The sequence below is a fragment of the Phascolarctos cinereus genome, unplaced genomic scaffold (assembly GCF_003287225.1).
Source record: "Phascolarctos cinereus isolate Bilbo 61053 unplaced genomic scaffold, phaCin_HiC Scaffold_2;HRSCAF=192, whole genome shotgun sequence".
NCBI lineage: Eukaryota > Metazoa > Chordata > Mammalia > Diprotodontia > Phascolarctidae > Phascolarctos > Phascolarctos cinereus.
Window position 1 is genome coordinate 333,589,634 of NW_027555625.1, and position 72,089 is coordinate 333,661,722.

At 38.9% G+C, this 72,089-nt stretch overlaps 1 protein-coding gene and 3 pseudogenes across 1 annotated transcript; all 4 read right to left on the reverse strand.

Annotated features, from left to right (window-relative positions):
• Window positions 1–14,147: 14,147 nt before the first annotated feature.
• On the reverse strand, window positions 14,148–15,761 carry LOC110216673 (large ribosomal subunit protein eL8 pseudogene; annotated as a pseudogene).
• A 7,599-nt stretch (window positions 15,762–23,360) lies between these two features.
• LOC110216751 (serine protease inhibitor Kazal-type 1-like) lies at window positions 23,361–38,714 on the reverse strand. Its single transcript, XM_020998707.2, has 4 exons — window positions 38,562–38,714; window positions 30,265–30,290; window positions 27,729–27,832; window positions 23,361–23,486 (listed from the first exon to the last, which is right to left on the reverse strand). The coding sequence occupies exons 1-4, from the start codon at window positions 38,614–38,616 to the stop codon at window positions 23,441–23,443; spliced, it is 231 nt and encodes a 76-aa protein (XP_020854366.1). The 5' UTR covers window positions 38,617–38,714; the 3' UTR covers window positions 23,361–23,440.
• A 25,043-nt stretch (window positions 38,715–63,757) lies between these two features.
• LOC110216674 (serine protease inhibitor Kazal-type 9-like) lies at window positions 63,758–67,452 on the reverse strand (annotated as a pseudogene).
• Window positions 67,453–68,158: 706 nt separating this feature from the next.
• Window positions 68,159–68,587, reverse strand: LOC110216675 (ubiquitin-conjugating enzyme E2 L3 pseudogene; annotated as a pseudogene).
• Window positions 68,588–72,089: the final 3,502 nt, after the last annotated feature.

A 72,089-nucleotide genomic window follows, 5' to 3' on the forward strand; every position in this document is an offset into this window, starting at 1 on the left:
GTGTGTGTTTGTGATGGAACCTTTCTGAGAACATTTTCAAATACATAAAGTACAATACACAGGATTACAAAGAAAAGCAATTATACTGAAATATTTATTATAATTTTTAAAATTCATGGATTTGAAGAACTCATTATATTACACATATTTAAGGAGCCCAGCAGGAGGTAAAGCTTTGAGAAAAAGCTATAGGATAAGATAGACAGGGGATGAAGTAAGAGAGTGAGTTGGTGCAAGAGGAATAATGACTCCAGGGAGAGAAGGTAGAAGGCTTCTCACTGAGACAGCTGACTCTTTGTTTGCTTTGCTAGGCATTTGCCAATGAGAAGAAAGAAGAATTGCTTGCTGATTGACTGGAGAAAAGCTGAAAATGTTGTTGTATGCTCATTGGCTGAGAGTTGAATTCTGATCCTGTGTTAAAAACTATTCAGCCTGTTGTTCTGTGCCCTCTTTCTGGTTTGAGAGGGAAGAATAGAGAGAAAACCAGAGGCTTTGTGTCTGTTTTTCTCTAAGTTGTGCTCTGCTCTAAGAAGAAGCTTAGAGCTGCCTGGACAAAGCAGAATCCCTTGCTATTTGCAGATCTGAGGAATCTGACAGTTCTCTGGTATTAGAAGTGGATTTTTAAGAGCTGAGCGGCTTGTTAAGAGATGACATAACTAACTGTTTTGTTCTGTATTTGACATTGCCTCAGTGAGTACTGCAGGCTCAACTTACAACAAGCTAGCTTGCCTCATTATCTTCTCCATTATCAACTCCAACTGTTTGGGCTGGATTTGGGCTCAAGTCTTCTTGACCCCATCCGATCCACTGGGCCCCCAGCTGTTTACAGACAAACTGTTTACAGGGATTGAAGGAAAAGTTCATATCACAGTCAAATTGTGAGACACACTATCATTCTGAGCCCTGACTGACCAGTATAGTTTTGTCCTAAAGGTCTTACTAATTTAGTAGGTTAGGATCTTTTATGTACATCTTGGGCCATGTTACATTGTAGTGCTGAGGTGATAAACATGGACTTGCTGATTTCCCAAGTGTAGGGCCTTCTAGCTTCCCTGGAGAATGCCCCAGGTCGCTCCAGAAAAGTCCTTGAAGAGTTGGTTACTGTCCTTCCCTTCTTATGGGGCACTATACAGGGTGAGGTCAGACTTAAGTCTTCCTTCCATTAACATTAAGGTAAAGGCATACTTGCCACTACTGCATGTTCAGCAATATTCACTCCCCTGAGAGGCCATTGAAAGTTTCAACTCAGTATGAAATTGTTTAAGAAAAATAGATCTTGACCTTTGTAAATCTCCTTGTAATATTTCTGTGTTTCTTGATAAAAAAAAATGTAAGACAGGATTGGATAAGAAACCGATCTATAGATTCATGTAAGTCTAAGGGCCATTAATAAATATGTGATTCAGAAACTTAACATTGTTCCTAATCCTGCTATTATTTTTATTAGTGTAACCCCTGGCTCTAGATTTTATTCTGTTGTCTATCTTTGTAATGAGGCAGCTAGGTGATGCAGTGGAGAGAGCAGTGGGCATGGGGTCAGAAAGATTTGAGTAAAATCTGGCCTCAAACACTTAATAACTGCACCACCCTGGGCAAGTCAATTGAACCCCTATTTGCCTCAGTTCCTCATCTGCATAATGAGGACACACTGGAGAAAGAAATGGCAAACTACTCTAGTGCCTTTACCAAGAAAACCCCATGGACACCATGGGAGTCACGTAGAGTGGGACACAACTGAGCAACTCTTGTGGAAAGGGGTAATTCAATGCAAATGGACTCAACTACCACAAGAACATGCGCAGTCATCCAATATTTCTCTCAGTACTTGCACTTTGACATTCAGGAGGAGGTCACCTTGCAGTTCCTGTTCTGATACAGTAAGTTGATGAATTGTTTGCTTGACTCCTGAAATAAGGAGTCCTATATTAATGATACTATCACTCTCCATATTGCCTTAGTTGAAAAGGGCCATAAGGCCTTTCTTTCTAAACTACAATTTTGCCAGGAATCTATAGGATATTTAGGGTCTACTCTCTGCCAAGGAACCAGATTCCTATGTGAAAAATGGCTGATAGTTATTGCCAAAATGCCATAACATAAAACTGAGAGACAAGAAGGAGCATTGTTAGGAGCAAGAGAATTTTATAGACTTTGGAAATCTGCTTTGGGAGAGATTGTTCAATCTCTCATTGAACTAACTCAGAAGGATGTTCCTGAATCTGTTCCTGGAACAGGGCTACTGAATCTACTACATTTTGTATACTTTAATGGCCTCTGATATTGTCCCCTGGATTTGGGAACTTCCTGATTATCATAAACTTTATTCTGTAGGTTCAGGAACAGAAAGGAATTGCCTTTGTCAAATTTTGCTTGACACCTTATTGCTTATTATTCCTTTCAGCTTGATGCTGTTGCCTAAGGGGCAATAGGGGGTTAATGGCTTTCACTGCTGCCTGGTGGAAGAATCCTAAGATATTGTTTTGGATCATAAACTCATTATCCATGCCCCACATCCTGTTGCTGCTCTGCTGACTCAAAAGAACACCCACAATTTTCTTCACAGAGGTTGATACACTATGAAGTCTGATTGCTGGTCCTTGAAAATGCTGGGATTTGAGAAATTATTTGTTTTTAATCTTGCTACACTTTTGCCGCTCCCTGATTCTATAAAACAACCTTGCCATGATAGCTCACAAGCAGCTCATCTCAATGATACTGTTTATGTTGATCTTATAGATATATAGCCTTTGACAGTCTTGATTTTGTCCTTTATATTGATGAGTCCTCTACAGCATTTGAGGGGTCCTGGAAGATGGGCTATACTGTTTTCACTAATTACGATGCCCCTCATGTTGAACCACTGCTTCCCTTGACCAGTGCCCATGGTGCCAAAGCTTGCCCTCACCCAGACCTGCCAACAGGCTTCAGATTGGTCAGCTAATGTCTCTGTCTCTGTCTCTGTCTCTATGTATTTCTACATATGTAGAAATATCTTTCTCTCCCTATATGAATGAATGTGTGTGTATGCGCTTTTACTTAAACTATACTTCAACCACTATTGTGGAAAAGGGTGATTTTATATGTGTGTGTGTGTGTATGTGTATAGCCAAAGTATGTGTGTGTGTGTATATATTATATACATATATGTATGTATATATATATATATATATATATCTATGTATATATTTATTTATTTAGTCATATACACACACATACATGCACACACACACATTATAGAATATGGGTATGCCTTTGGATTTGTCATGTCACCAGAAAACTCTGGAAGCAACATAGTTTTCTTACTTCTAATGGACAAATGTTTGCTAATAGATTCCTTGGTATATCCCTTTTAGATGGCTTTTTACTGAATCTGCCATCTTTGTCATGTACTACTTGGCCCGTACTTTGGGCACTTACTTTATCTCCCAGGGTAATACCTCAGCTGATGTAGCAGCTAAAGCTGGTTTCCTTTAAACTCAACCCTGTCTTGCACCAGAATGCCTACTTTTATCCCATTCATGTTCTATATGATAGTGTTTCCTTTGAAGAAAGAGAAATTTGTTTTTTTCTTTAGTTAATTAATTTTTTATATATTAGGCAATTGGGGTTAAGTGACTTGCCCAGGGTGACACAGCTAGTAAGTATCAAGTGTTTGGTCTGAGATCAGATTTGAACTCAGGTCCTCCTGACTTCAGGGCTGCTGCTCTCTCCACTGCACCACCTAGCTTCCCCCAAGAAAGAGAAATTTGGGAGGAAGTAGGTACATTTTTAATGATGACAATATCAAATATCTTCCCAATGGATGCCCAGCGGTCCCTTGCCACCTTTTCTGAACTGTATTAGAAACTGATCCCAGTAAGAAGTCTGCTAGGAAAACTGCTAGGAAAACTGGAAAATAATGTGGCATAAACTAAACAAAGACCAACATCTTACTCCCTACACCAAGATAGAGTCAGAATGTGTGCATGATTTAGATGTAAAGATGGATACTATAAGAAAACTAGGAGAGCAAGGAATAGTTTACTTGTCAGATCTATGGAGAAGGGAAGAATTTATGACCAAATAAGAGATAGAGAACATTATGAAATGCAAAATGGATGATTTTGATTACATTAGATTGAAAAGTTTTTGCACGACCAAAGCCAATGTAACCAAGATTGGGAGGGAAGCAGAAAGCAGGAAAATATTTTTTACAACCAGTGTCTCCAATAAAGGCCTCATTTCTAAAATATATAGAGAACTAAGTTGAATTTATAAGAATACAAGTCATTCCTTGATTGATAAATAGTCAAAGGATATGAACAGGCATTTTTCAGAGGAATAAATTAAAGCTATCTAAAGTCATATAAAAAAATGCTCTAAATCACTATTGATTGGAGAAATTCAGATCAGAATGACTCTGGGGTACCACATCACACCTATCAGATTGGCTAATATGACAAAACAGGAAAATGACAAATGTTGGAGAAGATGTGGGAAAATTGGAACACTAATGTATTATTGATGGAGTTCTGAACTGATCCAACCATTCTGGAGAGCAATTTGGAACTATGCCCAAAGGGCTATAAAAATGTGCATAGCCTTTGACCCAGCAGTATTGCTTCTAAGTCTGTATCCCAAAGAGATCATAGAAACAGGAAAAGGATCCACATGTACAAAAATATTTGCGATGGTAAAGATTTGGAAACTGAAGGGATGTCCATCAATTTGGGGATGACTGAACAAGTTGTGGTATATGAGTGTAATGGAATACTATTGTGCTATAAGAAATGATGAGCAAGCAGATTTCAGTAATACCTGGAGAGACTTATATGACCTGATGCAGAGTGAAATGGGCAGAACCAGGAGAATATTGTACACAGTAATAGCCACATTATGCTATGACTGACCTTGATAGACTTAGCTCTTCTCAGCAATGCAAGGATCTAAGACAACCTCAAAAGACTCATGATGGAGAATGCTATCCACATCCAGAGAAAGAACTTTGGAGTCTGAATGCAGATGGAAATATCTCCTTTTCTTTTATTGTTTTGTTTTGTTTCTTCTTTCTTGTGGTTACTCCCATCAGTTCTAATCCTTCTTTACATCATGACTAATGTGAAAAAATGTTTAATATGAATGTGTAAGTAGAGCCTATCAGATTGCATGCTGTCTACGGGAGGGGGGAGGAAAGAGTGCGGGAGAAAATTCAAAATTCAAAATCTTATGGAAGTGAATATTGAAAACTAAAAATATATCAATTAATTATAAAAAACAAACTGATCCCAAGCATGCCTCCCCATGGGAAGAGCCCTCCCTTTGTATTTAAGGTAGCCATTTCAAGGTTATGGTTTGCCTTAGATGTTTAACAGGAACCAATGCAGACTGTTGAATTGTGCCATTGGTATGTACAACACAATCCAACAGGGAAATAATTTGACAGTGATCACTCACCCCCTTTTCTCATTTACATGTTGACCACACAGTTATGCCAAAGTGTAAGGGATTTTGTTTCTTCCTATTGATTGTTGAACAACTCACTGAGCGGTCAGAGGGTTTCCTAACCTGATGGGCAATGCAATTGATGTGTTTAAATCCCAGTTAAATGAAGTCATAATCCCATTTGCTTTCTATCCTCCCTCCCACACACCCCTGCAATAATCCATAACAACAAAAAGATGCACTTCATTTCTGAAATAATCCAACAATTCATTGAAAGGCAATAAGCACCCAATGCAAGTTACATATTTCTCATCATCATCAGTTCTCAGGGAATAATGAATAAATGAATCAATCACTGAAAACTAGATTGGCAGGTTTTGCCAGGATCCTAATCTAAAGCTGGTAGATGCACTACCATTGACTTTCTTTTCCTTAAGCAACATCCAAGAGTGAAATTAAAAATCTCACCCTTGGATACTGTTGGGGAAACCTGTGCTGTCCACCATGCCAATTTCATTGACTCATACTTCTACCCTAAAAGAGGATGAGGATTTAGTACAATATGTTCTATCCTCACAGCCCCAGTTATGTTCTCTCCACAGATACATTTTTTTACATTAGGCAGACACTCTGAATGTCTCTGCCCATAAGATTCAACCAGGAGACTGGGTCTAGATGGAAAAAATGGACAAAATAGCCCCTACAGCCCAAGTCAGGTACATCTGACAACACACACAGTCATTAAAGTGAAGGAGAAAAGAACTCTGGATTTACTACACCTGAGTAAAGAATGACCCCAGTCAGAATCCCCTGGAGAACTCTGTTTCTTTAGAAACAGACAGCATGGAAGGAATAATGCAAGCTACATGGCTCAGAAGATGAAAATGTAGAGAATAAACATTTATATAGCACCTACTATGTGCTAAGCATTGTGTTAAGGGCTCTACAGTTACTTCATTTGATCCTCCCTTCCTGTATGTGCAGGACAGAAATCCATCCCTCTCTAGAAAGCCTTTAGAAATTGGCTACAATAGCTAATGGAAGGTGGATGTGGAAGATATTCTAATGTTTTTCCACCCAGTGTCATTGCCTCTTAAGTAGAGATTTCAGAGTGCAGGCAGACTACCTGGGACATTCAACTAGTCCCTCTCTGGCCAAATGAGGGAAATTGGGAAGTTCTTATCTGTGAAGTAAATAACTTTATTAAATCTTTTTATTCTCAAGAAATACCTGTAACACAGACAATATGTCTTTCAGAAACAAAGCATCAGGGTTGTTTCCAAAATTCCAATAGGATCAGTAGTTCTGGGGAAGCTGGGAGAGGAACTCTGAGAAAATTTTAGGATTTGATGCAGTGAAGGGGAGATTTTCATTGAACCCCTTCTCCCCATAGAACATCCAATATGAAACCAATGGAAGAAACTCTTCACCAGGAGCAGAGTTGATTCCATTTGACAAATATTAGCCTATAGAAGTTAAATTATATCTCTCTTTCTTGAAAAAAAACCAGACCAGTTCAAAAGTCTCAGTAACCATAGCATTTCCCTGAGAGATTAGTCAGGTATGTATCTGAAATGATATTCACCAGATGGATTCTAATAATAATTTCTGAGTCTAAGAGGGACTCCTTCTAGCTATTTACCTAGCAATCATATGTCGATTTAATTTTTCATCGAATTGTTGACTTAACAACATTGAAAATTGGAATGTTGTTGATACTTTAGAATAGATACTGTTCTCCTAAGTTGAGTTCACAAAATAATGCCCTGGAAACTGTCATAGTAGTTAATATCCTGACCTTTATCAGGAGTCTGAGACTATACTTTATATATGGGAATAGTGCTAATAAAGTCCTTCCACCCACCTGAAATGGTTTGTGCACTACGGGACATATGCTCCCTCTTCTCCACATTCAAAAACAATTGTTTTCCCATAATGCCATCTACTTAGACAGTTCCTTCCTACAGGACAAGGAAGTCTATTAATAATCACCTTGTAAAACTTGGCAAGTACCTTTCATCAGGTGATAATAGCTCTCTATCCTCATATATCAACGTTAGTGAACTGAAAGTAGGTATTCTGAATATTTCTGCAGAATTAGAAAAGGCCATCTAAAGTCCCCAAAGAGGGCCAGCTAGGTGGCTCATTGGATAAAGTGTGGGGCCTAGAGTCAGGAAGATCTGAATTCACATTTGGCATCAGACACTTACTAGCTGTGTACTAGCTGTGACCTGGGAAAGTTACTTAATGCCATTTGCCTCAGTTTCCTCATTCTCCAAGGAGAAGTCACTTTCTTAGTAGCAGTGCTCTGTAGAACCAAAAGGCCCTGAATATCCTCACTGCCCAGCAAGGAGGTACTTGTGCTTTGGTTGGAAAGCAATACTTTTATGTTGAATATAGTGGAAATATTTCTGACAGCCTTGGTGAGATTAAAAGGGCTGTCAAATTGTTTCAGGTCATAACAGAGGATTGCCTGGGTTGGGATATAGGGCAGTTGTTTAGTGGACTTGCTCCTTGGAAAAATTTACTCTTCTATGACTTAAGCACTGTCATTATTATTGTGAGTTGCCCTGGACACATAGGTTTCCTCACTCACGTGCTTCCCTGCTAGATATGTACCTAATCTTCCCCATAGACACTACATACACTGGCAAAAGAATATGACCTGTATTAATCGGTGATATTTTATTATTATGATTTTGTTTTCTATTGAAGAAATGTTATGATTGTTTTCCCTTTACTCTTTTAAGTATTTTTCTTTGTTTAGGAGTTAATGAATCAGTGGTAAAAGGAAAGATCCCATATACTCCAAAATATTTGTAGCAGCTCTTTTTGTGTTAGTAAGTAATTGGAAACCAAATACATACCAACCAATTGAGGAATGGCTAAACAATTTGTGGTACATTAATGTAAATATGATGAATACAGGAAAATGTGAAAATACTTGCCTAAACTGATACAAAGGGAATTAAGTAGAATCATAAACGCAATATACTTCAGCAGAGTAAATGGAATTTACATAAAGCATTGCATAGTGTTGTCAGCTTCTTGCAATGTATCAAACATTTTTGATGATTTCTCCCCACACTCTTTTCCTTTTTCTATTTCTTTGAACATTTTTTAAAAATGTGATAGAAGGTAGTAGAGGAACAGAGGGAGAAATTTAGGCAGAGTAGAAACAAAAGATACCAATAAAATTTAATTTAAAAATTTGTATCACCATGGCGACTGATTTTATGTAAATGGGAAGCACACTGGTTGGGGCTCAGGAGTTACTGTAGTAAGCAGTAGGAGTATACCCCTCCCTCTTCTCACACCAGAGTTAGCCCTAAGGCCCTGTAAATAGAGAGTTGTGATTCATATCTGTGTGATCATGGGCTCTGTCTGGTAATCCCGGGTCTGCCAGTATGAGTTTAGGATAGGATGAATAAGTCCTCCCATCAAGCAAGAGTGGTGGTCCACACCCCATTCCAGAGTACAGAGAAAAGCATTAGAACATAAATTCATCCCTTGCAGGCTTACTGAAAGCATCCTTGGTACACCTCCAGTAGCAGACAAGACTCCCAAAGCTTATCTTTTCTGCGTGTTTTTCATCCCTTTGAAGGCTTTTAATTCTGTTTGTCTTGGAGATTATGATGATTCAGTGTGACAATATCTATTAAAAACTTTGTCCTTAATATTTTCTAAATTGTTATTTTATCCAGTTGATTGTGGGGAAAGTTTGGTCTGTGATAATGGCCCAGTTCAAGTACAGTTTACTGGTTGTACTCAAGTCTATGTTTATGGTATGAAAGAATTTGTCTCCTACCAGTCCATGAAAGCTGATGAGGATATGTATAATTTCAGTCACAAGGTAATATCTTGATAGGTATTTGAAAGTACTAAGTTTTTAGAGTTTGCAGTCATGAGTTGCCTGGTTTCTATCATTTCCTTCCATAGTCTGTGTTGATGACTAAATCTAGACTACTTTAAGATAGTCTTTCTCGAATTTTTGGTGGCATTGATTTAGTCCTGAATTGAAATTATAAACTCCTCTGTTTAGACAAAGGGATTTGCATTGCCTCAGACATTTATTTGATGATTCTATTTCAACAAAGAATTGGCTGAGCTCATATGGGTGTCACTCATCAAAGTCCTTTTGTTCCTTAAATCTTAGGTATTTCATAGACTAGATTTGGTGAGAAAACTCATTGTTACATTCGACAAATCCAGTGGAATGTGCCTGTTATAAACCTTTACTATAGCTGCAGTTAGGAAAACCTGAGTTAAAATCTTGCTTTGGACATTTACTTAACTGGATGACCCCGAGTTTGTCACTGAATCACTGTATGCTTCAGTTTCCTAATCTGTAAAGTAGGGATAACAATAGCACCTATGTTATAGGTTATTGTGAGGATGAAATGTATAATGTATGTAATATGTAATTTAATATATGTAATATAATATATATATAAAGCTTTGCAAAGCTTAAATTCTAAATAAATATTGGCCATTATTATTATAGTGATGTATGCTTGTTTGTAAAGTATTTTTGTAGGTTTTGATCAATGTATATTTTCTAAGAATGTCTTTCAATCCTCTTACTCAGTTTTGGAATCTATAGAAAGGTTAATATTTTCTCACTTTAAGATTGGTATTACAACTGTATTATGTGCTTTAAATGTATTTTCCCATTCAAACCAGATTGTAGAATTCCACTAAATCTAATATGTTCAGTTACAGGCTTTTCTTTGAGATCTCTGGTTGACATATGTTACTTCTTTCTTTCTCAAGTTTCTGTAGTAAATCTTTTTGTGAAAACAATTGATGTTGAATGGTTTAATTTTCCTTCGTTTTGTTTGACTTCTCAGGGCACTAACCTTTGGAGTTTTGTTTTTATTTGCTGATTAAGAGAATCTAGAACTTCTGATGATGTTTTCTAGTTTCCTTCGTTTTGATATTTTTTTTGTTGCCTTTAGTTGGGCAAATGACATTTTAATTGCACATATAAACATTATTCTAGAGAGACAGTAATATAATCTTCTGGTGCCTTTCCCCAGCACTTCAATAGCTCTCTGAAGCCACTTCTGTCATGATGGTGCTTCATGCCTGCTGTTAGAGAGCATTCCTTGGTGGTGCCACCTTTCTTCAGTATGGTTCCTACTGTGGCACATATGTAGTTGCATGCGAGGCCTGACATGCTTTTTACACTTTCTGTCAAATAGTAGGAAAATGTATTCATTCATGATAGTTACAGCAGACACCAGCTTAAAAAAATAACAGGCCAGGGGAGAGGGCCAAGATGGCTAGTGAAAGCAGTGACTTGCCTGAGCTCTGCCCTAAATCCCTCCAAATACCTGTAAAAAATGCATCTAAACAAATTGTAGATCAGCAGGACCCACAAAAAGGCAGAATGAAACAAATTTCCAGCCCAAGATATCTTGGACAGTTGATTGGAAAGGTCTGTTGACCCAGGCTGGGAGAGGAACACAGCTCAGCGTGGGACCCACAGGCAAAGACCAGGCCTCAGTGAACCTGGAGCAGGGCTCAGGGGACTGAATCATGGGCAGCTGTGGCAGTTTTCAGACTTCTCAACCCACAGATGCAAAAGACAACTGACAAGTCAGTAGGAAAGGTCTGTTGGACCACAGTGAGAGTGGAGCTCGTGCAGGCCGCAGTCCAGGTGCAGCCCCAGGGCAGCTACTACTTCCAGAACTCTCAACCCATAGATAGAGGGGGGAACAAGCAGCTGATCTGAGTGGGATTGCAGGGATCTGTTTGCTAGTGCTGAGGCAATATTCTCTTGCTTTGCCAATGCTTGGATTTGGGACACAGTCCTGGGTGGCGATCCTGGGGCGAGGAGGTGCAGTGGCATGGTGGAGCTTGTGATGTTGGTGAAGAGGGAATCCTCCTCACAGTTCCCAGGCAAAAAAAGTGTTTGTGGTCTCTCATAGACCAGAGCTCAGGCTAGGAAAGGAGTAAACACCTCACCTTTGATCATACCACCTTAGAAAAAGTGAAAATTTACAGGTCCCTAGAAGTATCTCTGAAAACAGCTGCACAAAACCCTTCTAATTCTTTCTTCCATTGCTATCAACTCTTTTCCATTTTTTCTCAAGTTGTCTGATTTAGTTAATACGTTTAAAAATTCTTTTTTTTTAGACTCTAACTTCATGTCTTCCAAGGATTACAGTTGAGTTTATGCACAAGCTGCATTTTTCTCTGAGAATTCCTTCAGATTTTTTGGAGGCACTTTCTTTTTTTCTTCTGTCTTTGTGTTTTGAGTTTCCTTATTACCATGATATCTCATTATGATTAGGTTTTTAAAATTTTTTTTTCTGTTTTCCTATTCTTCCTGTCTACTTCCTGGCTTCTGACTCAATGTCAGGGCTGGTCTCTGCAGCACTTTTGGAGGTAAATCTGGATTGATCAGTTTTTTGGTGTATTTAGTGTGTGTTATTTCATGATCTTAGAAATAGGCTGGGCACCTACAAGCTTTCAATGGTGCTACAGTGCTCTGATCCAGGGCCAAATCTGATTTTTTCCCTCTCTCTTCCCTGAACCTTGGAAATTGGTGACCTATTTTTAGGTCTTTGTAACAGTAGACTGTTTCTGAACTCTGCCTCTAGCAGCCATCTGGAAAACTCTTGGATCAAAGTGGCAGAATTTAGGCTCCTCTTCAGTTTGGGATTCCTGCCTTTTTTATTCTCCTGAAAGCTGGGCTAGATGCTGGAAATGAGACCCTACTTTGATTTGAGAGTCTGAGTCATACCACTACTGCTGCCTGTTGACCTTCATTTTCTCTTAGTATACCACCCAGGGCCTCTTGATCTGGGAATGCCACCCACACATATAATCTCCTCACTCTGACCTGGATCTATGACCAGGAATTGGGTAGTGGACAATAAAGCTACAAATTTGTGTTTTATCCTGTTGCAGTCACCTGATAATAGTCTGGTGGTGTCCTGGTATAGGTCTAAGTCCTTTCCTTCCTGTAGTGCACAGCCTTTCCATTGGCATTGAAGTGTTGCATGATATACTGGCTTGACCTTGTCCCTAGTGTCTGAAGTCCTCCTTGTCTGTCTCCCTATGCCAAACTGGGCTAGACAAATGGCTCACTGTGACTTTTTTTTTTTCAATTTTCCCTTCAGGCTTTAGTCTGGTACATTTTCTATATATGTTTGCAAGAGTTTTGTGGAGGAGAGCTCCTTGTTCTGCTGCCTATCACTCTGCCATCTTGGTTTTGCCTTTCCAGTATTAGATGTTACAAATTTATTTTGCTTGTGAGTATTCCTTTCCTCTTAACTTCCTTCATTTTCCTACCTGCTTCATTGTAGACTCTAATGAATCCATGTCCTATGTTTTTCTTTTTTAATTGCCTCAGTGATTCTTAAAGATAGTGGAATTTTGAAGGAACGTTTGCCTTTTCTTCCTCTGTTTGAATATGAAGACTGTAGCTTTATTTAGCAATTTTCAATTGCATAAAAGTATTTCAAATATCTAGGTTTCTATTGATTCCTGTTTGGATTTCAAAGTTTCTGCTCAGCCCCGATATTCTTCTTTTTCAGAAATACTTGAAAATCCACTTATACCGCAGATGTATTTCTCCTTCCACTCCCCCCCTACCTTGTCCCATAGAATTATACTTATAATATTTAGTTTTTTAGGATAAGTTAATCTTGGTTGGGATTTTTTATCTTTTACATTTTGGAAGAGAGGATTAACCTTGCTCCTGCTGAAGCCTCATGTGTCCCACAACAATCAAACCATATTAAAATGTAAATGGGAAATAGACAACAAAATGAATAAAAATACAGTAAAACATAGGTAATGGTAACTTGTGATTTTGTAAGTAAATCTACAGGCATGAGGAATCAATTTTTGTTTGAGTTTCACACTGTTGTTTTGGAATATTTTATTCCTAGACTTTCTCTCCTTGCACATGGTCTTGTGTTATCCTGAATGATTTCTTGGGATTTGAACCCTTTCTTTCTCTAGTACTTCTTCTTTGAATTAGACATCGTAAATCTTGGCTATAAGATTCCTGTCTGTTTCTAATTTGAAGTTTCTTTCTGGCAGTAATCAATGAGTTCTTTCTATTTTCATATTACCCTTTGGTTCTAATAGTTATGGGCAGTTTTCTGTTATTATTTCTTGAAGTATGATATCAAGTTTTTAAAATTTGGTTATGGTTTCACAGAATGTATAAAACCAGGCCTTGGAGCATGAACCCCAGATTGTGACCAGGGGCTTACCCTTAATCTTGAGCCCTTCAGTTCCTCTCTCCCTGACTTCCTAAGTGCGTTGAGTAGGGGTGTGTTCTGGCCCAGGCTTGGTTCAGGCTAGTCTCCTGCTAAGTTAGGTTTGATTAAGGAATAAAATGAGATACTCATAAGTTATTGAACAGTTGGCGAAAGGATATTCACTTATCCATAATAGGAGTAGGATATTTGACAAAGGTAGTTGTTGAGGATACCTTGAGTTCATTCAGGTGAGTATGCTCCCAGGGAGAGCATTTAATTGGCTAAGGTAATAGAGGAAGCTTGTGTCATTGACTGGATTACAACCCAGTTACCCTACTGTCAAGGTGTAAAGTACGTCATCAAAGATAGAATCCTTTTTATACATTGTTATTAGGTTAGCAAGAAATGTATCAAACTTGTTTATTAAACTTGTTTGTGAGCCCCTGGAGGATAGGGACTGAGTCTTGTAGTGCACCCCCCCCCCCGCCAATGCTTATCCAGCATTTATTTATTTATTTTTGTTGAAATTTTTATCTCATATAGAAAAAAAATAGAATATATTTGACCCAATTTGGTTGCAAGTTCCTTAGCTTTTGCCTTTTCCAGGTTTGCAATACAAGGCACCAATTTTGGACCCAGAACATTGTCACCCCAGTGACAATGGATCACATCCTATCTATCTTTGTAATTGGTTTTGATAGCTTCTACCAGCTTAACTAGGGCTCCCTTATCTTCAGGGTTAACCTGTGTGAAGGCAGTGCTTGTGCACATCTTTCTGTGAACTAAGGGACCCAGTCTGCCTTTTCTTTTGATAGTACAGTAAGGAATTCTTTTTTTTTTTTTTTGGCACAAAGCATGTAGGAAGACCACTAGCTCAATGGATCCATGTCATGTGCAATCACTACAACTGTGCTTTCTTGTTTTCTATCAGGGTAGTAACAGTGGTAACACTTGCTATCAGAACAGATGGTCGGTTAGTGGGGACATCTCCTTTGCCTGCAGCTTTTTGTTCAGCCTGAGCCAGCAGCCTTTGCTTCTTCTTTTTTTGATTGCTTATTTTTATTATTGTTTTTATTTATTTAATTTCTTTATTTTTAGCTTTCAACATTCACTTCCGTAAGATTTTGAGTTTTAAATTTTCTCCTTTTCCCACTTCTTCCCCCCTCCAAGATGGCATACAATCTGATATAGGCTCACTTATACATTCATATTAAGCATATTTTCCCATGATTTAAAGAACAATTAGAACAAATGGGAGGAACCATGAGAATGAAGGAATATACCAAAACAACAAAGGAAAAGAAGAGCAAATAGTATGCTTCCATCTGCATTCAGACTCCATACTTCTTTGTCTGGATGTGGATAGCAATTTCCATCGTGAATATTTTGGAGTTGTCTTAGACTCTTGCATTGCTGTGAAGAGCCAAGTCTATCAAGGTCAGTCATCCCATAATGTGGCTGTTACTGTGTACAATGTTCTCCTGGTTCTGCTCATTTCATTCTGCATCAGTTCATGTAAGTCTTTCCAAGTTTTTTTGAAGTCTGCCTGCTCATCATTTCTTTCTCTATTTTTTGCATTTTTTATTACTAGTCAAATGACTTTAATTTATTCAAGTGCATTTGCAAATTATCTTACATAGAAAAGAATTCATTCTATCATAAGTAGCTTTTTTTTGAGCATTAATTAAATAATTTTTTGGTGAAAAACTAAGTATATTTCCTTTCTTCCTATCCTGTCCCCCCATTTATTCTATTCTGTCTTTTGGCCCTGTCCCTCCTTTGAAGTCAGCCTTTGCTTCTTATCTTGCTTTGTCTCAGGTCTGTACTTGTGAGGCAGTTTATGCAGTTGAGTAGCTGTCTGACCATGCAAAGCCTGGGTGAACTGTTTAATTGCTGGTGACACTTTCAACCACTTATAAAGGATGGACCTTTGATGCTGCAGTCTGATGAAGGTCTTTTGACAAATTGAGTAAGGTTTCTTTTGGGCTAGAAATCCTGACCAATGCCAAAGTTCTTCTGCCACTTCTCAAACAAAGGATTGACCACTTCCTTGGCCTCCTGCTTCTTTACTACAGCAGTGGCCAGAACCACCTTCTTCCCCTTCTTTCCTTTTAGCATCTTGGTGGGCTGAATGAGAAAAGTCAATAAGCATTTACTAAGAGCTTAATATGGTACTGTGCTAAGTGGTGAGAATACAGTGAGAAAGAAAAACAATTTCTCACCTCAAGGAGCTTACATTCTAATATGAGAATATAAAATATAGTAGATTAATTTAATAGATTATATAATGCAATATATTAAAATATAAAATATATAAAAGTAAGCTGAGAACAAGGGCATGTGGAGAAGGTACTTGGCACAGGACATGGGGGGAATATTGTAGTGAAAGTCCAGGAGAAGTCAGGAGTATGTCCTGGAGAGGAAAAAAAATATATATGTGGCCTAGGTATCTTCCTTAAAATGGAAATTCTAGAAAGAACCAGCTAATCAGAGGGAGGAGATTGAGAAGTAGATGAAGATTCCAATGTTTAAAGTCAAGGGCTGTAATGAGTTTTCAGGTTGGAAAAGTTTTTGGAGCACTATAGAGAAAATCTGAGAAGAGAGTCAGGAATGTAGCCTAGAGAGGAATATAGAGCCAAGTCCAATTAACAAATATTTATTAAACATGTACTGAGTACCAGGCACCATGCCAGATGCTACGTATTCAAACACAGTGAATGAAAAAAAATTCCGACTTAGAAAAAAACCTGCTTTTTAATGGGTGAAGACAAAAAGGATGTATCTATATATCTGTATACAAATCTATATAACTAAATATATATCTTTACATATTTCTGTATTTTCTATGGAGTCATTCAATCACATCCAACTCTTCATGACCTTTTTTCTCCACTATTTCCCAAAGTCTGCATGCATGCATATAAAATATATATATATATATGTATATAGATAGATAGATAGATAGCTATAGCTATAGATACAGATATAGATATAGACACATAATATACGAGCATACACATATATAAAATACAGACATGTGTATGTGTGTGTGTGTGTGTGCGCATGGCATATGTCAACTTGCCAGAGGATATGAAACGGGATGAGATTAAGGTGACAAGTAGAAATTTGGGCTTAGCAAGAAGAATCATCACCTCATTGTGTGTGGGGCGGGGAAGAGTGGGAATAATGTCAAGGAATTTTTAGATGAAGAAAAGAGAGTAAGAAAAAGACACTTCAAATGACCTCAGTTTTGTCAGTAAACTAAGATGTGAGATTGTCAGCTAAGAAAGATCGGGGAGGAGAGATGAGTTTCAGAAAAGGTTTTGTAGAGATTGAGATAGGGTATCAATTAGGCAAGAACAAAAATATTACTTTGCTGCATGATATTACATAACTTGAATTTAATGTGTATGCACTCAGAATAGCAGTATAGATGGAGGGGGTACATGGTGCAAATAATTTTTGGCAAGGTAAGAACAGTAAGAGCACAGGAGACAAAGGATTTGATAGTAGGAGTCAATGTAGAGTTTAATTGTCTAACTTTTAGGTCAAGATTGGAGGGGGAGGGAAGTGAAGTGAGAACTTGAAAAACTATTGAGAAATAGAGTCACTAGAGGTCTCAATGACATTGAATGATGGGTTTGGGAAGAATGGAATCTAGGGGTCTGTCAGAGCCAAGATGGCGGAGTGAAAGCAGTGACTTACTTGGGCTCTCTCCCAAACCCCTCCAAACACTCATAAAAATGTCTCTAAACAAATTGTGAAGCAGCAGAACCCACAAAAAGACAGAGTGAAACAAATTTCGAGGCCAACACAACCTGGATGCTTGATCAGAAATGTGTATGGTGCCAGGCCGGGAGTGCAGCGCAGTGTGGCGTGGGTGCACAGGCTGCAGCGAACCTGGAGCAGGCCTCAGAGGACTGAATCGTGGGCAGCTGTGGAGGTTTCCAGACTCCTCAATCCACGAATGTCAAAGACAACTTAGAAGGTCAGTGGGAAAAGTCTGTTTCTGTGGTTCTGAGACAGGAAGGCGGGGTCTCAGCTCCATTCCCCAAGAGCGTGGCCCTGGCGGGGGCAGCTGCTTTCCAAACTTCCAGCCCATAGACTGAGGGGGAATCCAGCGGCTGATCAGAGAGGGATTGCCGGGATCTCTTTGCCGGTGCTAAGGCAGGAATCTCTTGCCTGGTCACAGGCCAGGAAAGGAGTAAACACCTTGCCCCTTATCATACCACCTTGCAAGAACTGAAAATTTACAGGTCCCTACAAGTATCTCTGAAAACAGCTGTACAAACCCCTGAAGCTTGGGGCAGTACGTTCTCCACATTGGAAGCAGATTCGTACCTTAACAAAGAGTTTAAAACTCAAGTAATTGGCCAGGATCATGAGCAAGCAGTGCAAAAAAAGTCAGACTATATTATCTTACTTTGGTGACAAAGAAGATCAAAATATACAACCAGAAGATAACAAAGTCAAAGCTCCTACATCAAAAGCCTCCAAGAAAAATATGAATCAGTCCCAGGCCTTGGAAGAGCTCAAAAGGGATTTTGAGAAGCAAGTAAGGGAAGTACAGGAAAAATGGGGAAGAGAAATAATAGTGATGCAAGAAAATCATGAAAAGTCAACAGCTTGCCAAAGGAGACCCCCCCCAAAAAATACTGAAGAAAATAACACCTTAAAAATAGCCTAACCCAAATGGCAAAAGAGGTCCACAAAGCCAATGAGGAGAAAAATGCCCTAAAAAGAAAAATTGGCCAAATGGAAAAGGAAGTCCAAAAGATTACTGAAGAAAATACTTCCTTAAAAATTAGAATAGAGCAATTGGAAGCTAGTAACTTTATGAGAAATCAAGACACTGTAAAACAAATCCAAAAGAATGAAAAATTAGAAAACAATGTGAAATATCTCACTGGAAAAACAACTGACCTGGAAAATAGATCCAGGAGAGAGAATTTAAAAATTATTGGACTATCTGAAAGCCATGATCAAAAAAGAGCCTAGACATCATCTTTCAAGAAATTATCAAGGAAAACTGCCCTGATTTTTAGAACCAGAGGGCAAAATAGAAATTGAATGAATCCACAGATCTCTGCCTGAAAGAGATCCCCAAAGGAAAACTCCTAGGAATATAATAGCCAAACTCCAGAGTTCCCAGGTCAAGAAGAAAATATTACAAACTGCTAGAAGGAAACAGTTCAAGTCCTGTGGAAACACAATCAGGATAACACAAGATTTAACAGCTTCTACATTAAAGGATGGCAGGGCATGGAATATAATATTCCGGAGGGCAGAGGACATAGGATTAAAACCAAGAATCACCTACCCAGCAAAACTGAGTATAATCCTTCAGGGGAAAAAAATGATCATTCAGTGAAATAGAGGACTTTCAAGCATTCCTGATGAAAAGACCAGAGCTGAATAGAAAATTTGACTTTCAAATACAGGACCCAAGTGAAACATGAAGAGGTAAACAGGAAGGGGAAGTCATGAGAGACTTATTAAGATTGAACTGTTTACATTCCTGCATGAAAAGATGATATTTATAACTCATGAGACCTTTGTCAGTATTAGGCTAGTTGGAAGAAAAAAATTATATGTATACCTATGTAGATAGATAGATAGAGGGCACAGGGTGAGTTGAAGATTAAAGGGTCATATCTGGAGAATAAAATTAAGGGATGAGAGAGGATTATACTCAGAGAAGAAGAAAGCGAGAGGTAGAATGGGGTAAATTATCTCACAAAAAAACCCCCCAAACCGGAAAAGTCTCTTAGAGTTGAGGGGAAATGGGGGAAGGTGAGAGGGAATGAGTGAATCTTATTCTGATAGGATTTGGCTTAAGGAGGGAATAACATACACATTCAATTGGGTATGGAAATCTGTCTTACCCTACAGGAAAATAGGGGGAGAAGGGGACAAGAGAGCAGGGGGATGATAGAGAGGAGGGCAGATTGGGAAAGGGGGTAATCAGAAGTAAATACTTCTGAGGAGGAACAGGGTCAAAAGAAAGAATAGAATAAATGGGAGGGCAGGACAAGATTAAGGGAAATAGAGTTAGTTTTTCACAACATGTCTCCTATGGACGTGTTTTGCATAACTACACATGTACAACCCATATTGAGTTGTTTGCCTTTTCAATGAGGGTGGGTGGAGAGGGAGGAAGAGAGAAAATTTGAAACTTAAAGTTTTAAAAACATATGTTTAAAAAATGTTTTCACATGCTGCTGGGAAATAAGAAATACAGGAAATGGGGTACAGAGGCCTATTCTGCCCTACAGGAAAATAGAAGGGAAGGGGCTAAGAGAAGGGGGGAGATAGAAGAGAGGACAGACTAGGGAAAGGGATATTCAGAATGCATGCCATTTTGGAATGAGGGGAGGGGTGAGATGGGGTGAAAATTTGGAACTCAAACTTGTGGAAGTGAATGTTGAAAACTAAAAATAAATAAATTTATATTTAAAAAAAGAATGAGATCTAGGAATAGATGGAATGATAAAGAGATTATGGTCAAATGGAGGACTATTAGAGCTTTCAATCAGGGAAGTAAAACACTTGTGGAAAATGGGGAGATCCAATGTATTACCATTCTTATTTGGGGCTCTGGTACAGTGAAGTAGGTCATGGAATTTAAGGAGAGTAAAGAACTGGGAAGGTAGAGAGTTTGAGGGACATCAGTATGGGTATTCCAGATCCTTAGCAGGAGATGAGAACAACACTGAGATGGTGAATCAGATGCTGAAAGTCTCGTGAAAGTAAGAAGAATGACTTGAGCGTTGGTATATAATGCTACCATGATGTGGATTGTGTACAAAATTTTAATACTGTTAACTTCAACATGGGAGAGGTTAATGAGTGATGGTGGTAGAAGGAAAGCCTAGAAGTTGCAGTAGGGAGCAAGAAGTATTCTGACTCCTCTTTCAGGATTGGTGTGCATAGGTGAAGGTATGGGCACTGGTGGAGAGAAGGGCTTAGGATGTAATGTTACCAAGTGTGGGAGAGTAGGGAGATAGGTCTCACTGAGGCCTAGTAGATGGAAAAGGTGTTAGATAAAGAGGTCTAGGACAAATGAGCATTTGTTTATGTGGAATGGGAGTTGCAAAGGGCACAGTGGAAGGGGTTCCAGGATTGTAATGGGATATAGGTGAAGTAGAGGAAGATGGATATGAGAGAACAGGGTGTGGAAATCAAGGATACTTTTTTTCCTTTGTGGACAGTGATTGATTAATACAAGTAGAAGGAGAAAACCAGGTATGTGTAGGGGAATTATTAGCCATAAGGGTAGTAATGATGATATATGAACAATAAAGCTTACAGTCTCCAAGAGTATTACTGCTGAGGAAGGGCCAGGAATATAGGGCAGTAAAATAGTATAGTAGTGTTAATGTGTCTCTTGGTGACTTGCCCTTGGCCATAAAGCTAATAATTGCCAGAGGCAGAAATTGAACCCAGATCTCTCTGATTACAGCCAGAGTTCTGCATACCTAGAAACTATCAAAAATGTGGAGTATGACCATCCAGTCCTTGTCTGGGCTTGGTGTGTGCCCTTGGACCCTGACTCTCTGAGCCCCAATTATCCCATTTCTCAAATGTGGAGATTGATTCAATGATTCCTCAAATCCCTTCAAACTCTCGAATCCTAGAAACTCAAGTTATGCTTGACTGTAAACCATACATCTGAAGGTCATATTAATATGCCTCCCTGGTCACTTGAGAGCCCTCAAATTAATTGCAGTAATGGCTTGCTACTAATTTTTTAGATTGTAAAAAAATGGTTTATAGTAGTGGAGTCAACCTCACCACACATTTTGCAGATGAGGAGACTGGGGCAAACAGGGTTAAATGACTTGCCCAGGGTCACACAGGTACTAAGTGTTTGAGGACAGATTGAACTCTGAATCCTCTGACATCTGCCTTCTCCAAAACTAAGGTGTGTGCTAGATTACATCCATATTGTCTCTCCTCAGTCACAAACTCTATGATGGCACCATAACTTACTCCCAAGTTTCTGTCTTTTCTCCTTCACCAGTAACCCCATGTTTCAGCCACAAGTGTAGAATGGGTGTTCCTTTAATCTCTTCTTCCCCGAGCCAGTCTGGTCACATTTGGTCCTTATCCTCAGGGGAAGATGAGGAGAACAGGTCACTAGAGTCACTAGAGACCCTTCTGGATAAGGTGTTAGCAGTAAGCTGTGAAGAAATTAGGTTTACCTCTGTATGTTACTTTGCCGCTGATTTCTGATCCTGATTAAGAACCATAGGGATAGAGTCATTGCATATCAGCAGATTTATAATACTTCTCTGAATATTTTATTTGGTGGAAAATGTGCTTTTGCAGAGGGCAGCAGACACTTGTGGTGAGTTAGCTGACCAAGCTGGCCAACTCCTGGTTGAACTTTATGTCTATTGCTACTACATGACAGAATGAGGAGATAGGCCTGGACCTGGGCAGCTTCACAAGAGACTGTCATGTGCCCTTCACTACAGCCTTGGTTTTTGTTCTTAATTAACTTCAGTGAAGCAAGTTCCCATTAGCATGAGCTGTATTTCTTTGTGCCTTGACCGTCGAAATGAGGCTGTGGGAGAACAAAATGATCAGTAAAGCAAGTCAAGAATGTGTCAGCTGTTCTGATGTGGGCTTGAGAAGGACTTCCTGGGAGCTCTCAGAGAATTCAAGGGAGTCCTCATTTGGCATGGTAGTGTATGTCAAAGTCATATTTGGATTTTGTTTCCTCAATTTTTTGTCTATCATCTTCTGGCACTGCTTCCTCTTTTATTCCTCCATGACAGTATCTTGTCTGTTTTTTTCCCCCCTTTACTGATCCCCACTAGAAGGCTCTCCATCATGTTTTCTCCCTTCTTTTCCTGGATTTCCTCTAATGATTATTTCTTTTTACTATGCAATGCAACTTTCATGGAAGTTGGGGAGGAAAAAAATCACCCATTTCCTTTAATCATAGTGTCCTTAATGACAGGATAGTATAATGAATACATCAATGGATTTGGATTCAGACAATCAGAGTTTGAATCTCATCTCTGTGAACTAGCCTTGTGATCTTGGGCGAATAGCTGAACCTCTCTGATATTCCATTTATAAAATGAACACTTAACATAAAATGATGGGATTTAAATAAATGGTCTATAAGATTCCTTCAGATTCTAATTTGCAAGATTCTGTGATCTCCCCATCCTGCAGGCAAATCACTTCTCCTTTCTGAACTTCAGAATTCTTACATATAAAATGATGATGGGAATATTTGTGCTACATAGAGGTAATTGGTGAGCACTGAATGACATAAAGTACGATAAATATCTCTATTACCAGCCCTGTAAAAATGTAAGCCATTATAGTGATCCTAGTCCCTATTCCTAATTCCTCCTCCAGATCTTGTCCATTTTTTCCCCTTCTTTAAATAAGATGTCTGATTTTGTCATTGTATGGAACCTCTGGTGAGTAGCTCTTTTTACCAATGCCAAGCAAACACACTCTCTGTTTTTTATAATCTTGGAGCATTGTCTGAGGGACTGAAAGGTGATGTGTCATATAGAAAGTAGGGATCAGGAGCAGGGCTTGAACCCACACAGGCAACAGGGTGCTTGAACCCACAATACCATAGGGAATCATGGGCAGGATTTGAACCGACTCAGAGTCCAGTCTTCTATACAAAATGCCATACATTCTTTCTCCAACATATATTTTTCATGAGAAATCACATAAACAGCAGGAATCAATCTTATGTTTATTAAAGAATCAGGCTTGCCAGCCATGATGCTGTCCTACTGGACTCAGGATATTTTGGTTCTTCAGCACTCCCCTATTTTTTGAATTTTGACAGGAACCTCTCTTAACCTGTAGAAGAAATGAAAAGAGAGTAGTGTGAGACTGCAGTATTACAAAATTCTAGTCCTTGAAGCAGGGAAAGCAAATTCTGCCTAGAAAGTCATTATCAGAACAAGGATGAGATAGAACATTAGAGCAGGAAGGAATATAAAAGTTGGAAGGAATCTTAGAACAAAGAACATCAGAAGATTAGCTATTTCATCAATGGCCATATTTTTTTTTTCTCAGAAGCTTCTTCTTTTGAATCAGACTCTTGGAAATTTCTGCTCATTGCTTCTTTTTTCTGCCTTTTGGGCTAAGAAGAACAAAGCACATTTTTCCTTTCTTCTCTTTCCCATAGTGAAAGACAGTGATTAATATCCCCTTCCCTATGTTTTTCTACCCACCCCATTTCGTTTTCTGTTCTCTGTATTAAGTCCAGAGCTCTCAAACTTCATCTAATTGGTGGATTTTTTTCCCTCTGGATAAGATCAAGTGCAGCTAGGAAGCAGAGTAGATAGAGGTGGGGAGCCTGAAGTCTGGAAAACCTGAGTTCAAATCCAATCTCAGACACTGACTAGCTATGTGACCCTATGCAAGTCACTTAATCTCTGTTTACCTCAGTTTCCTCATCTTCAAAATGAATAATAATAGCACCTGCCTCCTAAGGTTGTTGTGAAGCTCAAATGAGGTTATAATTGTAAAGTGCTTGGTGCATAACCTGACACATTGTAGGTGTTATATAAATACTTTTAAGTGGCTCAGAGTCCTGCTGTTCTTCCTGTCCTCTCTTTCCACAGGACTCATAGTTCCCACATGAATTAAATCCACTGCTGTGCTAGGACCCTGGTCTCCTTCAGTTTAATCACTTTAATTATTGCTTGTGCCCTATGTATCATTTTTTTTTGAAAAAAGGAAAAATATTACATTTAAAATTTGCTTAGAGAATATAAAACCAAATTTTCTTGGAGACTATAGATTACTTAACTTTTGATGCATAACATCATAACATTTTCATCACCCTGAATTTGGACAGTCAGTCTAGTCAGGAAAAGTCTAACTAAGAGTTCTTAACTTAGGGTCTGGGAAATTTTCTCTTTAGTATTTCGTTGACTATTTCCATTTCCTTTGTAATCCTATGTCTTTTGTTTTATGCCTTTAAAAACATGATTCTCAGAAGGGTTCCACCACACTGCCAAAGACATTCATGACACAAAAGAAATCAAGAATCCTTGATTCAGACCTTTACACAGAACTTCCCTAAAGGTTCTATTCAATAGGAAAACATATGTTTAAGATAGAGGTACATTTTAAGCTTTGTGTTCTAAGGTCATTTCCAGCTCTGACTTTCTGTGTTCTCTGAGTTGATGATTTTGCTTTGGAACCTGGGTGGATTTCTAAAAATCAAGGACACCTTATTTTTGTTTGTTCCCCCTAATGCTGATAAAGTTGTAAGTTCATGTTGACAACTTAGCCAGACCATGGGAAAATTGCCAAATGATTCCAACTTCACCTTAGTAAGATTTGTAAATGCATTGAAATGATCAGTCACTTGGAATGTCTCAAGATACCAAACCAGGCCCAGGAAATGGGGGTTCTTCATAATACCTGAGAGACGCAAGTGTGGGACCCACCTGGCGCATCAGGCTTGGGTAGTTCCCTATTATCCCAGTCCCCAAGTTAAGGAGGAGGTCTCTGATGGAGGACAAAGCTAGGGTAAAACTGCAGGATAATTTGGAAATGTGTCCTATGCAAGGAAGAAATTTAGGTCTTAATCCTCAATCTCAACCTTAGCCTTCAGATTCCATAGTCTCAGCAGGCACAACCCTCCCTTGGCCCTTTCAACAAGTTATTCCCTTGCCATGGAAGGTCCTCCACTTTCCTTAAGCTGGTCCAAATTATATTCCCCCTTTAAGTGTCCCCTTCTCCACCTCCCTTCCTCCTCCACAACTCACTGAAGTCTTCCTCCATGAACTCCTTTGTTGTTGTTAATGTCCTTCAGTCCTTTCAGTCATGTCCTACTCTTCATGACCCCATTTTGTATTTTCTTGGCAAAGATACAGATCCTCTTTGAGAACAAAGTATAAACAACAGTAACTGGAGTGGTTTGCCGTTTCCTTCTCCAGCTCATTTTACAGATGATAACACTGAGGTATACAGAGTTAAGTGACTTGCCCACAGATACACAGCTAGGGAGTGTCTGAGGCCAGATTGGGTAGCCCTTAGGAAAGACTAATGAACTACAATTTGTGGATCAGATTTGCATTATGGCTCTTTTGCTAATGATCTGTGTGACCTTGTGCAAGTAAATTATCTTCCCTCGAATTCCGTTTCCTTTTCTTTAAAATATAATAGCTGTTCTGCACACTTTATAAGGTCCACTCCAGATCTGGTGTTCTATATTTTGAGGAGTCTGTCAGGTTATATTGAATTCAATTCAGCAAGCATTTATTAAGCCCCTACTGTGTGCTAGGAACTAGGAATAAAAAAAACACGCCAGAAATAAAACAGTCCTTGCCCTCAAGGAGCTTAATTTATTTGAGTGAAATACAAAATGTATACTCAGTAAGCACAAAGAAATTGGCTGGAGGAATGGGGAGAATGACTCAACAGCTGGGAGGATTCTACTTCATTTAGTAGGTGCTAATTGAAAGACAGCCTTGTTGGAGCCAGGGAGTCCAAGAGGCAGAGCTGTGGAGGGATGGCATTGCAGGAATAGGATACATCCCATTCAAAGGCACAAAGGAAGAGATGGCATTTCACGTGTAGGGAATAGCAAGTAAGTCAGTTTGGCTGAGATTAAGAGTGCATGAAGGATATTAACTAATAATGAATCTGTGAGTATACACCATGTTGTTTAGCCCTCCTGATTATTTAATTATTTCAAGTGTATGTGTCTAATATCTCCAGCTAGCATGTTGAGAGCCCTTGAAGAAAAGGAAGACACCAAATGTTGGCCAGAGAATATGGTGGTAGAGGGAATCAGAGTTTAGATCCATGGGCTGTGACTTGGAAGCCATGCCCTAACTTTTAGACCTTTAAGCTGGGCATAAGCATCCCCTCTGGGTAACAGGCATTGAGCTACTAATAAGAAGATTATAGAACACAAACCTCTAGCTCTAGACAGGAGTTCAGGGAAGGGCACTTAAAGACCATCTGGTCCAAATTGTCCATTTGGCAAAAGAGGAAAGAAACCTAGGTTTACAGAGGGAAAGTGGCCTGCCCAAGATCATGAAGCAAGAGGGGCAGCTAGGTGACACAGTGGATAAAGCACAGGCCCTGAAGTCAGGAGGACCTGAATTCAAATCCCACCTCAGACCAAACACTTCACACTTACTAGTTGTGTGACCCTGGCCAAGTCACTTAACCCCAATTGCCTTAAAAAAGAAAAAAGAAAAGAACAAAAAGAAGAAAAAGTTCATAAAGCAAGTTATTGGCTGAGTTAGGAATAGGTCCTAAGTTTCCCGGCTCCAAGAATAGGAATGTTCCCCTTGCCCCTCCATGTCATAAAATGGACTCAAGGGAACTCTTTATGTGAGCCTCCTCACTGTCCACTATACTCTTCCTTGATGTAATTATAGTGGTGAACCCAATTTACATTATCTGCACTCTTCTCTCACTGTCCATTTGGCCCTGCTAATTACATGGAACTTGTTCACATCTAGACAGATTAAGTAATTAGAGGCATCACTATATTGTGGAAAGAGCACTGGATTAGGTGCTAGCAGAGCTAGGGTTGAATCCCATTCATGTAATTTATTACCTGGGAGGCCTTGGGCAAGTCAGCACCCACTCTCTCACGGTCTCTGTCAAATGAACGTTTTAGACTAGACAAGGGTTTTGTTTTGTGTTGTTTTTTACAATGTGTGCGTGTGTGTGTGTGTGTGTGTGTGTGTGTGTGTGTGTGTGTGTGAGAGAGAGAGAGAGAGAGAGAGAGAGAGAGAGAGAGAGAGAGCGAGAGAGCTGTTTGGCAGTATGGTAAAGCTGATGAACCCCCTTTTTGGTTTGACGCCTACTTTCGTAATTGAAAGAAATGAGAAATTTCAGTTTAAGATTAGCGAAAATAATGATGTTATTTTTTCCCATCTAAGTTTCACGGACTCCATGGTTTTTCCAGTGATCTGTTAGCAGAGGGCCACCCTAGAGACCCCAGTTAAAAACTCTACTAGATGACTAGATGACCTCTAAGGTCATCTTAAGGTCCCAGTTCTAGGAAGTGAGAACACTGAGCTTTTAAATGTTATCTCCAATTAAAATCATGGTGGTACTTACTTATTTTCTTTACAGAGCATGCATTGATTGCCGTATGTCTTTCCATCAGTGCCACAGACAGGATGATATGTTTTGGGGCATCCTGGGAAGTCATTGCAAACAGGCTAGAAGAGTAATAAAACAGATTGATTCTGCTGCTATATCACAGACACCCAAATACTCAGAGCTTCAGAGCTGGGAGGGGTCTATATCAACCATTCAGCCAAACATTTATTAATCACCTATCATGTTCCAGGCACTATACTCAGCACAGAAGACACAAAGCAAAGTAAAAGACAATACCTGTCATCAAGTGGTAGACAGACAAGACTGCCTGTTGATAAGACTGCCATCAACAGTCTAATGGGTGAGTTGACACACAAACAATCATATACAGTTAGGTGGAACACTGGATGGAGTAACAGGTCTAGAGTCAGGGAGACTTCAGTCCAAATCCAACCTCTGATACTTACTAGCTGTGTAACCCTGGGCAAGTCACTTAACTTTGGCTCAGTTTCTTCATCTATAAAATGAGCTGGAGGAGGAAATAGTAAATCACCCCAATATCTTTGCCAAGAAAACCCCAAAAAGGCATCACAATGAGTTGGACATTACTGAAAATAACTCAACAACATGACTGAAAATGACTCAACAACAACAAATTGTATATACTACACATAGGATAAATTGGAAATCATCAACAGGGAGAAGGCACTAGAATTAAGGGGGACTGGGAGAGGCTTCCTGTAGAAGGTGGGATTTTAGCTGGGACTAGTACTTAACAGGGATTCTCCTCTCCAGTGTACCTGACAAAAATTCATCTAGCCTTGGCTTGAATACCTCTACTGTGCTTATAGATTCCTTTAAGAAAGACTGCCCACTCACACAAAGCTGCCATGAAGAATCTGTTGCGGAGCTTCTCTGGCCATAGATGACCACCATGGTTAGGTCAGTAAAGCTCCTTGCCTATGGGATGTTTCCTGTGGAGCAACACCTCCAAACTGGTCTGGCTGGTGTTCCCCAGGCTCTACATTCTATCCCCTAGAGTCTCTGTATCTGTGCAGAGGCTGCTCCCTAGGCCTGAAATGTCCTGCTTTCTCACCCCATTTGGCATCTCTACCTCCCTTCATGTCTCAGCTCAGATAGGATCTTCCACATGAGACCTTCTTTGACCTCACCTTATTAGTGCCCCTCTTCTTCCTGAAGTTACTTTGTATTTACTTTGGTTTCTGGAGTTACCTATCTGTGTAAGGTAGAATATAAACTCTCTGAGGGCAGGGATTGTCTTTGTTTTCATCTTTCTATCCCCATGACCTAGCACAGTGCCTGACCCTTTTTAAGAGGTTGTGGGTGGGAGTGACGTGATGTCATTGGTACATGGAATTCTTGGTGAGGATATGCCTTTTATCCTTGCAGATTTGTAACTGCTCTGTAATTGTTAATTATAATCTTAGTTTATTGGGGTTGCCTCAAGGTTAAATGGAAGCTACCCCATGATCACCCATAGGTAAGGGTATGATATGCTATGGGGGCAGTAATCATGGTGTAGTTTCCACTCAAAGTATCCATTTCTGTAATGTTGTACACTTTTCAATGTGATTTGGCACATATTCTCTCATCTGAACTTCACAAAAGTCTTACAAGGGAGTAAAAGCAAGGGTTATTTCCTCCATTTTTAGAGAAAAGGAAATTGAGGCCCAAAGAACAGGTCAGTGGAGAGAACACTAGTGCTCAATACTTATAGCTGATACACAGAAATACCTCCAGGAAATGCTCTGGGTTTTATAATCTGAGGGCCCCTATACCTTTCAGATAATCTTTCCTGTCTATTTTTCTTTGTTTAATTTTTTTTATCAATAAGCCAATTTTCATAATCATAAAAGACACTGAAATAATCATTGATAAGAAAAAGAATACAATCCCTGAAGTTTGCTTCGTTACAGAGAATGCCACTGAGTCTTACAGCAGGAGAGCTAGGAGAGATCTTAGAACAAGTAATGTAGAACACTCAGAGCTGTGAGGGACTTCAGAACAAAGAACACAGAATATTAGAGTTATAAGTCTGCTTAGGACATAGAACACAGTATGTCACAGCATACAGCACAGTGGATCAGAGCAAGAAGGGAGAATATAGAACAAGGAATGTCAAACACAGAACACAAAATGTCAGAGCTAGAGGGGGCATACAGAATTGCTGGGGCTATAAGGATCCTCAGAAAGTCAGAACATAGAACATATAGATAGAGGGGGAAGTGAGCCCAGAACATAGGACGTGGAATGTCAGAGCATAGAACATAAAATGTGAGAACTGGAAGGGATCTCAGAACACAGAACACATAGAATGTCACAGATCATCTTGTCCCATCTCTTCATTTAATTGTGAAGGAAGCTGAGGTCCAGAAAGAGGAAGTAACTTTTGATCTTAGGTAAAAGACTGGTGTCATTCTGGTGCTGAATGCCATTAGGCGCTGAATGCTGAATGGATTGTGAGAATCAGTGGTCCTTTCACCATGGCACAGGAGATGTGTTAAAGTGCTAAAGCAGAAGCTCTTCTTACTTCTAGGATTTCAGCTCGTGCAGTATCTAGGAAACAAATTTTAAAAGGGTTAGGTTTACCTTGTCTGTAAGACAAATACTTTGGGGGTGGGGAAAGGAGAACAAGGGAGCCAGAGGAGTCCAGATTACAACCACAGCCTCTCCACCTACCCCATTGTGTCTCTACAGCATGTTGGCTGCCATCATACTGTTCTTCCCACAAACCCCAGTCTCTTGATATGTGGCAGAATTAGACAAAAGTCCAGTCAACTGAACAAAGATACAGGTATTTTTCTATTCATTATTTCACTTACAAATCTTTGGCTCTGGGAATCAGGACACCTGGGGCTTAGTCCTTGCTGTGCTAGCCTATCACTGTATGACCTTGGACCACTCTCTTTCTGTCACTTCGTTTCACTTTCCTTTCAGTTAAACTAGATAATCTAAGAGTTCCCTTACAATTCTGTCACTTCATGTTTCAGGATTAAAGCTCACTTTCAGCTCTAACAGTCTGTGTTCTATGTCCTATAGTCTATATTATTCTTTTTTAAAGTTAATCAAGTTTATTGAGATTCTGTAATGTTGGGAAAGCTGGAGTGGTATACAAAGATAAATAAGACAAGAGATGTTCCCTCAAGAAAAGGTAGAAATACAAATAAATATAAGGCAATACAAAATATTACAAGTACTGTGGGAAAGGCCAAGACTTCTTGGAGGAATGTGGTTTTGGAACTGGTATTTTGACAGGTAGACAAAGGAAGGCAGAGCATTTCAAGCAAAGGAGATTGAGCAGTCATAAAAATGAGAACATGCTTGGTGTCTTTGGAGAATCACCTACTCTCTGAAAGGTTATTAATAGTCTCCTGACTTCTAAGTTCAATGTCCTTTCCTCAGCTCTTATCTTTGATCCCTGATCTCTTTCTGAAATTTTCAGCATGTTCACCATTCCAACATCCCAAGTGTTCTGTCCTCTCTGGGTTTCCATGGCATTACTCTCTCCTGGTTTTCCTGCTTCTTGTTTGACAGCTCCATCACAATCTGCTTTGTTGTCTCATTATACATATCCTGAACCCTTTGTATGAGCACCCTCCAGGGCTTCGCCTTGAGCTCTCTTCTCTCTCACCATTCTCTCTCTTAGTGACTTGATCACCTCCCATAGGTTCAATGTCATCTCTTTGCAGATGACTCAGAAAACTACATAGCCAGCCCTCATGTCTTTTCTGAGCTCTAATACTACATTATGGACTGTCCATTGGACACCCAATCCTGGAAATCCCATAGGCATCCTCAATCCTAACACATCCAAAATGAAAATTCATCATGTTATTCCGCAAATGTACCCTCCTTCCTACTGTCCCTATTTCTATCAAGGGCACCACCACACTTTGAGGCAGCTAGATTTACAACCTGAGAGCCATCCTAGACTTTCTTTTTTTAAAACCATTAATTTTATCTATGTAATTGAATAGCTTGCTTTCTTTGCCTACTCATAAATATTGATAGTTAAGCTACTGGTTACACTCTTATGAAGTGACTGGAGCAAGTCTACCCTAGACAAAAATATGAAGTGACATCACCTTTCACTGACCCTTTTTGTGTGTCACTTTCAGTTTTATTGATACAATGACCTCATCTGAAAGTGCAGGCAACATAACCCATTAGTTGCATCTCCCCTCACCCAACTTTCTCTCCAAACTCAGTTTCCTCATTAATGAAGTAGTAATAATGACACTTATGCTACCTGCCTTGCAGGGGTGTTGTAAATGAAACACTTTGAAAATAAAAACATTCCTTCATAGAATCAAAGGCATAAAGCTGGAAAGGTCCTCAGAGAGTCTAACCCACTGATTTTGCAGATGAGTAAACTGAGACCCAAGATTACACAGGTAGTAAATGGGAGATTTGAACCCCAGTCCTCTTATCTAAATCTGACTTCTTGTTCTTGACTGTCTTCACTAAAACCTTCTTCTATTGACTCATCAAGGCATGAAATAACATTTGAAGTGCTTGAGGGCTGTTTTAGGAGAGCACAAACTTTGGGAGGTCCTTTCAAGCTAGTAATGCTGTAATCACAGAAGGAGTATTTGTATAATCAGCCTACCTAATTGTGGAAATGTTTATCACCAGAAGGATGGTTCTTAGACAATGCATATTTTGGCCATGGTAACTCACAAAAAGTCTAGTAAAGTGTTGGTTCATTGCTTTGTGGGGCAAAGATGGGACAGCAAATTTGCTCTGGAGGAGGGAGAATCCATATGAAAGAAATCTAAGGTCTCTGGAAATCTTAATTATCACCTGAGCTCTGCTGACAGTTGTTTTCCTTCGTAAGAGAATCACCTTTCCATCTGTCTTATTGTGTTTCTCAGAGGTTTGAAAAGGAGTCCCACAAAAGGTAGCTCATCTGGCAGTAAAATAACCCTAATTCCTGGACAGACCAGGAGTAATCCAAAGCCCTTGTCATTCCCTGTCCACCAGAAGTAGGATTCAAATGCTTTAAAAGTAGAGCATTTGGTGAAAGAAGACCCAGGCTTCAGTCATGGCTCTGTCCTCAGCTGTATGATCTGGGAGCAGTCACTGCACTGTTCTGGACTTGAGCTTGCCCATTTACAAAATGGCATGGCAACCTTTGTTCTATTTATTTCAAAGGGGCTGGGGGTGGAGCACTAATTACATAGTAGCTCCAAAAGTGCTGGAGGATGTACAAAGTGCCGAATTAATACAAAATATGCTTATTTAACAAGTTTTTTTTCTGATATACTTTTCTCTAGTATGGATAACTTGGAAAACAGGTTGATGTAGCTGAAAACAGACTGGAACTAGAATTAGAGACTTAGGGTTGAAGTTTGGCTCTGAAACTGACTAGGTGTGTGGTCTCAAGCAGGTCACTTTTCTTTCTCCTAAGGCTGTGTTTCCTCTTTTGTAAAATGGGGAAAATAACTGTCTCACAGGGTGTTCAATCAATTAATAAATATTTCTAAAGTGCCTATCTCATGTTAGGAACCATTTTAAATACTGCAGATACAAAGACAAACTCTGTGTTCCCAAAGAATTTATGTTCAAACAGGGGACACAATGTATACATATAGAGGTATAGAAAGGCCACATAAATCAGAGACAATGTAACATTGCATGGGAAGGCACTAATTGCTGAGGAAATCAGGACAGACTTCAGCAAAAGGTGACTGAGTCTTGAAGGAAACCAGGGATTCCAAGAGAGAGTAGTGAGGGAGAGCATTATAGGCATAGTGAACAGCCAGTGCAAAGGGATGAAACAGGAGATGCAATATGTGGTGTGAGAAGAGTCCAACAGTCCGATATGGCTGGATTGTAGAGTATGTGGAGGGGAGTGATGTGGAGATTGAAGAAGCAAAGAGGGGCCAACCTGTGAAGAGCTATAGAGGTCAGGCAAAGGAATCTTATATTTGATCCTAGAGATAACAGAAAACCACTGGAGCTTTGAAAACTGCTTGAAATGGGAAGTAACATGGTTAGACCTGTGCTTTAGGGAAATCAGTTCAGCAGCTGGGTGGGGGAAGGGCTGGAGAGATGAGAGACTGGAGCCCAAGAGGAGGATCAAATATTGAAGTGGTCAAGGTTGAAAGGGGCTAAGGGTTTAAATGAGAGTGCTGACTGTTAAAGTGCAGAGCAGGATGTGGGCTTCCTGTTGGGGAGAAGCCATAATACACAATAAGTGAAAAGCCATTCACTTAAACTTTGTGAAAGGTGGAATCTGGGACATGGTGACCTGTCAAAAATCATGACTTAGATGCTGAATCATAATTTAGATACTTTGATATTGTGACTGATGAAAGCCATAACACAGACACAGTGACCAGTTCACATCTAGTATGTGATTAGTACACAATTCTGAATTTTGGCATTTAACCATCACCATTGGTGTAGGAAATGTGGTTGGGAATGTTGCTTCTGGAAGTCTCTCATCAGGGTGATTAGTAGCTGCTGTGGTATTGACAGCTGTAGGCTGTTGATAAGGAAATGTGGGGAATGGGAACTGTAGTTAGGGGCAGAGGCTCAAGTGGGGAAATTAGGCACTCTGGACAGGTTGTAAACCCTCCAGGACTCAGCCAATGCGCAAACAGGGAAGGGAACTGGGATTTGGGCCTAAGAATAAAAACTTTCCCTCTCCCTTCTGTAAGGTGTGCCCATATTTGGGACACTCTTGCTAGGCTGTTCATAAAAGTTTTTCTGTTTTACCAATGGCTTTGTGGAACTTTTGTTGCTAACGTTGGTTTGATATCTGAGCTTGGAAATGAGCTCATTACTAAGCAGAAAGCCAAAATATACACCAGTCAGTAGTGATGTACTCTATGGCTTCACCTCCCTTTGTTTGATTTCTATAATTAGGACTGGGCTTTCCTGGGATTTTTGCAGGGATCCAACCTGTGGTTGGGCCGCTGCCCTAGACTGAAGATTGTTAACTCTTGGCAGGGATCCATTATACAGCTCCCAATGTTAAGTAACTCAATTGATTCAACTACTACAATATAGTCAATCTGGAGCTCCTTGGGTTCTTCCTTTGATATTAGCCATGTACCACCATTTGCAGGCATCGGGGTAGGGGGACACAGAGAGTAGAATGGGGTAGGAGATAGGTACAGGGTAAGTGTTTGGGCTCAGTAGAAGAGCTTTCTGATAAGAAAATCTGTCCCCAAAAATAGAATGGACAATATTCGGAAACAATGAGCTTCTTACCATTGGCATTTTTGAAGCAGAGATTAGATAATTCTTCACAGGATATCTGGAGAAGAGACTTTGGCCTTGGAGAAAGGATGGACTCAGTGTCCTACAAATTTATTCTATGGAGTGGGGTTTAGACTTGTGATTTCATCTGTGGAAGGAGCTCTCATTAAATACACTCCCTCCACTAACATAGCACCTTACCTGATCTAAAACTTACAGTCCTCAAGAGTGCCCATACATTCTAACTGTCAAGAAGATCTGGATTCAAATCACCACTTAGACACTTAGCACCTGGGGAAATCACATACCCTCCTTGTGCCTCATTTTTCTCATCTATAAAAATGAGGAAGGTAGGATTTGATGATTTCTAATATCCCCTTATGATCGTTGCGTAACAACCTGTGGATGTTACAATTTGTTAGAATCCTTGCTAGAAGCTAACAATTGAAGTGGTACTTTAGTATATATAAAAGCCCTTTCCTCACAACAATCTTATAAGAATAAGATTATTATTCCCAAGTTACAGATCAGCAAATGGAGACTCAGAGGGATGAATTAAGTTGTCCATGGTCTCATAGCTAATAACCAGAGCCAAGGTCCCAAGTCAGGTATCCAGACCTCAAGCTGAGAGCTCTTTTCACTACATCTCAGCTCATTCTTACATCTGTCTTCAAACAACACAAGTAACAGAGTGTAGATGCAAAGGTATTGGTTTGGGGATCAGGAAATCTGGGTCTACATCCTGACCCAGTCACCAGCTGTAAGATCCTGAGTGATTCACTTAACTCTACTTTTTCCTGTGTAAAATAAATGTAACAATTGCTAAGACACTTTTAGGGGTTTTAGGATCAAATCTTTCTTGTCGCCATAGTTACTTTCTATAGTCAGAACATTTTTTCTATTGTTTGCTCTTTTTCCTTCACATTTCTTTCTTTTTTTTTAACTCTTTACTCAATTGGAAGTCTGATTTTGTTTTTGTTTTTGTTTTTGTTTTTGTCTTTTGGTGGAGGATGCACTGTCCCAAGCTTCAGGTATTTTGTGCAGCTGTTTTCAGAGATACTTGTAGGGTCCTTCAAGTTTTCAGTTCTTTCAAGATGGTATGATCTGAGGAGAGGTGTGCTTACTAAATTCCTAGCTGTGCTCTGGTCTGTGAGCAACCAAAAGCACTCTTTTCTGGCCTGGAACTGCAAAAAGGGGCCCCGCTTCTTTGTAGCCATAAGCTCTAGTATTGGCAAAGCAACAGAGTTGTGCCCCCAGTGCCACCAAAGAGATGCATGTAATCTCCTTCTGACAACTTGTTTTCCCCCCTTATCATCTGTGGGTAAGAGCTAGGGAAGCAGTCACTGCTGCTGCTAATTCAGTGACTCTCAAGGCCTGCTCCTGGTTTCCTGGGGCCCTGTATGTGCTGGTGCAGTCTGCACTGCATTGTGCTCCACTTTTTACCCCAGTGTGACAGACCTTTCTTGCCAAACTTCTGAATTGTCTTGGACTGGAAAACTGTTTCACACTTTTTTTGTGTTCTGCACTCCAAAATGAATGACAGAGGTAACTGATCTGGGGTAAGTCCCTACCTTCTCTCCACCATCTTGGCTCCAATCCAATTCACTTGCTAGTCAGGAAACCACCTTCGTAATATAATTGGTCTTCTTTGAGAAAGAAGGACAAACAACAATCTGTGAGTAATAAGAGCTGCCTCTCTTGGGACTCAACTGGCCAGTTGTATTTGGCCAATGCTCCTCCTTCCTTCCTTCCTTCCTTCCTTCCTTCCTTCCTTCCTTCCTTCCTTCCTTCCTTCCTTCCTTCCTTCCTTCCTTCCTTCCTCCCTCCTCACCTTCCTCTCTCTTATCCCCCTCTGTCCACATAGGGAGTCATGCCCTTACCTGTGGGTGCTCTGCCCAAAGGAATATAAATTTTGATCAGTGAAACCTTGAATGATATCTTGGGGTTTATAGGCTAGGTTTCTTTTTTTTCCTCATCCATACTGATTCATTCTACTCTCTCTGTCTATGTCTCTCTCTCTATACATACATACATACATACATACATACATACATACATACATACATACATACATATATATGTATAGTAGAAAGAATAATATGGATTATAGGTAAGTATACATGTATATAAATAATCTATTTATACTTTTTTAAAAACTGGGACAATTAACTGTTTTCCCTCTTGTAGTTTCATTTATGATTTTTTTGAAATACAGCATTGGAAATTCAGGCTTTGATAAAGCCCATTTGGATTCAAGTGGAGCTACTTGACCATACTTTGAACCCAAATTACTCTGGCTCTCCTACATTGGCAAATAGTAGGTCTTAGTTCAAATCTCGCTTTCTCCTTGTTTGGAATTTGATGGCTCAGAGTGAGTGTAAATAGCAATCTTCTTTTTTTTTCTGTTTTGGCCAGAAACCCAGAGGGTTTTCCCCTTCCACACTGATTTTTGTTTTCTTTGGGCTAGATGAAAAAGACCATTTTTTGGCTTTATTTTTTACCTACTTTAATCACTGAGTGAGCATTACCTAAGACAAACTGAGATCTGGGAAAGACCTTAGCTTAAAAAGGCCAAGGTCTCCCACTGAATATGGGGCCATCTCCAATTGTCCTCATCTATATCTTGCCACTGGACCTTTTTAGCTCTTGAGAAGAGAGTGAGGCTGGTGACTTTTTGAGAACAAAGTACAAACAATAGCAACAGCAATATTGTATTAGAAATGATAGTTATAGTAATAAGTCAAAAAAGGAAACTGAAGGAATGAAAACAGGCAATGAGGAAACAAACTTTGAATGCAGATTAAAGCATACTTCTTAAAAAAAATTGTGAAGACACTTACAGTGTTTTAGGATCAAACAAAATCATGAAAACAACAATAACAGCAAATCATAGCTAGCATCTGTGTAGTACTTTAAGGTTTTCAAAGCTCTTTACATATTTATCTCATTATATCTTCATGACATTCTTGTGATTTAGGTGTTATTATTATCCCCATTTTACAGATAAGGAAACTGGTTGAGAGACATTAAGTGACTTGCATGATATCACAGAATTAGTGAGTGCTTGAGGCAGGATTTGAACTAAGGTCTTCCTGAATCCAAGAGTGCCACCTAGTTGTCTCTGTCTCTGTCTCTGTGTTTGTCTGTCTGTCTCTGCCTCACTTTTTTCATAAATGTAAGTCAAAATTCTCATCTAACCTCCTATCTAGTATAGGAATCCTGTCTATGATATCCCTGTCAATGTCCTTTCTCTATAGCCCAAACCCAGGTCCTCAGAGGTGCAGTCTCTATTCTCGTTTTTATAATCTGGAGACCTAGGTTCAGAGGTGGGGTCTCCCACCTCCTAGTTGTGTTCCCATCTCACCAATCTAGTGTCTGTTTTCTCCTGTGTAATACAGGGAAAATTCTTGTTCCCTACCACACGGCATGGTTGTGGAGAAAGCTTCTAGCCTCAGGTGCTCTCTTAATGCAGCTGTTTCACCAGCTTTGACTCCCTATACTTTAACCTTTAAAAACTCCCATGAGAGTGCAGCTAGAGTCAAATTGGGCTCTGGATGAAGGGCTGTCTGAGGGCTACTGGCCCCAATGTGAGAGTGGTGTGCCCAAGGAGAAACTTACCCAGGAAGCAGGACAAAGTCAAGGAGAGCAGCAGGATGATGCCAAGAGTCCTCATGATCAGACTTCTTTACCCCTAGCTGAAGCTGAAATTGAAAGATTTCAATGGAGAGCAGTAGGTGTCCTGAGTTCACAGGAGCCTGGGAGGATAGTCTATATAGGGGCCATGGGCTCCACCTGCTGAATTACATCATGTTCTTAGGCGACCTATTGCCACATTTGAGCCCTAACCAGACCTCTTCCCTCTTGCCTAACTTGCGTAGAGGTGGACTCGTTCCCTGGCCAGGCAATTTCACCTCGCCTGCTCCCATTCAACCTCCAACTTCTGTTCTGTGTATACCAAGGCTATGGGTGACTTTACCTCGTCATCACTCAGCCTGATTATCTAGTGAGTAAATATGTTTATGTCCTCCCCCTCAGCTCCCAACCTTTCCCTCCTTCAGCCTTGTGTACCCCCTTCTCCCAGTCTCCCTTTTGTGTTTCTGCTCCTGGTCTCTGTCCTTGGTGTCTGGGTCTCTATTCAGTTTTACTCTTAAATGTTTGTGTGTGTTCTTAGACTCTCATTTGTGTTGTTTGTGTTCCATAGATTCCCTCACTCTTGCCCTCATCCACTAGGCTCCCATCCTTTGTGTGTTTGTTAGTGTGTGTGTGTGTGTGTGTGTGTGTGTGTGTGTGTGTGTGTGTGTGATATCTAGTTGGTGAAGTAGATAGAGAACTGGTCCTGCAGTCAATAAGACCCAACTTTAAATGTTGCCCCTGGCGTTACTAGCTGTGAGACCTTGGGTAAGTGATTTATCCTCTGTTTGCCTCAGTTTCCTCAACTGTAAAATAAGAATACTAATAGCACCTATCTCCCAGGTTTTTTGTGAGGATCAAAGTTTGCCTAGTGAAAAAAGTCTATTTGTAGCAGGGCTTCGTGACCAGAACGTGGTTCCTGCAGGTGTTTGTGTGAGGTGTGTTGAACCAGTTCTGGGGTTTAGCTGCAGCAGAGTTCATCCAGAGGGTGAGTGCAATGGGTCCTTGTCATGCCAAGCTCAGGGCACACCTTGATTGCTGAGCCTTAGCTCTGGAACACAGCGTGTCTCCTAATAGTAAAAAGACAGGAGTGAAAAGTGAGGGGTGCTCTTGGTATGGTGATCTTGACAAATGAATGAAGATCTTCTGATACTCTCCCATATAGTCACAAGGAACTTACCTGATCATAATTTATTGATATGAAGACAAAGGGTACAATTGTCATTGAAAGATCATATATTTAGAATTAGAAGGGAACCTAGAGACCATCAAGACCATCTCTCTCATTTGAAAATGGGGAAACTGAGGCACAGAGAGGTCAGGAGACTTGCCCAAATTCACACAGAGCTAGGGCCTGAGGCAGCATTTTAACTCAGGAATTCCTGATTCCAAGTTCAGCACTCTATCCACTGCTCCATCTGGCTTTCAGACATGCCAATCTGTGAAATAGCTATTCAGATCTCTCTTGTCCTGATATGGGACATGGTACATGCTCAAGGCCAGGCCTGATCAAGACTATTCTGGTAGTGATGTTTCCATATTAGAGTGAAATGAAACACACATATGTCAGCTAAACCTTAACAATAAGTTTTCTTTTTTTTAAATATAAGTTTATTTATTTGTAGTTTCCAGCATTCATTTCCACAAGTTTTTGAGTTCCAAATTTTCACCCCGTCTCACCCTCCCCCCACCCCAGGATGGCATGCATTCTGAATATCCATTCCCCTAGTCTGTCCTCTTTCCTTTCTCTCCCCCCTTCTCTTATCCCCTCCCCCTTCTATTTTCCTGTAGGGCAGGATAGACTTCTGTACCCCATTTCCTGTATTTCTTATTTCCCAGTAGCATGTGAAAACATTTTTTTAAAACATATGTTTTTAAAACTTTAGGTTTCAAATATTCTTCTTCCTCCCTCCCCACCCACCCTCATTGAAAAAGCAAGCAACTCTATATAGGTTGTACATGTGCAGTTATGCAAAACACATCCATAGTAGACATGTTGTGAAAAATTAACTCTATTTCCCTTAATCCTATTCTGCCCTCCCATTTATTCCATTCTTTTTTTTTGACCCTGTTCCTCTTCAGAAGTATTTACTATTGATTACACCCTTTTCTAATCTGCCCTCCTCTCTATCACCCCCTAGCTCTCTTGTCCCCTTCTCCCCCTATTTTCCTGTAGGGTAAGGCAAACTTCCATACCCAATTGGATGTGTATGGTATTCCCTCCTTAAGCCAAATCCTATGAGAATAAGATTACTCATTCCCTCTCACCTTCCCCTGCTTCCCTCCACTGTAAGAGACTTTTCTTTTCTGTTTTTTTTTGTGAGATAATTTACCCCATTCTACCTCTCCCTTTCTTCTTCTCTGAGTATAATCCTCCCTCATCCCTTAATTTTATTCTCCAGATATGACCCCTTAATCTTCAACTCACCCTGTGCCATCTATCTATCTATCTATCTATCTATCTATCTATCTATCTATCTATCTATCTATCTACATACATATAATTTTTTTCCTCCAACTACCCTAATACTGACAAAGGTCTCATGAGTTATAAATATCATCTTTCCATGCAGGAATGTAAACAGTTCAATCTTAATAAGTCTCTTATGATTTCTCTTTCCTGTTTACCTCTTCATGTTCCACTTGAGTCCTGTATTTGAAAGTCAAATTTTCTATTCAGCTCTGGTCTTTTCATCAGGAATGCTTGAAAGTCCTCTATTTCACTGAATGACCATTTTTTCCCCTGAAGGATTATACTCAGTTTTGCTGGGTAGGTGGTTTTAATCCTATGTCCTCTGCCCTCCGGAATATTATATTCCATGCCCTGCCATCCTTTAATGTAGAAGCTGTTAAATCTTGTGTTATCCTGATTGTGTTTCCACAGTACTTGAATTGTTTCCTTCTGGCAGCTTGTAAGATTTTCTCCTTGACCTGGGAACTCTGGAATTTGGCTATTATATTCCTAGGAGTTTTCCTTTGGGGATCTCTTTCAGGAGGAGATCTGTGGATTCGTTCAATTTCTATTTTGCCCTCTGGTTCTAAAAATCAGGGCAGTTTTCCTTGATAATTTCTTGAAAGATGATGTCTAGGCTCTTTTTTTGATCATGGCTTTCAGATAGTCCAATAATTTTCAAATTCTCTCTCCTGGATCTATTTTCCAGGTCAGTTGTTTTTCCAGTGAGATATTTCACATTTTCTAATTTTTCATTCTTTTGGATTTGTTTTACAGTGTCTTGATTTCTCATAAAGTCACTAGCTTCCAATTGCTCTATTCTAATTTTTAAGGAAGTATTTTCTTCAGTAATCTTTTGGACTTCCTTTTCCATTTGGCCAATTTTTCTTTTTAGGGCATTTTTCTCCTCATTGGCTTTGTGGACCTCTTTTGCCATTTGGGTTAGGCTATTTTTAAGGTGTTATTTTCTTCAGTATTTTTTTGGGTCTCCTTTAGCAAGCTGTTGACTTTTTCATGATTTTCTTGCATCACTCTCATTTCTCTTCCCAGTTTTTCCTCTACTTCCCTTACTTGCTTCTCAAAATCCCTTTTGAGCTCTTCCAAGGCCTGGGACTGATTCATATTTTTCTTGAAGGCTTTTGATGTAGGAGCTTTGGCTTTGTTATCTTCTGGTTGTATATTTTGATCTTCTTTGTCACCAAAGTAAGATAATATAGTCTGACTTTTTTTGCACTGCTTGCTCATGATCCTGGCCAATTACTTGAGTTTTAAACTCTTTGTTAAGGTAAAGTCTGCTTCCAATGTGGAGAACGTACTGCCCCAAGCTTCAGGGGTTTGTACAGCTGTTTTCAGAGATACTTGTAGGTACCTGTAAATTTTCAGTTCTCACGAGGTGGTATGATAAGGGGCGAGGTGTTTACTCCTTTCCTGGCCTGTGACCACTAGTATTCCTTTCTATCCTGTAACTGTGAGGAGGGGTTCCTCTCCACAGCCACTATAAGCTCCACCACGCCAGCGTTCCTCCTCAGCAGTGCTCCTCCTCACCCCAGCACTGCCGCCCAGAACTGTGACCCAGATCCAAACGCTGGCAAAGCAAGAGATTCCTGCCTCAGCACTGGGAAAGAGATCCCTGCGATCCGTCTCTGATCAGCTGCTAGATTCCCCCTCAGTCTGTGGGCCGGAAGCTCGGGAAGCAGCTGCCCCCCCCACCAGACCACACTCTTGGGGAATGAAGCTGAAACCCTGCCTTCCTTTCTCAGCACCGACAGAAACAGACTTTTCCCACTGACCTTCTAAGTTGTCTTTGGCATTCATGTGTTGAGGAGTCTGGAAACCTCCACAGCTGCCCACGATTCAGTCCTCTGAGGCCTGCTCCAGGTTTGCTGTGGCCTGCGTGCCAACACCGTGCTGCACTGTGCTCCCAGTCTGGCACGATACACCTTTCTGATCAATCATCCAGGTTGTCGTGGGCTCGAAATTTGTTTCTCTCTGTCTTTTTGTGGGTTCTGCTGCTTCAGAATTTGTTTAGAGCCATTTTTTATGAGTATTTGGAGGGGTTTGGGGGAGAGCTTAAGAAAGTCACTGCTTTCACTCCGCCATCTTGGTTCTGCCCCTCTAACAATAAGTTTTCTTAATTTCATGGAAAGGATATTCAGCAAAGATTTAGCATTGATTCAGTGGGGCACAGTTTCCTTGCCTCTGCTGCTGACATCGTGCCAAATCAGAAGCATATGTCAGTGTTAAAGAAGGAGCTCCTGACCCTTGTGGCCTAGATTTTGTACTCAGCAGACCAGCGAGCCATGTCAATGGTCTGAAAATTAATCCCCTGGAAGAATTAAGTCTTCAGGATGGGTTTCAATACTTTTTAAGGAAAAACCAAGCTATCCTACATGGGGTTGATATTGCTCCTATGGAACCTTGGGACATGGTATGTCTAACCAGGAGGTGACTTCTTGGTCAGGAAGGGAAAGATGCAGACTTGGTCCAATAACAGACCACTTTGGGACTGCAAAACTCTGAGAGCTTGCAGGTCACCAGACTGAGCTTTCCCTGTAATACTATGAGCACAATACTCAATATCCCAAAGAAAGTAGCATTAGGTCTAGGCCAGAACTTCCCTTTGAAAGTGCCAAAAGCCTAGCCCTAACATTGATTCTGAAGTGAGAAAATATGCTGGAAAATTAATCAACAATAAAAAAAGAAAAGAAAAGAAAATTAAGCAACAATAAAAGAATCCCATTGTAAAAAGCTGTTATGATGACAGGAATAGTCAAGACACAAACCCAACAGAAGAGAATTCTAAAATATTTACAAGCTAAGCCTCAAAGAAAAACACAGTTTGGACAGAAATTGAATTGGAATTCCTGGAACAGATGAAACACAGAATTTTTTAAGTGTTTAAAATGTTTTTTAATAGACGTAATGGAAGCTAGAGGAAAAAAAGAAAAATAAGTGATAATTATAGAAGAAAGAATTGTAAAGGGAATTGCAAGAGGTACAAAACCTTGCTCAAGGAAGACACTCTCATAAAATTAGAGTGGATCAAATAGAAACCAATGACTACATCAGATAGCAAGACATTGAGACAAAGTCAAAAATCTGAAAAAATGGAAGGAAATGGAAGGTATCTCAGTGCACAAACAAGCTGCTCAAATCTCTTAGGAACAGAGGGAAAAGTGAAAATAGAAAGCATCTATTGGTCTCATCCTGAAAGAAACCCCAAAATGAAAACCCTCAGGAATAGTATAGTCAAAATCTAGAGCTTCTAGGTCAACAAAAACATGCTGACGCCAACAGAAAGAAAGAATTCACGTACCAAGGAACCAGAGTCAGTGTCACAACTGATTTAGCAGCCACCACCATGCAGTGGAGAGCTAAGACTACAGTATTCTAGAATGTAAGTGATATAAACTTATAGCCAAGAATAACTTAAGTAGCAGAACGGAATATAATTCTACAGAGGAAAAAAATGAATCTGTAAGGAAATAGAAGACTACCAAACATTCCCTGGTGAAAATACTAGACCTGTGTAGAAACTTTGATGCTACAACATAGAAGTTAAGAGAAATGTAAAAAAGATAAACACAAGTGAACATAAATTCGATAAGGGACTAAAGAAGTAAAAACTGCTTACACTCTAAGTGGGAAGATGATACATATGTCTCCTTTGAACTCTATCATCAACATGGGTCATAGAGGGAATGTAATTATACAGAAGGCTTGGGAGTGATTTTGTTATGAGTTGATTATCTTAAAATAAGAATGGAAAGAGAGGGGGAAAAGAATACAGTGGGAGGAAGGGGAAAGAAAAGGAAGATTTAGTGGAAATTATCTTACTTAATCAGGTCCTATAAGTAGAAATCTATGCAAACAAGATGGGGGGTTGGAGAGTGGCTGACACTTGAAACTCACTCTTATTTGAACTAGTCAAAGTAGAGAATACACACATACACATACTCAGGTGCCTAAAGAAATACTTTTCACACGGACCTATATGTATAAAAATACTTATTGCAGCTCTTTTCTGGTGAAAAAGAATTAGAAATTTAGGGGATGCCCATTAATTGTTTAATGGTTGAACAAATTGTGGTATTATGATGGAATACTACTGTACTATAAGAAATGATGAGCAAGATGCTCTCAGATAAACCTTGAAAGCCTTACATAAGTTGACATAAAGTGAAATGTACTGTGTACAAAGTAACAGCAATATTGTAAGATGATCAGCTGTGAATGACTTAGCTATTTTCAGCAATACAGTGATCCAAGACAGTTCTGAAGGATTTATGATGAAAATTGCTATCCATACCCAGAGAAAGAACTGATGGAGTCTGAATACAGATCATTAATTTCATATTTCTTTGGTTTTCAAATTTTGGTCTTTATTTTCTTTTAGAACATGACTAATATGGAAATACGTTTAGCTTGACTACACATTTATAACCTATATCAAATTATTTGCCTTCTCAATGGGGGTGGCAGGAAGGGAAGGAGGAAGAGTGAGTATTTGGAACCCAAAGTTTTAAAAAGAAATGCTAAAAATTCTTTTTACACGTAACTAGGGAAAAATAAAGTACTAAATAAATTTAAATAAAAGAAATTCTTTTCACTCAACAGGGAAATAGAGGGCAAAGTGGTGAGAGGGGGAAGGGGAATTAGAGGGAGGGCAGGTAAAGAGAGAGATTAGTCCTAAGTAAAAGAAAACAAACAAACTCTAAGGATGTGCATAAATATATATAGCTCTTTTTGAAATGGCAAACAATGGGAATCTGAGGGGTGCCCTGAATGGCAGAACAAGTTATGTTATATGAATGTGATAGAATATTATTGGACTATAAGAACTGATGAAGGGAATGGTTTCAGAAAAACCTATAAAGTCTTGTTTGAATCAAGGCAGAATAAAATGACCAGAACCAGTAGAACACTCTATACAATGACAATAATATTGTGAAAACAGACAACTTAGACACTTAGGAACTTTGATCAGGGCTATGGCCAATCATGGTTCCAGAGAACTAGTAACTACCTATGCAACCCACTTGTAGATATACAGGTGAAGGACTCAGAATGCACAAGGAGCCATATCCATGTATCCATATTTGTAACCACAAGGCCTTGAATATAGTAGCAACTTAATAAATATTTATTGAATAAAAAACAAAAAGAACTCATGGGTTTGTGTGGTTTTCTGGAGAGAGCACTGGACTATGAGTCAGGAGACTTGGTTTTGCATTCCAGATCTACTAGGTGCATGTTGTTGGGAAAATCTCTTGGTCTCTCTGAAATTCAGTTTCCTCCTTTGTGACATAAAAGGCATTGTCACATATGACTTTGAAGGATCCTTTCAACTTGGACAGTCTATTGTTCTGTAGCAATCTATAAATATTTGACAGTCACAGATTTTCCATACTATGATGTTATGACTTCTCTAAGGTCACACAGAGGGTCAGTGGCAGAACCATGGCTCAAACCTAGGCTTCTTAACTTCCAGACCAGGGTTCTTCCACCTGCCTCATCCTTCCAGTTTCATCAGGTTAAAGGAAAGAAACGCTTCCAGGGTTCTAAGGACAAGTTGACTGTAATTTTTTCTGGGTTTCTGTGGGATAGAATGAAGACCAGGAGAAGAAGGAATGGCCAAAGGAGATGTCAAGCCTTAGACATATCTCTCTCTCTCCCGCTGCTGATGGCTTATGCCATACAAGGGAGATTACGACATGGGCAGGTTACTCCCTGGATCAGTTCATAGAGTTTTCAGCTCTCAAACATTCCTGCCTACAGCTCTGCTTCACAAATGGAAGACAGAAATACTCCCAGGCCCCACTGGGCACTCCTATTTATACCTGATTCCTTGGGCCTAGATATGACTCAGGCAATGTAGTACGTGGTAAGAGTATTTCATCCTGAGTCTGGCAGTCTGGGTTTGAATTCCTGCTCTGCTACTTATAATCTATGTGACCCTGAGTGACCAATTACAATAGTAGATTGAGAGTAGGCTGTTAGAGCACATTAAGTCCATCCTCCTCATTTACAGATGAGAACCTGAAAGTCAAAGTGGTTAAGTGATTTATACAAAATAACACAGAAAGAACTAAAGTCAGAAACCAAACCTAGTTCCTGACTCCAAACCTCCATCATCCTTTCCAGTGTACCACACTGCTTCCCAACATACCTTGTGAGGCATGTTCTACTGGGTATTCCTTTAATTAATGAGTCTGAGCAGATGACTACTGTGGTACCTTCTAGTTCTTGAATTCTGTAGAAAGTCACGTTCTCTCTGGGTCTCAATGTCCTCATCTGTCAAAATGAAGGGGTTGCATTTGACCACCTAGAATGTCCTTTGTAACTGTAGGTCTACGATCTTAAATACTATTATCTGTGTGACCCTAAGAGAGTCACTTGATCTCTCTGGGCCTCCTCCATTTCCTCATCTTTAAAATGAGGGGGTATATGGATAGTTTATGAAGTGTCTCCTATTATCCTCAAGCAAAGGCTGCTTGGCTCCTAAGTCACTAAAAAGGACATTGAAGCACCCCAAGGCCCATGCTTTCCTTAAAAAATATGAGAAAAAACAAGAAATCATTTTTCTCAGTACTTTAGTCAGAAGTCCTTTATCTAATCTACAATGAGAAACCCCTACCATCTTTTTAAACTATGGGTTCTGAAACAATATCCTTGATAAACATATTTTTTCATCATTCTTATTGAAGGACTGATGGGCATCTGGTGATGCAGTGGATAGCATTGAGCTTGACATCAGGAAGGCTCATTTTTTTGAGTTCAAGTTTGGCCTTAGATACTTATTAGCTGTGTGACCCTGGGCAAGTCATTTAACCCTGTTTGCCTCAGTTTCTTCATTTATAAAATGATTTGGAGAAGGAAATGGCACACCATTCCAGTATCTTTGCAAAGGAAATCTGGAAATGAGGTCATGGGGAGTCAGATAGTACTGAAATGACTGAAAAACCACAAAAATTGAAGGATTAACCAGTTTCTAAAGGGAGAGACCTGTTCCACCTAAGAAAGAGTCCTTGTAGTGATTAGGGTATCAGACTAAGTGGTGGAAGAAGTCTTTGATTAATTTAATTAATAGTAGTATTTTCTAGTTAACCTTTTACCAGGCTGAAAAGAGAATATGTAGAGGTTCTGATCAAAGAGAGATTGAATAGTTTTAGGAAAATGTTTCTTCAGGGGACACTTGTATTTTTAGTTACAAGTTTTGTTTGATAAACAGTTACACAAATTCTGAACTCTTGCTTCATCTCAACCCTTCCTTATTCCTGAATATGGAACTTTGTTTTTATTTCTGGATACTATGAAATTATGAAGACCTTACTATGGAAAGAAGAGTTCTTATTAGCCTGGGCAACTTTGCTGTATGAATCCCCCTGAAAGCAACAATGTCTCTAAATATTAAAATATCCACACATATAACTGTATGTTTATAAAATCTTTCTGATAGATTTGAAACTTAAAAGTCAGAGTGCTAATTTTTTCCCCTACAGTAATGATGTCCCTAATATGAATAGAGCTGGATCACTATCAGTGAAAAAATTACTCCTATGACAGGGTGGCTTTAAATCTGCATTGTGTATTTCCATTGGTCTGGAATGACTTATCATAATTTATAATGTTATAACATTGGATACTGTGAATTTGAATACATGAGTCCACTTCATGGGATTCATTATTTCCATTAATTGGGACCCAGTATGGAAATCTGTGTCAGACAGGGGAAAGAAACAGCTAATAAAAACCACAGGCATTTGTTGTCTTCACTAAGACTCATCTATGCCACCCTTCTGAAGTTCCAAGGCTGGTGAGATAGGAAAAAGCTGCTTTGGGGGCACCTTCTTGGGCCCTTATTATACACTGTTTTGTACCTGTCCACAGTCTGATCTTCCAATCAAGCCTTTTCTCTGGTTGCTCTGATTCCTGTTATCTCATGTTCCAGACAAACAGGCTTATCCTCTGTCTGTTATGATCATCCTACTGTTTTCTGTCTCTGTGCCTTTACTCATACCCTTCCTCATCCCTGGAATAGGGTATATTAAGTTCTAGTCTGTTGAAATTCCTTCCTTTCCTTCAAGGCCCAGCTCAGCTGCCACCTCTTCCATGATCCCCAACACCCTCAGGGGTGTGGTGGAAAGGGGCATTTATTAAGTACCTACTATGTACCAAGTACTCTGCTTTACAAATGCTAACTTATTTGATCTCATTTGAGTAGATCCCCACAACAATCTTGTGAAGTAAGTGCTATTATGATCTCTATTTTATAGTTGAGGAAACTCAGGCAGATAGTGTTAAGTTACTTGCCCAGGGTCATATTGCTAGAAGGTGATTTGGACTCAGGTCTTCTCTCTTCCTTGCTCAGCACTCTATCTACTTTATTATCTAAGTGAACTCTCCTTCCTCAAATTTCTTATAGAACTTTGCATGGAACTAGCCTCTAATTCCCTCTTTCTTGTGCCACAGCTACTTTCTTACATGGTTTTCCTCTCATTGCCTTGTAGTCTCCTAGTGAACAGGGGCTGTTTCATAGCTTTTTCGGCTAGCACAGGATCTACATGATAATGTTTACTGACTAAAAAAGGAACTAGATCATTATCTACATGGGGGTGGGGGAGAGGAAAAGGACCTGTGACATTACTGATATAGAGAATTCCAGGATGAGGAAACTCCTACCATGTCAGGTGGTCTGCCTTCTCTGAAACCTAGAGTCTATGAGAACGGCCTAGAGCAAGGATTCTTAACTTGGGACCTGTGGATGGATTTCAAGTTGTCCATGAACTTGGATGAGAAAAAAAATTACGTCTTAATTTTCACCAACTTCTAACTGAAAATTAGCATTTTTTCCAATTATTTAAAACCATCATTCTGAGAAGGGATCTGTAGGCTTCACCTGGCTGCCAAAGAATCCATGACAGAAATTGGATTAAGTACTTTTGGCCTAGAGCACTGAGAGGTTAAATAACTTGCCCCAAGGTCATGTAGCATTAAGGGCCAGAGGCAAGATTTTAACCTAGGTCTTCTTGGCTTCCAGTCCAGCTCTGTAGCTACTACATCATACTCCTTCCCTTTCCAGGCAAAGGATCATTGATTTAGAATTGGAATGGACCTTAGATGTCATCTGGTCCAACCCCCGATTATTATCCCTATTTTATTGATTAAACGTAAGTCTAGAGAGGTAAAGACACACAGGTAGTAAACAGCAGAAGGCTGATTCAGATTCAGAATCTTTGACTCAGAATCCAATACTTTTCTCTCTGCATTGCACTACCTACATATGTTTTATACCTCAATAGACTGTAAGTTGTATGAGGGAAGAAAAGTATATTTTATTTCATTTCAACAGCTCATAGAAGACCAAATATTAAGTTTCTGTACACAGTTGGATACACACATACACACACACATACACCCACACACGTACATATATATGTGTGTATAATATCTATCTACCTATTTATTTACTATCTATCTATCTCCCTTCCCATCATCTATGTCTTCCTAGGGGATGACCTGGACAGGAACTTAAAAGTGACCTAAGCCAACCCCTTCATTTTACATGTGTGTAAGTCATTTTATATAGAGAAAGTAAGGGAGTTAGATGTTAAGTCAAATAGGTAGCAAGTGACTGAGTAAGTCTTATGAGTCCACATCCAGTGCCTTGCTTTCCTCCCTCCCTCCCTCTCTCCTTCCTTCCTTTCTTTCTTTCTTTCTTTCTTTTTTCTTCCTTCCATCCATCCATCCTTCCTTCCTTCCTTCCTTCCTTCCTCCCTTCCTTCCTTCCTTCCTTCCTTCCTTCCTTCCTTCCTTCCTTCCTTCCTTCCTTCCTTTTTTTCCTATCTTAGCCAAGTTGGAAGTTCTGCAGCCACCCATGAGCCTGATCCCACTTCTGATTGGCACAGGAGTTTTCACCTACTTTATTTTCAACCTCCCTAGGTGTCTTAGTGGCCCCCTCCTTCCAGAGGCTGTTGGTGATGGCCTTAGTGTGCATACCCAATTAGCTTTAGTTACACTTCAACTCAGAACTCCTCAGCTCCGATGATCCACCAGCCTCAGCCTTCAAGGCGGCAGAGATTGCCATGCCAAAGCAGAGCCAGTATTTTCCCTTTCTGCCATGTGGCTGTCCAACAATGCAGGTCATAGCATCAGATTTCCCTTTCTGCTGGTGATCTGCTGGGAGATTTGACTGATCTGACTCAGAGCATCTGAGAACAGCTCTCATCCCAAAGTTTTGCTCTGGTATATTAATAGGGCCAGCTGTGCTGTTCTTCCTGTTTGGCTGGGTTCCCTTCTGGAAATGATGATTCACTCAGATTCCAGGAAGAGCACAAAGAAGCATTCAGATTTCAGAAAATGAAAATATTAATTAGGAAAAAAGAAAGATGTATTGGGCATAAGTGGACAGCAGAGCAAAGTCTAGCAGTGAGTCCCATTCTAGGGGAAGAATTCAAATCATGTGTTAGAGGCAGGATAACTCAGAAAGTAACACAACTTCACCTTCTTAAGAGAGTTGATACAGTGGAAAGAAAATTGGATTGTCACACGCAGCTCTGGGGTTCTAGTTTTGGCTCTGCCATGTGACCTTGCTCAGTTCACTCCTCTAAGGAAGTTGAACTAGGTCAGGGATTCCGAACTTTCAATCTGTAAGGTTGTTTTTTTAAATTGATAATTGTATTTCAATATAGTTTACTTCATTTGTAGTCTTAAATCTTATTTTACACATTTAAAAACATTATTCTTAGAGGGGATTCATAGGCTTCACCAGGCAAAGGGGTCTGTGACAGAAAAAAAGGTTGAGAATCCCTACCCTAGATTTTCTCTAAGGTTCTTTCTAGGTTTAAATTATTTCCTAGATTTGACATTCCTCCCATTTTCTAAATTCTGTTACAACTCTGTTATTCTGCATTCTGTTTTTCCAAGGTACCCACTATGTATTTTATGGCTGTCAAACCCTGAAAACAAATGGCCACAGAGTCACAGAGGGTATGCAACCACTGTTAACTCTGAAAAATACCAAAAAGCTGACAGAGGTAATACCCCAAGTGTTAACTCTGAAAAATAAAATGAAATGAAATCAAACCAATGAATTAACTCTGGTTATAAGAAAAATGCATTCTTTATTCCACTAGAGGAGGGAAACTAGACCTGTGTGCTGGGGTCTGCTCTGAGAACAAGGAGATCCACTGCAGTGATACTGAGCCTTGATTTATTTCAGCTTGATTTATATGGATTAAATGGATATACATTGATATATAGAGGCTACACAGTGAGCTGTAGCCAGGACAATGAAGGGTAACAGCAACAATGAGGCAAGTTTAATTCATAGCAGGGCTTCATTTTAATTTGCATTTCTCCAATCAATAGTGATTTAGAACATTTTTTAATATGGCTATAGATAACTTTGATTACTTCTTCTGAAAACTTCATAACTTTTGATCATTTATCAGTTAAGTAACAGCTCTTATTTTTATAAATTTGATTCCTTTTTGTATATATTTGAGAAACAAGGCCTTTATCAGAGAAAGTTACTTCAAAATTTTTTTCAGTAGCTATGATTGCTAAATATATTTCCCTCCATTCTATTTTCCCCATTTATTCTATTCTCTCTCTCTATTCACCCCGCAACTGCTCAGGTGTGTTCTGCTTCTGACTACCACCTCCCCCAATCTGCCCTCTCTTCTATCACTCTTACATCCCCTTTCCTTCCTACTTTCCTACAGGGTAAGATAGATTTCTATACCCAATTGAGTGAGTATGTTCTTTCTTTCTTTCTTTCTTTCTTTCTTTCTTTCTTTCTTTCTTTCTTTCTTTCTTTCTTTCTTTCTTTCTTTCTCTCTCTCTCTCTCTCTCTCTCTCTCTCTCTCTCTCTCTCTCTCTCTCTCTCTCTCTCTCTCTCTCTCTCTCTTTCTCTCTTTCTTTCTTCCTTGGCATTTGGGGTTAAGTGACTTGCCCAGACTCACATAGCTAGTAAGTGTTGTGCGTTTCATGTCTGAAACTAGATTTGAACTCAAGTCCTCCTGACTCCAAGGTTGAAGCTCTATCCACTGTACCACCTAGCTGCCCCTAACAGTCCCCTCCCTCAAAGGGCTTACTTTTCTTTTTCTTTCTTTTTTTTGTTTTTTGTAAGACAATCAGGGTTAAGTGACTTGCTTAGGAGCATACACCTAGTGAATATCATGTGTCTGAGGACAGATTTGAACTCGGGTCCTCCTGATTTCAAGGCCATTGCTCTATTTGCCATGCCACCTAGCTGCCCCTGTTATTTCCTTGTTCAGCCAATTTTTTTGAGAGTAAGGTTCACTCACTTGCCCTCCCCCAATGTAAAAGCTTTGTCTTGCCTCTTTTATGTGAGATAATTTACCCCATTTTACTCCTCCCTTTCCCTTTTTCCCAGTGCATTCCTCTTTCTCACCACTTAATTTTATTTTTTTAGTATCATCATTCATGTTCACCTCGCACCTGTGCCCTCTGTCTATATATACTCCTTCTAACTGCCATGATAATGAGAAACTTTTTAAGAGTTACAACTATCATTTTCCCATGTAGGTATATAAACAGTTAAACCTTATTCAGTCCCTTATGATTTCCCTTTCCTGTTTACCTTTTTATGCTTCTCTGGAGTTTTGTATTTGCAAGTCAAATTTTCTATTCAGCTCTGCTCTTTTCATCAAGAATGCTTGGAAGTCCTCTATTTCATTGTATATCCAAGGCTTATACTATTTCACATGGCAGGTGATTCTAGGTTGTAATCCAAGCTCCTTTGCTTTCTGGAATATCATATTCCAAGCCCTCCAATTCTTTAAAGTAGAAGCTATAAATCTTGTGTTATCCTGACTGTTGCTCCATGTCAGTTGTTTCTTTCTGGCTGCTTGCAATGTTTTCTCCTTGACCTGGGAGCTCTGCAATTTGGCTGTAATATTCCTGGGAGTTTTTATTTGGGATATCTTTCAGGAGGTGATTGGCAGATTCTTTCAAATTCCATTTTACCCTCTGGTTCTATAATTTCAGGGCAGTTTTCTTTCATGATTTCTTGAAAGATGATGTCTAGGCTCTTTTTTATTTTTTTTATCATGGCTTTCAGATAGACCAGTAATTTTTAAATGATCTCCCTCATTTTCCTACTTTGGTTGATATATTTTCCAGGTCAGTTGTTTTTCCAATGAAATATTTCACATTGTCTTTCATTTTTTCAGTCTTTTGGTTTTGTTTTATTGTTTCTTGAAGTTGTTAGCTTCCACTTGCTTAATTCTGATTTTTAAGGAATTATTTTCTTTAGTGAACTTTTGTATCTTCTATTCCATTTGATCAATTCTACTTTTTAAGGAGAGTTTTTCTTTAGTGAATTTTTGTGCATCTTTTTCCATTTCACCAATTCTGTTTTTCAAGGCATTGTTCTCACTGGCCTATTTTACCTCTTTTACCATTCGCCACATTCTGTTTTTTTTTTAATTTTTAAACTTAAATACTAAAACAAATACACAATAAGAAAAGAAACAAAAATTTAAATACTAAAGTTTAAATACAAAACAAGAACAGAAAAAAAGCATTGCCTTCTTTACAGCAGAGCACAACAGAGGATTCAAAACATACAGCAATAAATTTCCATTTCAAGATAGTCTATATAGTAAATACTACACATTGTGTTCAGAGCTGTCCATCCTTTGCTTCCTTGTGAGTTTTCTTGTTCTCTGCTCTGCACTTTTTACTTTGTTCTCTCTCTCCACGTCCTCACACTTCTCCCTTAAGAAGGCTACAATTAAGTATGGATACACACACACACCCACACACACACCCACTATATGTGTGTGTATATACACACACCTCATATATACAGAAAACATATCTATATACATACATATACTTATATATCTATAATCATGCTCATATATAGAAATATACATTCATCTCTATCTATGTAAGACACTACTATTCTTGTTTGTCCTCTGTTTCTCTGAGGGTGGATAACACCTTGCTTCATGAATCCAAGTCTTTCCCTATTTTTTCTAAGTCCACCAACTCATCATTTCATACAACACAGCTATATTCCATCCTTATATTATCTAGTTATTTTAAATAGTCTAAAACAATATTGATTAATATTGCTGATATATAGTGTAGTTTTTCTGTTTGTCTCTTTTGATTACATCTATTTTAGCTTTAACTTTGTCTGAGATTATGATTATTACCCCTGCTTTTTCCCCCCCAATCAATTGTACTCCTGATCATTATTTTATGTTTGTGTGTATTACTTATTTCCTGTCCCTTCTGATTCTTCTACTTTACTTCTACCCATTACCTTGTCCTCCTATTACTTAACCTAGCCCCTCTCTAGAGATTCCTCTCTTATTCTCCCCCCTCACATTTTCCCTTTATTCTCTTGTTTTTATTTCAACTTAGAAGACTTTTATAGCCTTCCAAATATATGTTATAGACTTGTATTCACTTCTAAATGTACATATTGTTCTCTCTTTCACCCAGATCTGATGTAAGGATGGTTATCTCTAAAAATCCCTCCCTTATCCTCTTTCCCCTCCTTATCCTCTTAACCTTTTATTTCTTTCTGAATTTAGAAGACTTTTGCATCCTTCTAGACATATCCCTCTTTAAATCATTCCTGATGAGAGCAGAGTTGCAAAACTACCAACCCTCCCGTCCCATCTAATTCCTCTGTCAACTCTTCCTTTTAGAATCACATCATACACAGATCTACCCCAATTTTTCTTTCATACTATCCAATTATTAACATTTATTTTAGGCATGTATTTCACATTTCCTCCTATAAAAAGTAAACAGACTGTCCTTATTGAATCCATTGTAATTAGTCCTTGATGTGTTCCTTATATTTCCCTTGGATCTTTTATCACAAATTTTCTATTTAGTTCAGGGGTTTTTGGGGGGTTTTTTGGCAACAAAATCCTAGAAGTCTGGCAATTCATTGAATATCCATTTATTTTTTTCACCCAGTACTCTGCTTAACTTTTCTGGGTATGATATTTTTGGCTGCAACTCCAGTTCTTTTGCTCTTCAATATATAGTGTTCCAAGACTTGTGGTCTTTTAGTGTCATCACTGCTAGGTCTTGTGTGATTATAATTGTGGCACTGCCATATGTAAGTTGTTTTTTTTTTCTTATTGCTTGTAATATTTTCTCCTTGATTGGAGATTTCAGAATTTCACTATGATATTCCTGTAGGTTTTCCTCATAGGATCTCATTCAGGTGGTAATAGGTGGGTTTTTTTTTTCTATTTCTACTTTCTCCTCTTGTTTTAATCCTTCAGGATATTTTTCTTTAATTACTTCTTGTATTATTGTATCAATATTCTTTTTTCAATTGTAGCTTTCAGGTAGTCCAATTGTTCTTATATTTTCTCTTCTTGATCTGTTCTCCAGATCAGTTGTTTTTCTCATGAGATGTTTCACATTCTCTTCTATTTCTCATTCTTTATATTTTGTTTTATTATTTCTTTGTCTCTTATAGCTTCACCGGCTTCCCCTTGCTCACTTCTAATTTTCAAGGAGTTATTTTCCTCCTTTAGATTCTAGATCTTGTTTTCTAGTTGGTTGACTTTCTTTTCATAATCTTCTTATTTTTCTTATTTTTAAAATTTTTTCTTCACTCTTTCTCATTTGATTTTTAAAGTTGTTTTAAAAATCTTTTATGAATTATTTTTGAGCAAGTGACCATTTGATGTTATCCTTTGGGGTAGAAGGGGCTCTTTTGCTTTAGTATCCTCTTCTGAACATAAGTTCCAGTATTCTCTATTCCCATAGTAACTTTCTATGGTTGGGTTCTTTCTCCTTTCTCTGCTCATTTTTAAAAATTTGTTGCAGCTTGTTATTGTAATCACCTCTACTTTTGAGGTATGGGGGATGGTGTTTCTGGTCTCAGATCCTCCTTCAGTTCTCCCCTCTATCCTGGAACTGAAACCAAGATCTCAGCCCTCCTGTAAGTACCCACAGCCAGTGACATCCCCATCCCACTACTTCTGCCCCACTATCCCTGCTACCCTGGGATAAGCCTTTCTTTACTACCCTAATTAGTGTTTTCTCTGACCTTACACTATGTTGTAACTATTCATGTGTTTAAAACAGTGGTTCTCAAAGGTATTTTGCCCTTAGCATAATATTCTGTGTTGTGAGGTATGAGGCAACAGTTAGGCTACTACTCTCCTGTCATTCTCATGTGACTATGTAAGTTTTCACCTGCAACTTTGGGCCCAGCACATGTTTTGAGAAGCACAGGTTAAAATGTATCTGCCAAAAAAGAATCTATCTGCCTAGTATGATGTAAGCTTTTTGATGTTGGATGATGGTTTTCCTTTTTTTTTGGGGGGGGGTATCCCTGGCACAGAGCACAGTACTTTACATCTGTTAAGCACCTAATATATAGTTGTTGAGTTAAATTAGATTTTATATGGTGATTCTTTGTATTTGAGCATTACTCACATGTTGGAACGATCTGTGGATTTAGCTGCAGATTCACTGTCCTTAGATGCAGATCTCATCCTATCCACAAAAATAGTTTAAGCTGAGGCAGCAAATAAAAGAAATCACAATTTCCCCCTGCCTCCCCTGTCCAACCCCCTCTCTCCTTCCACTGTCCCCTGTACCACCTTGGCTTATTTTCTGGTAATGAGTACTTCTTCACTTAGCTAGGCTGGTTCTTGGACCACAGATACCCAATCTATCTTTGGGCTCATTCTTCTGGTCTCTGCAGCTTGTTAACATGAGACCAGAGCCTGCCCTCTGCTGGTCTTTGTGCTGTAGAGTCAATTCCACACCATCCTGAGTCTTTGGAGGAAGATTTCAGTAGGAGGTATTTTTATTTTTAACTCCATCTCAACTAGGTACCTCTTCTAGGCTTCCTGATTTTTATTAAAACTGTATTTTTAGCTCCTGACACCTGTGGACAGTATACCAGGGACTAAGTTGTGGTTAAGGGGGTAAAAGAGATCTAAGTAGTGAGGGATTTTCCTTACCCCAGAATTTCCTTATCAGACAGTAAGGAACCTCAGGTCTCTGTAGTGCAGCCAATATGTATCGGAACAGGAATCTACTTTACACTATCTCTGACAAGCTGTCTCTCTGTCTCTTTGATTTCAGAAGAGTCCTCTTTCTTTTGCATCTATATTCATTAGGGAAATTGGTGTATAATTTTCTTTCTGTGTTTTCACTCTTCCCAGTTTAAATATCAGCAGCATATTTGTATTATAAAAATAATTTGGTAAGACTCCTTCTTTGACTATTTTCCCAAATAGTCTGTGTAGTATTGGAATGAAATGTTCTTTAAATGTTTGACAGAATTTGCTTGTAAATCCATCTGGCCCTGGAGATTTTTTCCTAGGGAGTTCATCAATGGCTTGTTCAATCTCTTTTTCTGACATGGGGTTATTTAAGTTTTTTTTTATTTCCTCTTCTGTTAATCTGGGCAATTTATATTTTTGTAAATATTCATCCATTTCATTAAGATTGTCAAATTTATTATCATACAGTTGGCAAAATAGTTCCTAATTATTTTTTAATGTATTCTTCATTGGTGGTAGATTCACCCTTTTCATTTCTTGTACTGGTAATTTGGTTTTCTTTTCTTTTTTTTTAAATTAAATTAACCAAAAGTTCATCTTTTTAATTGTTCCCCCCCCATAAAACAAGATCTTAGTTTTATTATTAGTTCATTAGTTTTCTTAATTTCAATTTTATTAATCTCTCCTTTGGTTTTTAGTATTTCTAATTTGGTATTTAATTGGGGATTTTTAATTTGTTCTTTTTCTAGTTTTTTTTAAATTGCATGCCCAACTCATTGATCTCCTCTTTCTCTTTTTTTATTCATTTAAGCATTTAGAGATATAAAATTTCCCCTTAGAACTGCTTTTGCTGCCATAAGTTTTGGAATGCTGTCTCATTATAGTCATTCTCTTGAATGAAGTTATTGATTATTTCTAGGATTTGTTGTTTGACTCATTCATTCTTTAGGATTAGATTATTTAGTTTCTAACTATTTTTTAATCCATCTTTCCATGGCCCTTTATTACACATAATTTTTATTTCATAATGATCTCAAAAGGATGCATTTAATATTTCTGCCTTTCTGCATTGGATTGTGAGGTTTTTATGCCCTAGTACCTGGTCAATTTTTGTGTATGTGCCATGTACCACCAAGAAAAAAAAGTATATTCTTTTCTATGCCCATTCAGTTTTCTCCAGAGGTCTACTGTATCTAACTTTTCTAAAATACTATTCACCTCCTTAACTTCTTTCTTGTTTATTTTGTGGTTAGATTTATCTAGTTCAGAGAGAGGGAGGTTGAGGTCCCCTACTAGTATAGTTTTGCTGTCTATTTTTTCCTGTAACTCCCTGAACTTCTCCTCTAAGAATTTGGATGCTATACCACTTGGTGCATATATGTTTTGATATTACTTCATTGTCTATGGTGACTTTTAGCAGGATGTAGTTTCCTACCTTATCTCTTTTGATAAGGCCAATTTTCCCTTTTGCTGAGTCTGAGATCAGGATTGGTACCCCTTCTGTTTTTACTTCAGCTGAAACATAATATATTCTGCTCCGGCCTTTTACCTTTACCATGTGTGTGTCCCTCTGTTTCAAATGTGTTTTCCTGTAAACAACACATTGTAAGATGATGGTTTTTAAATTATTCTACTATGTGCTTCTGTTTTATGGGAGAGTTCATCCCATTCACATTCACAGTTATGATTACTATCTGTGTCCTTCTCTCCATCCTATTTCCCCCTTGTTTATACTTTTCTTTCTCCCTTCTCCCTTTCCTTCCTCACTAGTGTTTTGCTTTTGACTATGGCTTCCCTTGGTTTCGCTCTCTCCTTCCCCTTTGCTCTTATTACTTCTTCCCTGCCTTCTATACCACCTCCCTTTTCTTTCCCCATTCTCTCCTACTGTCTATACAGCAAGTTAGATTTCTATGGCTAACTGAATATGTTATTCCCTCCTTGAGCCATATCTGATGACAGTAAGGTTCAAACAATGCTCATCTCCTTCCATTCTTTCCCTCTACTGTAATAGGTTTTTGTGCCTTTTCTTGTAAGGTAATTTACTCTTGTCTGCCTCTTTCTTTCCTTTCCTCACAGTACAATCCTTTAATTAGATCACATTAATCCACTTACTTAAATCCATTTAACCCATTTAATTAGGTTTTTTTATACTTACATCAAAGTCAACTTATACTTATATATGCTTACATGAAAGTCAACTTATATATATATATATATATATATATAAATAAATAAATATATAAATAAATATATATATAAAAACTCCCTCTATGTATACTCCTTTAAAATGATGTAATAATACAATACTCAAGAATTATAAGTGTCATCTTCCCTTGTAGGGATGTAAACGATTTGCCCTTATTAATAGCACATTATTGTTTTTTTCTTTCCTTTTTATCTTTTTATGTCTCTCCTGAGTCTCATACTTGAAGGTCAAATTTTCTGTTGAGCTCCGGTCTTTTTATTAGAAAGGTTTGGAGTTCCCCTCTTTTGTTGAATATCCATGTCCTCTCTTGAAATATTATGCTCTTTTTTTTCTGGGTAGTTGATCCTTGGTTGTAATCTGAGCTCCTTTGCCTTACAAAATACTGTATTGCTAAACCTATGATCTTTTAATGTAGAAGCTGCAAGGTCCTGTGGAATCCTGACTGTGGTTCCATGATGTTCAAATTGTTTCTTTCTGGCTGCTTGCCATATTTTCTCTTTGACCTTATAATTTTGGAATTTGTCTACTATATTCCTTGGTGTTTTCAATTTGGGATCTGTTTTAGGAGATGACTGGTGGATTCTTTCTATGGATATTTTACCCTGTGGCTCTAGGACCTCAGGGTAGTTTTCTTTAACAATTTCCTGAAAGATGCTGTCCAGGCTCTTTTTTACATCATGATTTTCATGTAGATCAATAATTTTTAAATTGTGTCTCCTGAATCTGTTTTCTAGGTCAGTTGTTTTACCAATGAAGTATTTTATGTTTTCATCTTTTTTTTCATTCTTTTGTTTCTGTTTGACTGATTCTCACTCTCTCATAGAATCATTAGCTTCCACTTGCCCAATTCTAATTTTTTTTTTTAAAAAAATGTCTTCTTCTATTAGATTTTATATCTCTTTTTCCATTTGGCCCATTTTACTTTTTAAAGAGTTCTTCCTGTCTGTGAGTTTTTGTGTCCCCTTTTCTGTTTGGCCAAATCTGCTTTCTAAGGAGTTGTTTTCTTCACTGTACTGTTTTTCCATTTTACCAATAAGGTATATAATGTATTCTCTTCTGCATACTTCTTCCAGAACTCCCTTTTAACTCCCTCCCTTTCTGTAATTTACCATCATTAGAAACAATAGCAAGAACAGTGATTTTCCTGTAGTGAATGATGTGATGAGGTTTAATGCATGATCTTTTGCTTTTTTTCTTTTTGACTTTGTCTTTCATCCTTACCCACCCTTGCAAATTTAGAAAGAAATCTCTAAATTGCTTCTGTCTTCTTGTTTTTTTTTATTGATGTCTTTCATTGAAGTAATTATTTAGCCTCCCTGTGTATCTGGTTTCAGGGATGTTTGGGAAACAAACAATTTATTCAGGTATAGTATTCTTTCTATAGGTATTTTGAAATGTGTCTTCTTCATTGAACTTTCATCTTTTTTCGTTTGTTGTTAGGCTCAGATTTACAAGTTAGGTCATTTTTGGTTGCAATCTGAGCTCCCATGAACTTCCTGCTCTTTTTCTTTCAGAGTCAGGTTATGTGCCCTATCAGAAGGTTGATGCTCATATGGGAAGTTATGGTGAATGAGTCAATTAGAAATTAGACTTTTTATTATTAAGTTGTAAGGCTGTTACCTAGGTAGGATTATTACAGTTACCCAAGTCTCATTACCTATTGGGATACTGCATCTCCTAATTGATGGAAATCAATGCTCTGTGCCTGCATGAGTGGTCAAGACTCGGGTATAAATCTTGGGGTACTGCTTTGCTTCCCCCAACAATGAACGGTGATGAGAAGTTTAACTTGATCCTGAAAACCACATCCCCTACACTAACAATATTTAAGAGAGCAAGTAGATTCAATTCTAGCCTGGCACCTCCTTTCCTTAAAGAGAACAGAGTGGTCAAATTTCTGGCCTCAACCTGTTGCTTTTCTTCCCAGTAGGGAATAAAGTCTCCCTTGGAGAAGGATGATGAGAGAACAGGGTAGAAATGTCTATTGTACCTCCCTAGAGGACACACTGACACCTTATGCTACATGTAAGGAAGACCTTAAGCCACATTATCATCTTGGCTTGTGGAGAAAGCAGCAATTAATTGATTGGTTTGGCATAATTCCTATTTTGGGGAGTTTCTGAGAGTACATAAGGACTGGTGAAAATATTTAGTTCTCTATTTTGTTGGTCCCATGATGTGTGCCCCCAGATGTTAAATGGGTGCAGTGGCAATAACCCTGAGCAGTTTTGCCAATGGCAACTCAGACACATAGGCTTTAAATAGTGAAACACAGATGACAAATATGCTCCCAGAGGCTCCTTTTTAGGTCATATAGATCATAGATTTAACGATTGAGGAAATCTTATTGGATTATCTAATCCAAACATTTCATTTGCTCAAGGAGGAAAATGAGGCCAAGAGAGATTTATTGACTTTGTCTAACTCACATAGACAATGAATTGTAGAGGCAGGATTCCAACTCTCATTTCAGATGCCCTGTTTTCTCCAGCATATAATGGCATGGCTCACTTCGAGAGAGGGTTAGATTGGTATAGATCTGGTCTCGAGATCCAAGAATCAAAGCCAGTGTTCTAAGATGCTTCCCACATCATACACACACACACACATGCATATATATATATATATATATATATATATATATATATATATATATATATACACATACACACATACACACATACATATACTCATACTAATAACAATAATTTCAGTCACACAGACGCCCTCCAACATGAAGAAATCCTCCTTGCATGTTTTGCCTTCCTTTGTGCAAGGGAATTGTCTTATCTTCCCACAGAAGCTTCTTCTAGATTCTTTATCTTGAGGTTTGATTCTCAACGGATGAACCTTAATATTTCCTTCATCTATTTCAATTTTAGTAAAACATTTTTGAGGAGTGGAGAGCTGAAAAATTTCAGTGAATTTCTTGAAGTTCCAAACCATCATTGAAATAGCAGAAATATCCTCTAAAGAATCCCCAATGAATGATCATCTAGTATTTCCTTGAAAAATTCCAGTTACAAAAGGTCATTCCCACCTGGGCAGAAATTCCACTCTTCAGTGACTCTAATTGTTAGGGAGTTTTTTGCATCAAGCTGAAATTCTTCTCCTTGTTAAAAGTAACCCCCCGCCCTAGTCAGTTTGTCTTAACCTTGCCCTTTGAGGCTAAGCAGAAAAAGACCTAATTCCTTGATAGTTTTGAAGCCAGTAAACATGTTCTGCCTCTCTCCTGACCTATACCAAGTCTTTTATAGGTGGGATATTCCCAATTCCAATCCTGTTATGACATTTGATATCTTACTTATCTCAGGTTTCCTGTTTATCTCTCCAATTAAGAGAATTCAGACAAAAAAATCCAGTGAGTTTTCATTTATTCAATAAGTAACACCCTAAGTGAGGTTGAAGAACCATCATTCTGAAGGAGAATCCTCTGGAAATTAGAGATGTCTCGTACATTACCTTCTAGAAGGAATGAAAAGCACTGGAGGACATTTCAGAACTGATACTCTAATTCAACACTTCCCCTCAGGTGAAATTTGATTTTATCATTGCTCTGCCTATGGAACAAGAAAAGAAAGTTAAATGAGCATCACTAATACACAAGCCCATTTTCTGATGTCAAACTTCAGAATGTAGAAATGACCTTTGATATTAACTACTCCAACTTCCTCTTTTCTTCAGAGCAGGGGACAATGGAACAGGCTGTTTGGGGAGGTGATGAGCTTCCTGTCATAAGCAGTGTTTAAACAGAAGTAAGGTGATGATATGGAGATGCATTGGGTAATTCATGCGTTGGGTAAAAAGAAGGATTGGGGGGGTCTCTGATATCCCTTCTGATGCTGAGATTCCATGTTTATGTAATACTATGTTGCTGTTTTTATTCCAAATTTCCTCATAAAATTTACTCTTCTTATCCTTAAAACATTTAATTTATGCTATTAAGAGAAACCCCATCATTACCATTATTCAATGTCTCTCCACTACTCAACCCTCTCTCTAGCAATAGAACTCTCCCTCATAATAAATTAGTACAGGAAACAAAGAAACAACAACAATAACAAAATCCCAAACAAATTGACATGTTCTGCATATCTTAAAATATAGATCTCATTTCACACTGAGAGCCCACCAGCACTCTGTGGAGACACAGCAGACATGCTTCACTGTCTGACTTCTGAAGTCATGTACTATATCTATTAAAATGGCCTTAGCTAATGCTTGTTTATCAGTCAATCGATATCAGATCTTTACTTCACTACACCTCATTTTTACTAGGAGTCATAAATGCCAATTCTTCAAATTTCTGGAATTTTTACACTCAAGTAGATTTCAACTCCTTCTAGTATTGATGAATTGCTGTGACCCAAGAAATTTCACCACCCTGTGGATAACCTTCTGGTTGTGATTATCTGGTTATAATTTTTAAAATTAGGTAGGCAAGTCTCTTAATGACAGAAAAAAAGTCTGTCACTGTGCTCATGCTGGAAGACTTTCTGCATTGGTTAGACCTCACCACAAACTTGCACACACCTGATATAGCTTTGAGAATCCAGGGCTACCTCCATGCCACAATGAGGCATCAGGCACCTCTTTAGTGGAGGTGCAGAAACATATTAAAGTCTAAAGTCAAAAGTACTAATCTACAAGAAGACATAAATCACTTGAAAGAAACATGATGAACAGAGATAAAAATATGACGAAAACTCTTATACACTTTTTGTCACACAAACATGTGTGTTCCTCTGTTTAGTATTTGAAAAGATGAATAGGATGAGTCATGAGTGGGAAGGAGAGGATATGTGAACAACTATGGATGCCTTTATGGAGAAGGGTTAGAGCTGTAGCATGTCAGAGCTGACAGGATTCATGGAATCGTCTGATCTTGTAGATGAAAAATGGCCATTGAGAATTTGATTGACTTGTCCAAAGGTATGCACTTAGTTCATACATTTATAAAAACATGATTGTTAACTCTGGAAGGAATTGTGAACATGATTGTTGACTCTGGAAGAAATAAGTGAATTATACTGTCCAACTGCTTTTATACATTAATTTTATACATATGCAGGCAAACTACAGAAGCATGTAACTAATTCTATTCACATGGGAACACAGGCCCCAAGTGTTGAAGTCAGCCCTATAGGTTACATTGTGTCATGGAAAGAGCACTGGGTTCAAATCTTGGCTTTGTCTCTCCCTACCATTATATCTTTAGATACTTCTTTTTCCTGCTTTATGCCTTAGCTTTCTTGTGTATAATGTGGGCATACCAGTACATATAGAGGAAGGGAAGGGTAATGGAGGGAGTAAATGTGGCAGAGAGGAGTGTGAATCATCTGAGTAGGAGAACTGCTGGTATGTATTGTTGGGGTAAGCTTTAAGGGAATGGAACAATGTTTTCTCACTCCCTGGTCTCATATCATTCAAGAATGTGTCTACATTGTATCAACTACTGAATTCTGCCCCACCCCTAACCCTGTCCCTACTAACTTTTTTCCCTTCCATTTGATGTCTGTACTTACTTAACAGCATTACAGAAAGTACATTTATTGGGATATGTTTTCCCATCAGAGCCACACATTGGTAATATTCTAGAGTACATGGTTGGTACTCTCCTGGTGTCAGTTTTTCATAACCTTCACCAACAACCTGAAAAATCAGTAATTAACATTATCACCTTCTTGGGTCATATGATTTTTACACAGTCAAGTTTCTAAAAGCTTGGAGATGCTTAGGTGTCTGGGTCTGTAAAGGAAAATGGTAAGGAAATACTGTGAAAATCATACTTACATTCTTCACATAGAACCCCTGAGACCAATTCCCCCCTCCCCCAACCCTTGCCCTGTATTTCATAGTCGTGGAGGCATGAGGAGCTCTGATCTCCAGAAATCCAATATTCTATTCAACAGACATTTATTTATTCACCATCTAGAAGATGCAGAGTAGGAGACAGAATGGCAGAAGAGATGGATGGTCAGCTTTGGAGGCAGGAAGACCTAGGTGCTAGCTCTGCTTCTTTTATATTGGTTGTATAATCATACTGACAAGTATTTTACCAACTCTTGTGATTCTGACAACCTTCAACATCTATAAATTACAGCCTATGTGTTGATCTACATTGGTAGAGGATGTTTCTAGAATAGGAGACCCAATAATACTGCTTTCTGATTTATGACCTTGAGCTTTACCTATCTTGTCTGGATATACTCTTGACTTCTGGCATTTTGGACTTGGTTTCTGTTCATCCAAGGCATAACTTTAAAATTTACAGCTGAAAAAAAGTCCACTGAAGGCTGACCCAGAATTCCATCAGGGAATAAGCCTCAATATTAAATAAATTTTGTTCTCGTCTTCTTTCAAAATAATTTAAATTTGGGGCCACTTTTATGTGAATTGCAATGTCATTACAAGATAGGAATGCAATATCAAAAAGGTTTGATGTTGAAGAAGAGAAGACTTACTTTTTCTTCTGAGACTAACTCCACATCTGGAATAGAAATAAAGAAAGAAAAAGTATTAAGCACCATGACATCTTGAATGACCCAACAATGCTCATTCCCTTGCTCTTAGGAAATTCTTTCCTCTAATGTGACAAGAAACTCCATTTAATGTAATGGAAGGAAGTAACTTCTTTCTTCTACTTTCACCATGCCTCATTTTCTGTCTCTTTAAAGCGAAGGGAATTTATTAAGTAAACTCTCAAGACCCTTTCAAGTTTAAAATTCTATGTTCTAGGATCTGTTATATTTCTAACAGACTGGATTCCATATACTAAATCAATTTGTAGTTCTTTTAGTAACTTCAAAATTCCATTTCATCTCTAAAGGTACATTTTTAATGATTTCTTCCAATGCCAACATTTTATAGTCTATAATCCTTCAACCTTCAATTTTGTATGTTCTAAGGTCCCTTCAAGCACTTATAATCTCAGATCTGTCTCCTAAGGTCTCTTCCAGCCCTGATATTGTATGATTTCTCTTGGCAGATCCAAAAAAGTAAATATATTTCTTTTTAAAGCTGTCATTCTGAACAGGAAGCATGCCCACTTCTCACATGTTTTTATCCTGGGACTGTCTGGGTGAATCATTGTAAGAGGACAGGGGTTAGGGCTGGGTCAGGAAAGATATACTTGTGGAAGATGGATATCAGTGTCAGCATCAGGAACAGGCATACAGCTGCTGTCTTCATGGTGTAAGTATTGGCAAAGTGAGTGGAGTGAAGTGATCCCAAGTGAGCAACTATTCTGTGCTCTGTCTCTGTGTATCAGCATTATAATATAGGCAGGAAACCACCTTAATTGTGAAATTAGCTTGTATGAATGCAGGAAACAGCAAACAAATTCTAACTAACATGTGAATGACTTGCTTATGAAAAAGTTAACCTAGAGCTAAGAACCAGAAATGAAGGGATATTCACCAGACTCCTGAGTCTTGTCACAAGTAATCTTAACAGTAGTCTGGTTTCCCAAAAGCATGAAATCAGCAGAATTTCCTCTTAGAGTAACAGATCATACAGACCTTGCAGGAAACCTGGAAGAATAATTGGGGTGATCACCATAAACATAAGCTTGTGGGTGGAGAGGGAACCTTGATCTGAGCCAGGATTTTTTATTACTTTTTTAAGGTAGATTGAAGCAGTGATTTTTAAAAAAATGTTTATTTTTTTGAAGTAGTGATTTTTAAAACAAAGGAATCAGAACTAGAACATCTTAAATTTTTAATCCTTTCTTTACAGGTTTACCTAGACCACTTTTGATTAAGAAAATTAGTAACTGCCTTAAGTTAACACCAGGAGGTGTCCTGTGTTAATTTCCCAAAGATTCCTGGTTGTAGTGTGTTGGAAATGCCTTGTTCCAAGTCTATGCTGGCACTGCTTGGAATCAATCATGGAAGATTTAGTCCACAGGTAGGTTTTCCCTGCATTTCTTTGTTAACTCTTCAGCATTCTGATAGAATTCTTCAAGGTCCTTAAAGTACTGTTCAGCTAAGTCAGCCAGCAAGGGGTGCTCAGGCTGGGGGTCGTTCACCAGTGCTATGAGGGACTGCATAACTTGGTCAGTTTTGGTTTCTGGCTTGCAGTTTTCAGCACTAATTACTGGCAGACAGACCTGCTCTTTTTCATGGATGTTAGGGTGGTAGATCTTTGTTTTAAAAATGATCTTAGGTGGTTTGAATGGAGACTTTGCTGGGAAATTGATTTTAATTCTGAAGGTTCCCTTGTCATATGGAGGGTTGTCAGGAAAGATGAAGCCTTGCTAAGTCAAATAATTAGCTTTATCAACATGGATGTTAGGGAAGTTTTTCATCCCATGCTTGAGGGTTTCTTTCAGCCCCCACTTCCCAGGTGGGAGTCCCCAAGCACTTCCTTTCCTCCGTGTGCCTCAGTTTCCTCTCTGTATCATGGTGGCAGGGAGGCTTGAGGACAAAATGAGATGACAATGGTCCCCTCTCTCAGCTAGGCCAGGGGGTCCCACACCACACCCTCCCCCCAAATCACAGTCTCAGGTGGGAGGGGGTGATGGAGGAGAGGGGATGGGAAGGTATGGGAAGAGCAGGGGCCTCCTGGCAGGGCACCCTAGCCAGCTTGGCCCTGGGATGCTTCAGTTTTCCCAGGCAGGATGGAGAAGCTTGAGCAAGGCTGGCCTGGGGCCTCAGTGCTACTTGCTCCTGCCCCTTCCGCGCTGGGCCTCTGCCTGCCCTCAGCCCCAGGGTGGCCCCACAGGCCAGGCTGCTGAGCAACCTCATGAGAGGCAGAGAGGAGATCAGGCGTGGGCTGGGAGGGAAATGTGGATAAAAACTATGCTTTTTCCAGGAGCTCAGGGCCCTGCCCCTCTAGTCAGATGTCCCAGCAAGGGTGCAGAGGGGGTTGATGAGATGGTTGGACCAAGATGATTCAATCTTGCAGGGTAATAAGATTTCCCAGTGATGAGTTTCTGGGGGAGGAAGACATAATGGAAAGTTCTAGAGAAGTTCAAAAGCTGGTGAGAAATATGGAAAAAGTCTAGAGGACCCATATTTCTCCCAAATTCCTGATTGGAAGTGACAGACTTCAAAAAGAAGACTCTGAGAGAGTCAGAGTCTAAAATTGGCCATTTCTAGACCTTAGTCTGAGTCTTTACTTTTGTTGAAAAGAGTACCATGCCAGGTGAAAAGAGTGCTATAATACCCAGTCAAGCCAGCAGTATTTAGATTCTTAATTTCTTTCTTATTTAGCTTTTTGTTGTTGTTGCTGTTTAATTTTGACTAGACTGAAAGGGGGTACATTGAGGTTTGTTATTATAGTTTTATTATTATAGTTTTCCTCTTTATTTTTCCCAGATTTAATTAACTTATCATTTAGGTACTAAGATGCTATCCTCTTCTACTTTTCCTTTCTACCCCTCTTTAGAAAGATGAAGGAGATAGTTAAAGAGAAGTGTGATTAATGCAACTGATCTGTAACTGAACTGAATCCTTCCCTTCCACTGCTCCTCTTTTCTTCCCCTTTCCCAGATCTTGGTCACTGCTTTTTAATGTTTCTTTCTTTTGTTTTATTTTCCCCTTTACAATCCACCCTCTGAAATGTGCTTTCCTTGTGGCTATTCCTCCTTCATTTCTACTTTCCTTTTTAATCTCTCTAAACAACTTCCCCTGCCCCCACTCCCTCGAATGTTGGTATGTTTCAATTTTGAACTTAATGTTTTTCTATACTAAATCTCTCTCCCTCTCAATGTCTCTGTCTCTGTCTCTCTCTGTCTCTCTCTCAATGTCTCTGTCTCTGTTTCTGTCTGTATGTCTGTCTGTCTCTCTCTCCCTTCCTACTCAGCTCTTTAGTGTCTGGTTCAGATGAGGCTCATGTGATGCCTACTACCTACAACTCATTCTTCTAAGTCTGGAGACCCTTCTTCTCATGTACCTCAATTTTGAGAAATAGCAAATTTCACTCTTCTCCCTCTTTTCTTTCCTAGTGTTTTATCTTTTCCTGCTTTTTCTTTGCTCTCATCAACACAGAAGGAAAGTACCCACAGGCCTTCTGTATTCCTTAGTTACCTCTGTGATGTTGAAGATGTTAAGATTTTGAAGAGACATTTGTTTCTTCTTCCCTAATTAAAATGTAGCTTCTTTATCAACATGTAGTCCAGGAATTTTCAAACTAGATTTTAATGGAATCTATGGGTTTAGTTAAGGAAAATAATTTCATGCAATTTATTTTCTTGGTAATCTCATATATTTTATTTTATCTATTTAAGGACAGCACTCTAGGAAAAGGTCCAGAGGCTCACTTGACTGCCAAAGGGGTTCACGACACAAAAATGATAAGAACCCGTGATTTAGTTCCCCTCAGTTGCCTGAAAATATATTTACCTTTGTAGGTTTGTATTGACTCCTGTGTTTAAATGTTAAGGGTTCTACTCAGCTCTAGTCTTTTCCACAGGAATGTTTGAAAGTTATTTACCTAATTTAAGGCACATTTTTTCTTCCAATTTTGTTAATTTCCTAAGGGCTGTTCAGAATTTCTGTTTTTCTCATTACTTGCTTTTTAAAAATTTAATGCTAATTTTTTTTGTTCTCTGTCTTGACTCATCTATGTGTTTTTCTTTTATTGGTGAAAGTGTTTAAATACATAAAATTTCTCCTAAAGACTGATTTGGCTATCCTCAAATATTTTGTTATATTGTCTTATTGTTGTAATTTTCTTTGATGAAATTATACCCTATTTCTATGATTTGTTCTCTGAACAACCAATATTTTTGCATTAAATTATTCAGTCTATTTTGAATTTGAACTCTTTTTTCAAGGATCTTCTAAAATTATATTTATATGTTTAATATTTCTTCTTTTATGAATTTATGAGAATTATTGCATTCTGTTTATTGCATAATCCTTAATTTTCTGTTCCCTCACTCTCAGTAACCTCAGCCCTTCTTGCCTCCATCTTACCTCCACTCAGTGTCCTGCTCCAGATCTGCCTATCCCATTCTCTGTGTCCTCTAGAATATTGGGTCCATAATTAGCAAATATTCTTTTCTCTTAAATCTTTTTTTCCTCATCATTCCCATCTTTCTGATACTGATGGAGACCTGGGTCCTCCTTTGTGATATCTTATCTAGCACTAGCTGATTTCTAGAGCATTTTCACCAGAGCATTTAGTGGAAGAAGACCCAAGCCTCAGTCATGGCTCTGTCCTCAGCTGTATGAGCTGGGAGTAACTACTGCTCTGTTCTGGACTTGAGCTTGCCCATTTGCAAAATGGACATAGCAACTTTTGTTTTATTTATTTCAAAAGGGACACTAATTATGTAGTAGGTCAAAAAGTGTTTGAGAAAGTATAAAGCCCTGAATGAATGCAATGGATTTGAAATTCTTATATTCTTTCCCTTATGAACATCCTAATAATTGCACGGGGACACTAGGTGGTGTGGTGGATAGAGCTACAGGCTTGTGGACAGAAATATCTGAACTCAATCTGGCCTCAGACACTTACTAGCTATATGATTCTGGTCAAGTCACTTAACTCTTTTAGCCTCAGTTTCCTCATTTATAAAATAAGGTGGAGAAGGAAATGGAAAACCACTTCAGTATCTTTGCCAAGAAAACTCCAAATGGAGTTATGAAGTGTTAGATATTACTGAAATGACTGAAAAACGACAACAAATGTTTGTTCATTCCTATACTTATGAAGTTGCATATTTGTGTCCAGTTGTAGAACTTTACATTTATCCTATGGTATAATAGAAGGAATCCTGAATTTTTGTAGTCAAAGGATCTGGGTTCCAATCCTGGTTGTTTTGTTTACCACCTCAGTACCTTTTTGCAAATCACCTTCCCTCTCTGGGCCTGAATAAC

Bases quoted from the DNA above. Each gene is read 5' to 3' on its own strand.
- LOC110216751 (XM_020998707.2), bottom strand. From the start codon at position 38,616: ATGAGGACTCTTGGCATCATCCTGCTGCTCTCCTTGACTTTGTCCTGC. The intron at 30,291-38,561 runs GTAAGTTTCTCC...TTTGTTTCCTAG, and splicing joins GACTTTGTCCTGCTTCCTGG to ATACTGCACGAGCTGAAATC. The intron at 23,487-27,728 runs GTAAGTACCACC...TTTCTTCTACAG, and splicing joins ATGCTCTGTAAAGAAAATAA to GTTAAGAGAGGTTCCTGTCA.